Source organism: Natator depressus, chromosome 4 (assembly GCF_965152275.1).
Source record: "Natator depressus isolate rNatDep1 chromosome 4, rNatDep2.hap1, whole genome shotgun sequence".
Taxonomy (NCBI): domain Eukaryota; kingdom Metazoa; phylum Chordata; order Testudines; family Cheloniidae; genus Natator; species Natator depressus.
This window is the reverse complement of record NC_134237.1, coordinates 1,193,798-1,252,607: the sequence shown is the minus strand read 5'-3', so window position 1 is coordinate 1,252,607 and position 58,810 is coordinate 1,193,798. Positions and strand designations below refer to the sequence as shown.

Sequence of the window (58,810 nt, the reverse complement as noted above, 5' to 3'; positions counted from 1 at the left end):
CCGTGTCAAAAGCTTTGCTAAAGTCAAGAAACAATACATCCACTGCTTTCCCTTCATCCACAGAACCAGTAATCTCATCATAAAAGGCGATTAGATTAGTCAGGCATGACCTTCCCTTGGTGAATCCATGCTGGCTGTTCCTGATCACTTTCCTCTCATGTAAGTGCTTCAGGATTGATTCTTTGAGGACCTGCTCCATGATTTTTCCAGGGACTGAGGTGAGGCTGACTGGCCTGTAGTTCCCAGGATCCTCCTTCTTCCCTTTTTTAAAGATTGGCACTACATTAGCCTTTTTCCAGTCATCTGGGACTTCCCCCGTTCGCCACGAGTTTTCAAAGATAATGGCCAATGGCTCTGCAATCACAGCCGCCAATTCCTTCAGCACTCTCGGATGCAACTCGTCCGGCCCCATGGACTTGTGCACGTCCAGCTTTTCTAAATAGTCCCTAACCACCTCTATCTCCACAGAGGGCTGGCCATCTCTTCCCCATTTTGTGATGCCCAGCGCAGCAGTCTGGGAGCTGACCTTGTTAGTGAAGACAGAGGCAAAAAAAGCATTGAGTACATTAGCTTTTTCCACATCCTCTGTCACTAGGTTGCCTCCTCATTCATTAAGGGGCCCACACTTTCCTTGGCTTTCTTCTTGTTGCCAACATACCTGAAGAAACCCTTCTTGTTACTCTTGACATCTCTTGCTAGCTGCAGCTCCAGGTGCGATTTGGCCCTCCTGATATCATTTCTACATGCCCGAGCAATATTTTTATACTCTTCCCTGGTCATATGTCCAACCTTCCACTTCTTGTAAGCTTCTTTTTTATGTTTAAGATCCGCTAGGATTTCATCGTTAAGCCAAGCTGGTTGCCTGCCATATTTACTATTCTTTCGACTCATCGGGATGGTTTGTCCCTGTAACCTCAACAGGGATTCCTTGAAATACAGCCAGCTCTCCTGGACTCCTTTCCCCTTCATGATAGTCCCCCAGGGGATCCTACCCATCCGTTCCCTGAGGGAGTCGAAGTCTGCTTTCCTGAAGTCCAGGGTCCGTATCCTGCTGCTTACCTTTCTTCCCTGCGTCAGGATCCTGAACTCAACCAACTCATGGTCACTGCCTCCCAGATTCCCATCCACTTTTGCTTCCCCCACTAATTCTACCCGGTTTGTGAGCAGCAGGTCAAGAAAAGCGCCCCCCCTAGTTGGCTCCCCTGGCACTTGCGCCAGGAAATTGTCCCCTACGCTTTCCAAAAACTTCCTGGATTGTCTATGCACCGCTGTATTGCTCTCCCAGCAGATATCAGGAAAATTAAAGTCACCCATGAGAATCAGGGCGTGCGATCTAGTAGCTTCCGTGAGCTGCCGGAAGAAAGCCTCATCCACCTCATCCCCCTGGTCCTGTGGTCTATAGCAGACTCCCACCACTACATCACTCTTGTTGCACACACTTCTAAACTTAATCCAGAGACACTCAGGTTTTTCTACAGTTTCGTACCAGAGCTCTGAGCAGTCATACTGCTCCCTTACATACAGTGCTACTCCCCCACCTTTTCTGCCCTGCCTGTCCTTCCTGAACAGTTTATAACCATCCATGACAGTACTCCAGTCATGTGAGTTATCCCACCAAGTCTCTGTTATTCCGATCACGTCATAGTTCCTTGACATCACCAGGACCTCCAGTTCTCCCTGCTTGTTTCCAAGGCTTTGTGCATTCATATATAAGCACTTGAGATAACCTGTTGATCGCCCCTCATTCCCATTATGAGGCAGGAGCCCTCCCCTCACAGACATTCCTGCCTGTGCTTCCTCCCGGTATCCCGCTTTCCCACTTACCTCAGGGCTTTGGTCTCCTTCCCCCGGTGAACCTAGTTTAAAGCCCTCCTCACTAGGTTAGCCAGCCTGCTGGCAAAGATGCTCTTCCCTCTCTTCGTAAGATGGAGCCCATCTCTGCCCAGCACTCCTCCTTCATGGAACACCATCCCATGGTCAAAGAATCCAAAGCCTTCTCTCCGACACCACCTGCGTAGCCATTCGTTGACTTTACTTAACTACTTTCTCCTTCAAAATTTTTTCCAAGACCTTGCATACTACAGATGTCGAACTAACAGGCCTGTAGTTACCCGGATCACTTTTTTCCCCCTTTCTTAAAAATAGCAACTATGTCAGCAATTCTCCAATCATACTGTACAACCCCTGAGTTGACAGATTCATTAAAAATTCTTGCTAATGGGCTTGCAATTTCATGTGCCAGTTCCTTTAATATTCTTGGATGAAGATTATCTGGGCCCCCCGATTTAGTCCCATTAAGCTGTTTGAGTTTCGCTTCTACTTCAGATATGGTAATATCTAACTCCATATCCTCCTTCCCATTTGTCATGCTACCATTATCCCTAAGATCCTCATTAGCCTTATTAAAGACTGAGGCAAAGTATTTGTTTTGATAATGGGCCATGCCTAGATTATCCTTGACCTCCACGCCATCCTCAGTGCTTAGCGGTCCCACTTCTTCTTTCTTGGTTTTCTTCTTATTGACATGGCCATAGAACCTTTTGCGATTGGTTTTAATTCTCTTTGCAAGGTCCTTCTCACTTTATCCCTTCATGTTCTGACCTCAAGAAGGTAGCTTTCCTTGCTGATCCCTCCCATCTTCCACTCCCTCCCTCCCCATGCTTTCTCCTTTTTCTTAACCACCTCTTCGAGATGCTTGCTCATCCAGCTTGGTCTACAACTCCTGCCTATGAATTTTTCCCCCTTTCTTGGGATGCAGGCTTCTGATAGCTTCTGCAGCTTTGATTTAAAGTAATCCCAGGCCTCCTCTGCCTTTAGATCCCTAAAGTTCTTCAGTCCAATCCACTTGCCTAACTCATTTCCTTAATTTTTCAAAGTCAGCCCTTTTGAAATCAAAAACTCTAGTTGCAGATTTATTTTTTGGTGATCCTTCGGTTCAGTTTGAACTGAATTAGCTCATGATCACTCAAACCAAGATTGTCCCCTACAACCATTTCTTCTAGGAGGTCCTCACTTCTCACCAAAACCAAATCTAGAATGGTACCCCCTCTTGTCGGTTCAGCAACTACTTGATGAAGGAATCCATCAGCTAACGCATCTAATAACATCTGAGCCCGATTATTATTACTAGCACTCGTCCTCCAGTCTAGATCTGGGAAGTTAACGTCTCCCATGATCACGCAGTTTCCATGAGTGTTTACTTCATAAAAACATTAAAGAGGGCTCGATCCATATCCAAAGTAGATCCCGGCGGTCTCTAGCACACTCCAAGCACTATCCCAGGGGAGGCTCGAGTAGTTTTCTTCCCCAATGTCATTTTTGCCCAGACGGACTCTGTCTTATCCATTCCATTGCTTCTTATTGCTTTACATTCTACCTCCTCACTGATAGACAATGCTACTCCACCATCTTTACCTTTATTTCGGTCTTTCCTAAACCGCACATACCCTTCAATACCCCTGGTCCAGTCATGACTCCTATTCCACCCTGTTTCTGTTATCCCTAGAATATCTGGTTTCACTTCCTGCACCAGTAGCTCTAGTTCCTCCATTTTGTTACCTAGGCTCCTCGCATTGGTGTACAAATATCTTCATTTTTGCTGTTTGGCCTCCCTCACATTCTTTACCCAATGAGGCACAGTCATTCTACAGCCAGTAGAACCTATTAGACTGGTATCCACACTGCCCTTCCTCCTTATAGCCATTCTCCTACCGAGGGCTGTATCCTTTCTTACTTTGTTTTCTTCCCTCTCAAGGCTAAAATCCGGCGTGGAGATTACCTGGACATCTACCAACCAACCATTTCCCCCAGATTCCTAGTTTAAAGCTCTCTTAATCAGTTGTGCCAGCCTGCATCCTAGAAGTCTGTTTCCTTCCCTACTCAGATGAAGTCCATCCCGAGAGAACTGTCCTCTGTCCAGGAATGCCTCCCAGTGGCCATACATCCCAAAGCCCTCCTTCTAGCACCACTGCCTGAGCCCTCTATTGATAGTCATAATCTTGTCATGCCTTTGTTGCCCTTCTCCAGGCCTAGGTAACAGGCCTGTCTATTTTTCTCAGTAAAGAGTCCCCAATAATGTAGACCTGCCTTTCCCTGGTGACGGTGCTATTCTCCAGTCTATCCCCTGTTCCCTCTGGCTGCAAGTTCTTTCCATTCCTATTCTCTCTTGTAATCCTCTTCAACCCATCCTGTATCCTCCTGGGGCTCATATTTGGTGTAGTCTCCATTGACTTTTCCCCTTTTCCTATAGGACTAGCCGCTCTTCTCTTCTTCCTTGTCCCTCCACCTTCAGTGACCACCTGCTGAGCCCCTTCTTCATTTTTCAACTCTCAAAACCTATTCCTGAGCTCTATTTCTCCTTCACTAGCCCGTCTTTTCCTCTGCCTGGTTCTTGTAGTCCCATGCTTCCACTGACCACTTCCCTCACCCAGCTGTCTCCCCTCAGAATTCCCCAGTCCTGCTTCCATCTGCAAGTCTGAGCTTTTCCCTTCAGATACCTCGTGTCTTTGCTCCATCATCTGCTCAAACCCCTTTCTAAACTCAACCAGACTTTCCACCTGCATCTCCAAACTCAGATCTTCTCCTCCATCAGCTCGAGCAAACGGCATTTCATGCAGACAAAACTCTTACCAGGTCCCCCCTCCAGGATCATGGACATACGGCAGCTTCCACATCCAGTCATCTTCATTGTGTCTTCCACGACAGGCCCAACAAAGAAAGGAACAGAACGCCACCAGCCATCACCTTCAGCCCCGAACTAAAAGATCTCTAGGGCAGGATCAAGTGAAGTTCCTTAGGGATCAATCTTTGGGACCAATCTTATTTCATCTTTTTATTGCTGATCTCGGCACAAAAAGTGGGAGTGTGCTAATCAAGTTTGCCGATGATCCAAAGCTGGGAGGTACTGCTAATTTAGAGAGATACCGGGATATCGTACAGGAAGATTTTGATGACCTTGTAAACTGGAATAATAGTAATAGGATGAAATTGAATCGTGAGAAGTGTAAGGTCATGCATTTTGGGATTAATAACAAGGATTTTAGTTATAAACTGGGGACACATCAATTAGAAGTAACGGAGGAGGAGAAGGACCTTGGAGTATTGGTTGATCATAAGATGACTATGAGCCGCCAATGTGATATGGCTGTGAAAAAAGCTAATGCGGTCTTGGGATGCATCAGGCGAGGTATTTCCAGTTGAGATAAGGAGGTTTTAGTACCGTTCTACAAGGCACTGGTGAGACCTCACCTGGAATACTGTGTGCAGTTCTGGTCTCCCATTTTTAAGAAGGATGAATTCAAACTGGAAGAGATACAGAGAAGGGCTACTAGGATGATCCGAAGAATGGAAAACCTGTTTTTTGAAAGGAGACTCAAGGAGCTTGGCTTGTTTAGTCTAACTAAAAGAAGGTTGAGGGGAGATAGGATTGCTCTCTATAAATATATCAGAGGGATAAATACCGGAGAGGGAGAGGAATTAAAATTTAAGCTCAGTACCAATGTGGACACAAGAACAAATGGCTATAAACTGGTCACTGGGAAGTTTAAACTTGAAATTAGACGAAGGTTTCTAACCATCAGAGGAGTGAAGTTTTGGAATAGCCTTCCAAGGGAAGCAGTGGGGGCAAAAGTCCTATCTGGCTTTAAGATTAAACTCGGTAAGTTTATGGAGGAGATGGTATGATGGGATAACATGATTTTGGCAATTAATTGATCTGTAAATATTCATGGTTCACAGGCCCAATGGCCTGTGATGGGATGTTAGATGGGTGGGATCTGAGTTACTCCAGAGAATTCTTTCCTGGGTATCTGTCTGGTGAATCTTGCCCAAATGCTCAGGGTTTAGCTGTTGCCATAATTGGGGTCGGGAAGGAATTTTCCTGCAGGGCAGATTGGAAGAGGCCCTGGACGTTTTTCGCCTTCCTCTGTAGCATGGGGCACGGGTCTCTGGCTGGAGGATTCTCTGCTCCTTGAGGTCTTCAAATCCTGATTTGAGGACTTCAATGGCTCAGACATAGGTGAGAGGCTTTGCGCAGGAGTGAGATTCTGTGGCTTGCTTTGTGCAGGAGGTCAGACTAGATGATCATGATGGTCCCTTCTGACCTCAATATCTATGAATCTATGAATTAAAAACAGGGAGATTATAGCGGGTCCTGCTGAAAGGTGAACTTTCAGGCTGGGGGGATGTTACAAGTGGAGTTCCTTAGGGATCAAGGATCTACAATCTATTCTGAAGGACGATCCCTCAATCTCACAGATCTTGGGAGACAGGCCAGTCCTCGCTTACAGACAGCCCCCCAACCTGAAGCAAATACTCACCAGCAACCACACAACAAAAACACTAACCCAGGAACCTATCCTTGCAACAAACCCATTGCCAACTCTGTCCACATATCTATTCTAGGGACACCATCCTACGATCTAATCACATCAGCCACATCATCAAATGTGCCCAAATACATTTGTTCGTCTCTAAGGTGCCAGAACTACTCCTCGTTTTGTTTTGGGGTTTTTTTGGGTTTTTTTGCTGATAAAGACTAACACGGCTCCCATTCTGAACTAAATGATTGCATCTCTCCCCAAAAGAGATCTAGAAGCACAAAGAACACCCTGGAGACCAGGCCTTTAAACGTTAGGAAACATCAGAGTTAAGGTGACGTACATACTTCGCGCAGTGCTGTTGTGCATGTGTGTTATGATACAGACTCACAAGTGTGGCCTTGGGGTCAATTCCCTGCCCCCCACAGCATCAATTTCCTCCAGACTCCCAAGGGAAGTGGTGCTTCCTCCATCCCTTGATGAGATGCCTTTCTCGAGTCTGCTTTGGTCCAAAACTCGCTACTGCGCCATACAGAAGGCCTGTGATGTGTAGGGGGGCCAGATGAGATGATCTAACAGTCTCTTCTGGCCTTCAAGTCTCCAAATCTCTGCAAAACCGAGTGCGGCACATCGAGCATCCTCTGATGGTTCCACGTGAGGCCTGCGTGAACCGTTGCACGACCACGGAGTGTGTGGGGGTGACCCAGGGGGAGCAGCTCAAACACGCACAGGAGCCGGCTCGGGGCAGGACATGAGCCCTGCAGGGCAGGGGTGGGGGTGGCAGTGACATCCCAAGGGCCTTTTGCAGCACTCAGCTGATTGGTGAAAGGAGGTTGGGAGGCGATGACCTCACAGAGAGTCCATGACAACGGCCAGGGAGGACAGGCTGCAGGGCAGGGGGATCTCAGAGACCCCCAGGGCTTTGCTGCAGGGAGTCTCCTTCTTGAGGTGTCTCCTTGAGGACTGAGAGAGAATTCAGGGTCTCGTATGTGAGCACGAGGTGGAGCATCTCTGGAGTTTTCTCCTTTCCCACTGCTCATTGAGCGAGAAGACAGACGTCCCTGTGGAGAAGGTAAGAGCCCCAGAGAGGTTTGGTACCGAGGCTGGCCAAATTCTTGGCATGGAAAACAGGAAGTTAAGGTGGGACAATTTTCCCCCAGCTAGGCCTTTGTCCCTTCGAGTCTTTGGGGTCTGACTTTTTTGGTTTCCCTTTTCCTGCTTCCCTCCCTCCACTGGCAAGGAGGGAGCTGCTCTGTAGCACTCATGGTGGGAGGCCTCCCAAAGAGATGGGACAAGAAGTGTGCTCTGAGAGTGATCCTCACTGGTGACCTGAGCCATCCCTGGGCCATCTGGGGAACCCTCAGCCCACCGCCAGAGTCTCCGCACTGACTGGCTGAGCAGGGGGTCTCGTGGCAGGGAGGAGACTCAGGACTTTGTTGTTCTCGTTTAAGGCCCAGCAAATAAGCCAGAACCAATCATCGGCTTGGTGAATTGTTCTCCTTCTCGCTGCTGATTGTCTCTGAGCCGTCCCTGGTTCTCGCTGGTGTTCTCGTGCTTCTAAAACACTTGCTGAAGAATCAGTGTGAATGGTTGTTGGTCTGTAGCTCATTCCAGGTCCCTTTATTCTGATCATTCAGTGTGTGAAGCTCCAGACTGATGGTTAGTTTGAAACTCAGGACACCCAGGTCCTGTTCCCAACTCTATCCCGACAAGTTGTGTGATGGAAGACAAGGCCCTTTGCTTTTCTCAGCCTTCGTTTCTCCCTCTGTCAGTTGGGGAGAACAATCCTCTCACACCTGCCTCCCAGTGGGGGGAGGCTGGGGAGCTGTGGGGACCTGTTTGAGAGCGTCACTCGTAGCAGTGTATCGTAGGAGGTGTCCTATCGGGTTGAGTCATTCCAGAGGATGATGTCGTGCAGCAGAACCCCGTTTTCCCAACCCGGCGTGACACAGCTTTCCATGTGTACCGAACCAACGGCGCACACAGGTCCAGAAGCCGGCAATTTCTCCTTTGGCCGCTAGATGGCGCTGCAGGCTCCCACTTCCCCCTTCTCCTGGTCAGCGCAATGGGGGTTAGTCTCCCCAAAAAGAACGCCCTTCTCGCTTTGAACGTTCCTTGATGTGCACCCTGTGGACTGTCGGGATACGTGTCCAAAAGTTGCAGGGCTTGTTTCATGGTCTACACAATGACAATTTTTCTTCCTTTTCAGACGTGACGACCTTTTTTGTCAAGATCCTTGATTATTCAGGGACTTATCCCGGAAGACCCAAAGTATTTCGGACATAAGACTTGTCTGGAAGGGCGCACAGGGCTAAAGTGTTTTTGGCCAGAACATGTGACTTGTCGCAAGAATGACGTCAATTCCCCTTCCAAACCAGCTCCAAATGAGCTGTTACCAGAATTGCCCTTTACTTTGGGATACGCCCATTTGTTAGGGTTACTCTTCTGGTGGGGGGGAGATTCTGCAATTCTGTCAATGTGCTGCTTTTGTCACTTGTGTTTTCCTATGGAGCGCTACTCCTTCCTTCTGCAAGTTCCCTCCCAATGGAGCTACCCTGCAGGACCTCGGTTCCCCAGGGCTGGGGTCTTCCAGCCCCCAAATGTGATGAACATGAACAGACACACTGGCACACATACATGAACATAGCATGTCAGAGAGGACTGGGTCATCAGCACTCACAAGCTGACCCCTGATGTGTCCCGGGACTCAGTCGGCTGGATCGAACAGCAATTTAATGCTGGTCCCCCCATATGTCCTTGGACTCAGCGGGCTGGGCTGATCAACACCTTAATCTGCCACCCTCCTCTGCCCCCAGGTTCAGCACCTCCCTATCCCCACCTTCACCCCACAACCATTCTGCTCGTAACCCACTTGCTGAGCAAACCCCCGAGGATTTTTGGGGCTGCAGGGATCTTTAGCTTGGGTACAAGGAGCGTTGCTGCAGAGTGCATGGAGAAGCCAAAAACACCCATGGAGGTGGGGTTGGGGGCTAGCAAACTATAACTGATCACAGGAGGCAGGGTCAGGAGGCCATACCTAGAGAGAGACAGAGGCACAGAAAGAGACAGATGGATCTCAGCACTCCTTGAAGCTGGAATCGATCAGGGTTCCCAGGTGGCCTTGGTCGCTGAGGGACCGGAGCGCTGGAGCCAGGCAGAGCTTCCAGCACAATCAGTCAGGAAAAGCGAATGAGGAGGACTTGTGGCACCTTAGAGACTAACCAATTTATCTGAGCATAAGCTTTCATGGGCTAAAGCCCACTTCATCAGATGCATGCAGGGGAAAATACAGCAGGAAGATATAGATATAGATAGATCGATACAGAGAAGACGAGAAAATGGGGGTTGCCGTAGCAACTCTTCACGGGACCAATCAATGAAAGTGTGTGACGTGGTGTGTGTTTGAGTGTGTGTGTGTGACATGTGTGTTGTGTGTGTTTGTGTCTGTGTGACATGTGTGTCGTGTAGTGTGTCACGTGTTGTGTTTCATGTTGTGTGTGTGTGAGAGACCTGTTTGTGTGTGTGTGATGCGTTGTGTGTGACGCGCTGTGTGTGTTTGTGCAACATGAGATGTGTTGTCTGTGCGATGCGCAACGTGCAACGTGCAACATGTTGTGTGTGTGACGTGCGACACTTTTGTGTGTGACGTGCGAAACGCGACATGTTTTGTGTTCAACGTGCGGCAATCAACACGTGACGTGCGACGTGCTGAGTGTGCGTGCGACGTGCGACGTGTTGTGTGTCCAACATTCAACGTGTTGTGTGTGTTACGTGCGACGCGCAACGTGTTGTGTGCGCAGGTGTGATGTGCAACATGCGACGTGCGATGTGCGAAGTCTTTGTTCAACGTGCGGCATGCGATGTGTTGTGTGTGTCCATGGGACGTGCAACATGCGATGTGTTGTATGTGTGACATGTTGTGTGTCATGTTGTGTGTGTTACGAGTTGTGTTTCGTGTTGTGTGTGTCTGTGTCTGTGTGAGACGGGTTCTGTGTCGTGCTGTGTGTGTGTGAGAGACCTGTTTGTGTGTGTGACGTCTTGTGTGTCATGTTGTGTGTCGCATTGTCTGTGTTTGTGTGTGTGACATGTTTCTGTGTGTGTTTTTCGTGTGACTTTTGTGCATGTGTGGGTGCAAAGTGTTGTGTGTATCTGTGCAAAGTGCAACCTGCGACGTGTTGTGCAGGACATGCGATTTGTTTCTGTGTGTGTCGTGTTGTGTGTGTGTCATGTTGTGATATGTGTGTTTGTGAGATGGGTTGTGTGTCATTTTTGTGTGTGTGTGTCATGTTGTGTGTGTGTGTGACGTGTTGTGTGTCTTGTTTTGTGTCATCTAGAGTTGTGTGATTTGTGTGTGTGGTGTTGTGTGTGTAGTGTCATATGACGTGGCATGTGTTTGTGTTTGCCGTGTTCTTTGTCATGTTGTGTGTGTGTGACGTGTTGTGTGTGTGTATGTCTTTGTGGTGTGGGGTGTGTGTGTGTGATGGGTTGTGTGTGATGTTGTGTGTGTGTGTGTATTGTGTTGTGGGCCTTTTTCTGTGTCATATTCAGTGTGTGTGTGGTGTTGTGTGTGTGCTGTCATGTTTTGTGTGACATGGTGCATGCAGTGTGTGTGTGTCGTGTTGTGTGTCGTCTTGTGTGTGTTTGTGTGTGTATGACGTGTGTGTGGGTGACGTGTTGTGTGATGTATTGTGTGTGTTGGGTGTCATCTAGAGTGTTGTGTTGAATGTGTGTGACGTGTTGTGTGTCGTGTTATGTGTGTGTCTGTGTGGGTGTCTGTGATGTGTTGTTTGTAAGGTTCTGTGCCTGTGTTGTGTTGTGTGCCGTTTTGTGTGTTGTGCTGTGTGTGTGACGTGTTGTGTGTCGTGTTGTGTGTGTTTGTGTGTGTGACATGTGTGTAGTGTTTTCTGTCTGTGTGACGTGGTGTGTGTCTTATTGTGCATGTGTGAGACGTGTTTCTGAGTGTGATGTGTGACGTGCTGTGTGTGTGTGCGACGCGCAACGTGTTGTGTGTCTGAAGTGCAATGTGCTGTGTGTATGACGTTCAATGCGACGTGTTGTGAGTGCGACGTGCGAAGTGTTGTGTGTGTCCATGCAATGTGCGATGTGCATCGTGCGACAGGCTACGTGTTGTGTGTGTGCGTGTGAGGTGCGATGTTTTGTGTGTGTGATGTGCACGCGCGACGTGTTGTGTATGTGATGTGCGACGTGTTGTGTGTGCATGCTACACGCGACATGTTGTGCGTGTGACATGCGATGTGTTGTGTCTGTGCATGCGACACACACCACGTCACACAACACGTCTCATGACACCACAACCACACAACACACACTCAACATGACACACAAAACGGCACACAACTCAACACACACACACAACATGACACACAACACATCACACACACACACAGAACACACCACTCACCACACAGACAGACACACAACACGAGACACAACACGTCAGACAACACTACACACACACACACCACAGCACACACACCAGGAAACACAACACCTCACACACACATTGAACACAAGACTCTGGACGACACACAGCACACACACAAGACATCACACACATATAAACGTGTCTCACACACACACGTGGGCAAACGTGGCTGGTTGCTGTCAGGGTCTGCGTCTCCCTGCGGGTCCAGGGGCCTGGCTGCAGCTCCCGCCCCAGCCCTCCCCCCGGGGGCGTTTGCTGCTGCCCCTTCCCAAGTCCCGGCCCCTCCGGCCTGGGTGTGTGGCTGGTGGTTGGTCTGTGGAAACGCCTGTGGGATGCGGCTTCCTTCCAGTTCCCAAAGGGTTTGTCGGAGTCGGGCACGAGTCTCCTTTACCGTGCGAGAGATCCCGGCGTCACCTTTCCACCACGTCCTTGCCAAGGCTCCGTGCGCAGCTGAGCCTGGAGGTTTTTTTCACCTGTGTTTTTCTCCACCATCCTGCCTGCAGAGGGAGAGCTGCATTCGGGTCTCACTGTGGTGTGTTGGTCAAGGTGCCGGATTCTCACTCGGGGCGGGAGAGAGTGGGGAGAAGACCTTGGAAAGGGGAAGTCGGGGGCAGGACTTTTCAGGTGCCTGTTTTTGTGGGGGTTTGTTGAATGTTGTTTTTTGATGAAATGGAGAGACAGGTTGTTGGCTTTTCAGCCTGAAGGTTTGTTCTGACCAGCAGCCCAAAGTGCCAGCCTTGTTTCACCTGTTTAATGTTGGACAGGACAGGTCACGTTAGCAGCTTTGACTCTTTTGGAGCCCCTTGACTCGACTGAAATGACCACAAAAGTTCCCACCCCCTGTGTGAGGAGCATGTGGGACTGAGCCTCTTTTTTCCTTTCTCCCCTCTAGGATGTCAGAAGCACCCTAGACAGGTGCATGGCTCCTTCCCCTTCACATGGCATGATAGTGGGCACAGGCTGAGAGAAAACAACTATCCCAGGGCCAAGTGCAAAGTGGGGAAGGTGACTGGTGGGGTCGGACTCTCCTTTGGGTTATTACAAACCCGGGGTTCCTGCATTTCCTCCAAAACAAAACCTGTTTTCTAAATCGCTTCTCTGCTAAGGCTGCGTCTACACTCCCCCTTGTGTTGGTAGAACGTATGTCGCTCAGGGGTGTGAAGAAGCCACCCCCCGAGTGAGACAAGTTACACCGACCTAAGTGCTGCTGTGGACAGTGCTCTGTCATTGATTTCCCTGCAGTAATAGGCTTCATCTCTCGCTCTGCAGAGCCAAGCCTCTCAAAGCCTTTCAAGTAATCCTCGGGTGCTTCAGGGGTGTCTGTGCTGAGGACAGCTGAATTACTGTGAACTGGCTGAGGCTTGGTTTTTCTCAGCTCAGGGCCCTGATTTATCTGGTGCTCTGGGTAGTTCCCCTGATCACACTTCCTCAGGCTCTTCCTTGAGAGGAGATTTATCATGGGAATTACGCGGAGAGGAATGATCCTGGGGAAGTCAGTGCCGAGCCTCCCAAATCTGCACCTTTGTCTTTCTTTAATGAACAGATGGAAGATCAAAGCATTGTATTCAATCCTTGAAGTGACCATCCCATTTCTGTGCACACTGGACTTGAAAAGTTGTCCTTCTTCGTCTGTACCCCACACGTGTCCATTTGAAATCAAAAGATGCATAATGAGCCATGGGCTACTTCCCTATGACACAGAGGGTCACAAACATGGTAGTGAAGAGGACAGATTACTAAGTAATCACAGTGGGTTTCAGCCCCGTAGGATCACCTGGAAGGATTTTTCCTTCCTTTCAAAAGGGCAGAACCCACACCCCATTCAGAAGATGCAGGGAATCTTACAGTAAATTCTTCCCACATGGTCCCCTTTGTAAAGCCAGTCTGTCAGAGCTTGCCTTAGCACAAGAAAATAACGCCAGGCAGTGGTAAGCGCACAAACAAGACTTTATTTACAAGAGGGGAAAGGACTAGGCTAGGCTAGAGAAGGGGTGGATTAACAAAACTTGAACTCTGGAAGTGCTCCAGTCTCCCAAAAAATTACACCCAGGAGGTCATTTTGATTTTCTCTCTCCCTTCTCTTGCAGGGACAGCGATGGACGGCTGCTGCTCTCTTGACATTGGACGTCAGGGAGGGACTCCATGATGGACACAGGAATGGGTGAGTAGACCTAACTAAAAACCCTCCCTATCCCTCTTTGCGTCGTCTCTGCCTGGATGTTAGACCCTGTCTACGCGGATTCAATCCGTGTGTGGGAGTGTGCTTCCCAACCCAAACTAATATAGCAAATGGCTAAAGGTCACCAGATTCTTTTCCCAAGTCCAAGATGGCCACCTGACAGATAACCCAAAAGATACATGCCTTTCTTCCCTTCTTTTAGGAAAATTTGGCAGGGGCAACCAGCATTTTACACACCCGGAGACTGGATTTGACCAATCAGGGGACGTTGCGGGGCAGGGTGACCTATGCAGAAGGGGGTTGTATATCCCCTCTGAGAACTCCTCCCTGTGTCCTCAACCAATTGAAGTGGGCGTCAGCTCCGTAGGACCACCCCAAGAGGGGATTTGACCAAAGAAGGGAAGTGCTGCAGTGGAGTGACCTGCCCGCAACAGGATCCCGTGGTCCCTCTAAAACGTCCCCACACCACCCTCTAGCAGTTGGCGAGGGTTTCACTTCCACCTTAGGCCATCTCAGAAAGGAAATGTGTACCAATCCAGAACAGGTGTAGCCCGAAGGTCTAGGCCACGGTTTCTTCAAAAGACATCCTTGGAACGAGACGGGCTCTTCCCCGCAGTGTTGTGTTGCGACTTCCAGGACGATGCTGCCAGCCACGCAAACATGGAGCTCCAGAGATCGGCGGCTTCTGGCCTAGACCTTCGGGCACTGCCTATTCTGATCGTTACGTTTCCCTTCTGGGATGGCCTAAAGCGTGCGTGCGAAACCCTGACTGATTAGCAGAGGACAGTGCGGGGATTTCATGGAGGGGTGATGGACCCCTCTTGCGGGCAGGTCACCCCACCATGGCACTTACCCTGTTTGGTGAAATCCCCTCTCTGGTTGGTCCTAAGGGGCTGAGGCCCACCCCAAGTGGGAGGAGCTCTCGGAGGGTCACGTGACCCACTTCCGGATGGGTCACTCTGCCCCAGAACATTCCCCAATTGCTCAAATCCATTCCTGAGGCAGGTGGATGGAGATAAAACACCCCCAGATTGGTAAAGGAGTGGGAGGATCTCTTAGAGGGGTCACATGGGACTCCTTGCTTCTAATCCTGTTTGCATCTTGACCCCAAAAGTCTTATGTCATGGGGTCGGTCTCATGGTGACAGATGAGCGATGTCTGAGGAGTGAAGGGGTGAGGTCCCATGGTTGACATCAAATAACTTCCCTAAGCCTCAGGGTAGTTTGGCCAAATGCCTAGTGTCAAAATGGCTGCTCTCCCATGCAGTGTTGTGTGTCCCAACGCCCAGAGTCCGTGCGGCCGCCCTCTCCGTCAGGGCTGCGTGGCCCAGCGACCAGAGTCCGTGCGGCCACCCTCTCCGTCGGGGCTGCGTGGCCCAGCGACCAGAGTCCGTGCGGCCGCCCTCTCCGTCGGGGCTGCGTGGCCCAGCGACCAGAGTCCGTGCGGCCGCCCTCTCCGTCGGGGCTGCGTGGCCCAGCGACCAGAGTCCGTGCGGCCATCCTCTCCGTTGGGGCTGTGTGGCCCAGCCACCAGAGTCCGTGCGGCCGTCCTCTCCGTTGGGGCTGTGTGGCCCAGCCACCAGAGTCCGTGCGGCCGTCCTCTCCGTTGGGGCTGTGTGGCCCAGCCACCAGAGTCCGTGCGGCTGCCCTCCCTGTCGGGGCTGTGTGGCCCAGTGACCAGAGTCCGTGCGGCCGCCCTCTCCGTTGGGGCTGTGTGGCCCAGCGACCAGGGTCCGTGCGGCTGCCCTCTCCGTCGGGGCTGTGTGGCTCAACGCTCAGAGTCCATATGTCTATCCTGTCTCTTACGCCCGTGTGGCCCGATGGCAATGGACAATATGGTTACTCTCTCCCTCAATGCTGTGTGGCCCAACGGCCGGAGTCAGTATAGCTGCCCTTCAGTGCAGGGTTGTTTGGCTGAGAGTTCAGAGGCAAGATGGTTGCCCCTCTTCTTCAGGCTGTGCAGTCTAGTGGGTTAATGGGGACGTGGGCAGCCACCAAAGGATGGATGGCAGCCAGGGCAGGTGGACCCAGGCCCTCGTTACTCCACCGGCTCCTCGCCCAAGGCCTCGTCCGTGGCCAATGTGTTTGCCATTGAGTCAGTGGGGATCCAGCCTGGGGATGACAATGGCTAGTTCACCCAGGTTACTTCCTAGGAGATGTCTCTAGGCCATGGGCTGGGGGTCTCTGGATTCCCGGCGTGGGAAACTCCCAGAGTCTCCGATCTCCCTTGCATGTCTGCAGGCTCCCGGGGATGCGGCTGGGTCTCGGCGCCTCGGAGGTCTGCAGTCAGGGGCTTGAGCTGTTTCTGGACTGGAGCCTACAGTGTGCATCCTCCATTTTCAGCGATCTGCCTAGCGTGAGCTGAGCTGCTCCCTTACACTCTGGTGCTCCAGTTGGAGCATGTCCGGCAGGGCTGGGGAGGGGCTTGGCTTTCTCCACCTAGACTATGGGGTTCTGTGTGGCTGGTTCAGCCCGGCACATGCTGCTCGGCCTCTTCTGTCTCCTCCTTTCCATGCAAAGCTGCTTTACCATCTCACAAGAGATGGGATCAGTGGTGGGCTCAATTGGCTCCTGTTGGCCTCTCGATGTCTGGAAGAGGGAGAAAGGGCAGGAACCCAAATGAGAAGAACAAAACCTTCAAGCAGGGTAGTTTTCCACAGCACAACCCCACCCCACTTTGCTGATGCTCATTGGCAACTTCCCTGAGAGCTGGCATTTCTTCAAGAGATCATAGAATCATAGAATCATAGAATATCAGGGTTGGAAGGGACCCCAGAAGGTCATCTAGTCCAACCCCCTGCTCGAAGCAGGACCAATTCCCAGTTAAATCATCCCAGCCAGGGCTTTGTCAAGCCTGACCTTAAAAACCTCTAAGGAAGGAGATTCTACCACCTCCCTAGATCACCCAACCCCCCGCAACTTCCGCTCCCCTGTGGGTTGGCAATGGTAAAAGGGAGTCGGGGAGAATTTCTCGTCTCTCCGCCTGGCTCTGATGAGTGAGGGAACCACATGCGATAAGCTGTGTGAATATAGGGCTCTGTGCAGTGGGATGAGATGTCCTCCATGGTGCCCAAAGGTGGGGTTGTCCTGCCTTTGCAGTGACTTCCTTCTAGTGAGAGAGATTTCAGAGATCAGCTCCAGGGTTCTGCCCTGTGCCAGTGTGTGGGAATGGGGCAGAAGTGGGGCAACGGTGCACTCAGGAAAGGAGTAGGGCTAAGGGGAGCCCAGGCTGCAGCCACTAAACCCCTGCCTGGCTGGGGTGGGGGCGAGGCAGCTCCGCACGCTGCCGTTCCTTTCCCCCCGCCAGCCATGTCAGCGCGACGACCACCACACTGGGAACCTCTGTCCCGGGAGCTGATCTTGCCTGTAGGCTCTGCTCCCCCGCAGCTCCCATTGGCCGGGGATCGTTAATCCGGCCCTTGCCCTATTCCCCAGCCTGTTCCAATCCTGCTCTTGACTCCTGTCTCCGGCTCCAACCCTTGGCTCCCCTCGGCTCGGCCTCCACCACTCTGAGCACGAGGTCCCAGCGCCACTGCTCCAACCACTGGGCCCAACCAGCCGTGCTTTGGCTTCTGACACCAGCGATATGGAGGAGTCGTTCACCTCACTGCTTTCCATGTGTATGGCCCTGCCTTGGTCAGTGCTGGTTTTCATCTGCCATGGTGCTGCCCAGTGACATGGCTTTCTTCGATCCCTTTGAACTTCTTCCAAGTCTTCTCTAGGCCTGACTAATCGACATAATTTTGGGTCATCTGCTGATATCCACCTCATTGTTCAGCCCCGGTTCCAAACATAAGGACATAAGAAAGGCCACAGCAACGGTCCATCTAGCCCAGTATCCTGTCTTCCGACAGTGGCCAATGCCAGAGGGAATGAAGGACAGGCAATCATCTAGTGATCAGTCCCCTGTCCCCCATTCCCAGCTTCTGGCAAACAGAGTCTACGGACACCAAAAAGTTGAGAAGCGTCTGTTGTATTTATCATAGCAGGACAAAGAGCTCTTCAGTGTCGCTCCCGGTTCCCTAGTCGAATGCAGAAGCCAACACAAGATTTTCAAGCTTCTGCAAACATTTATAATCTCTGTTGAGGATGTACCACGTAGTCCTGTCCGATTTCAAAGGCACTTCGTGAAAAGCTGAAACCAAGAGGAAATGGGTTGAAAACCCCATGGTGCTGATGTGACTGGTACCTAGGAAACCTCCACTTCCGATGGCCATTGCCCCCTGCTATTAGCGACCCAAGATTCTAAGGGCACAAGAACAACAACTCCGCTCCTCCCAAAATAGCCCTGGACAGAGAGGAGACCCCATTCTTGCCTAACTTCCCCCTCTGCTGGCAGACACTCCTCCACACACCCGTACACACAGATGGTTGGGGGCACTTGTTCTTTGGATGGAACAGGAAAGTGACAGCAGCAGCCACGTTAAACCATCCAACATTTAGGCCGAGATCCACAAAGGGATTTCGGCTCCTAACGTCTCCTGAAATCCTTTGTGGCCCTGTGCCTTCATTCCTGAAGATCTCACAGGGAAAAGTGTTTCCCATGTGCCCTCATGGGATTTCCTAGGAGCTGATAACCAATCTCGGAGTGAAGTTCCCTGGCTTGCAATCACTCCATTCCAGGGAGGGCAGGTGACGAATCTTTCTCTTCAGAGGGTAATCGTCATCATCATCATCATCATCCTGAATAACAAGAGCCCTTTTCAATTCAGTCAGGCCTTCCTTTAGAGACTTTCTGACCTTGATGAAGACAGTCTCCCCACACAGCTCTAAGGCTACGTCTACACTAGGAGCTAGGGATGGAATTCCCCTGCTCCTGTGCACAGATTGTGGGACCTTGATGAAAGCTCGTGTGACCATCCTTCTTCCTTCAACGCTGTCCTTAGACTGAGAGGGACAAATGCAAAGCTGTGTTCAGGCCCTGTGCTGCACCCCTGTGCTTCCCACAGAGGCCCAAACACACAGAGGTATTTCCTTACCTTCATACAGGCGGGAGATGCCATCTTCATTCACTGTTTCAGACAACAAATAGAAGTAATGGTGGATAGTATTTCCTAGACATACAATGAATACAATGGGTCTCATGGCTTTTCAGATCTTCGCTGAAAACTGCTAATGATGCAGCCATTCCCCCAAGACACCCTTGGGAAATTCCAGACATTCCTTACATCTGTTCACAAAGCACATTCGAGAAAGCATCAGATGCCCAGAAGTTACTGAGAGGCTGATTTCCAAAGGAGATTGAATTCACATCCTGCTGGTTTCCCCTAGGAACAGCCAAAGAGTTCTTGTGGGCGGGGGAAGTTGGTGCAGTCGATTCAGCTAAGTTGCTCCCTTCATCTTGGAATACATGTTAATTCACACACACACACACACACACACCCCATTTTAGGATTCTGGTGCTGTTGGAGGGAACAGAGCAGCCGTCCAGAAAAGGGCTCTGAAGGAAGCATTGAGAAAAGATCAAGTGAATTTGTTCTGCTTACCAATGAATCGGGCTGCTGAATGTCTTATTGTTGTCTGTGAGCTTTCCAGGTACTGTAAGGCCTGGAACAGGAATTTGGGGATGTGGCTCTCGTTGTTCTGCATCTAGGAAGAAAGAAGGAAGAAATGCACAATATAGAAATGACATGTTCTTTCCACAGCGAATAGTCCAGGAAAGCCAAAGCATATAGCCAGGCCATGGCAACCGCCAATATGAACCCATACACCAGAGCAGCACCCCTCTGAAGTTCCTATTGTGTTCTCCAGAACCTCAGCTTTCATTCAAAAAGACAAAAGTTTGAAGGTTGGAGAATTGAGGAGAAAAATGTCAACAATGTGAACGGATTGTAACTCCTGCCGAAATGAGCCAGCAGAGAGCCTGGAACGGAGTCCTGCAGCCCGACCGAAGCGGATGGGTACTCAGGGTGTGGGGTTAGAAAGGTCTTCCTCAAGTTGCCATTCAGCACTCTCAAGGCACAAGGAATTCACCTACCAAGCAGATCCAGACACACTTCAAGAGCTGTGAGGAGCCATCCCAGGCCATGCTGCGGAAGAGCGTCTTCAAATGAGCCCACCTGAGGAACACTGCGCAGCGGAAGAGCATCAGTTTACATGACTGCAAGAGAAGAGGAGACCAAGAGGGTTCTCCCTGAGAGAGGGATAGTCTGGGGGACATGGAACCTTCTCCGTCCCTTGTTCTCCTGCTTTTCCTGCCAGTGGAGATTCCTGTAATTTGTTCTCCACAGGAGTGTGCTGAGGAGAGGAAAGGGAGAGTTGGCTGGAGAGAGCCAGAGCTGTCCTGTCCTTTGGATGGTTTGGGGCGGTTGCCCAGGGCCCCGTGCTTTGGGGGGCCCCGCACTTCAGGGGGACGCAGGCCCTGGGCCATGCCGGGGCCAGCAGCAGTACTCCCGGCCCCGCTACACTATGCCCCTCCTCTTTCCCAGAAGAAGGCTTTTCTTCCCAATTGTGCTGTGTGTTGTGAGGATGGATGAGGCACTTGGCTCCAGCATGGAGTGAAGCAGGGAGGAGAAGTCTCCACTTGGGCAAGGGGCTCTGGCGATGAATGGAGTGGGGGCCCCAGGGGATACTGGCTCTTTGCTCTTAAGGCAATAATGACCGTGGCACTTACCAGTTTCACACTCTCATCCTGGTTTTCAAGATGCAGCAGCAGGGGGAGCAAGCAGTGGATGATTTCCTGCTGCACCAAGGGTTTGTCGGGGTCCTGCACCCTGCTCACCACGTTGCCAAGCAGTACAATGGCAGCTGAGTGCACACTGCCCTTCTCCTGGCAATGACACACAGGGGGTGGGGACCCCTGGTTAAAGCCAGGCAGCATCAGAGCATAACGCCACTGAGTGGTAATGCGCACGCTGCTCCGGTTCCCCCTGTGTGAACTACCTTGGCTGGCGGGAGCAGGGAGGCCACCAGGCCAGCGCCATAGACATCTTGTGCAGGGCCTGAGACCCTGTGCGGGACAGTGCAGCCCAGGATGTCCCAGAGGCAGTTTCTGTCTGGAGAGCACAGAATCCTAGAACCCGAGAAGATGAGGGGAGAGGGCAGGAAGGCTGCTGGAGACTGGTGTGGGGAAGGGGAGAAGCAGCTGCTGGAGCCTGGCAGGGACTGGCTGCTCCAAAAGACAGCATTTCTTTTGCTCTTGGGTGCCCCTGAGAGCCGGGCCATTCCCGACCCACCTCTTTCCTGCTGAGAATCTCCACCTCTTTGGGAGCCTGTGTTCTCCAGACAGCTGGTCATCTGCCCAGTGCCAGGCCCCCTCTCCCCAGGCCAGGCTGCAGCAGGGGCTGGGAGCATGGCACTGAGCTTGAGCTTTGGAGAGAAGAGCTCTGACAGGGAGGTGGCTCAGCAGGAGATTCCCCACCCATGGCGGGGGCACTCCTTGGAGGCTCCATGGCAGGCCTGAGGAGCGGGAGGAAGGGGATGGGGAGAGAGAGACAAGGGCATCAGAGACAGGTGGAGGGGGGGAGTGGGCTTCTTTGAGGGGGTTCCAAGCCTTACATCATCAATGAAGGGGCGAAGGCTGACTCCAATATCCTGGGAGATGGAGCCAAGCCCCTCCCTGTTGAGGAGGTAGATGATGTCTGCAGCTTTATGCATGGCCTCCAGGACACGCCCTCCATCCCTGTCACAAAAGATGGCCAGGATTGCTGGCAGCTGGGCCCGTAAGAATTGCACCTTCCGGAATGAAGAAGGTAGCTCATTACTTTCCCAGGTGACAGCCTGGAGCACATGCTGGACCACTGCCACCGACGAGAAACCACGGAGGGCACAGCCCCCAACGGGGCAGAAAGTCATTCTCCTGTCACTCTGTGCCAGTTGCTCGCTGTCACCTTTGTCTTTGCTCACCCCGCCTCCCCCATTGCATCCCATCTGCAATCAGGGCTCAGCTCACGGGAGCAGGGAGCACGGCATGCCTTGTTTTGCTCCGAAAGCACCTCCACCATTTGAGGGCTGTGTTTTAAACAACAAGGCTTGTGTGTGGCTCTCCCTCTCATTTCTGAGCTATTTGATGGACATTGGCTTCCTGGGTCCCCTGGGCAATCCCCGGCTCTCACCTTTTGTGGCTGGAACACAATACTGCCAAGGCCTCGCAGACTGAGCCTCCGTATGATGGAATTTGCATCTTTGGTCCAGTCCATGAGCTGTGCCTGAAGGACTGATCTTGTCAGGATGGTGTCAATGGAAGGACTCTGGAGAAACTGGCAAGAGCCAAATGAAGATCAGGTTGAGGAGCAGAGGTCTTATTGTGGGGTCTGTTCCCTGGACAGTCGTCTTTCCCAAAGGGCCACTTCCTCCTATGCAAAGTCTCTGGTGAGTAGGGAGTCAATTGCTGCTGTTTCAGTTGGTTCCTTCCCCAAATTTAGACTAATGCACAAGTCACAAATAAGCCCCCAGAGAAAGGAGAATCTCCAGACCTCATTGAGTGCCAGGGAGAGAGCCGTGGGGCAGAAGAAAAGCAGAACCCCAGGAAAAGGTGAGGAGAGAAGCATGGCCTTGGGGCACTGGAGAAACATGGCTTCTTGTCCCATAACCCCATCTAGGCACATCCAGCCAGGAGCAATTTCACCCTGTCTCTCCCTCCCTCTCTTTGCCATGCCCCGCAACCATCCATGTGCGGAGAGGAGCTAGCTGGCGGTAGGGCTGCTAAGCTGCTGACAATGTAGCCTAGAGCTTACTGTCCTGAGCTGCTCTCCAGAAAGCCCACTTCTGCCTGTCAACTCATGAATCTCACCTCAGTGCAGAAAGCCAGGGCAATAGTTCTCTGCTCCTCCTCCTTCCCACTCTGGACGATGGTGATTGCCTCTCTGAAAACTGCAGGGAGCTGAGGGTTCTCAAACTCGATCATGGCTCTGGAACATGGAATAGAAAGTCCCTTTTGATTCTCAAGGGGGAGAGAGCGTTCAGCTCAAGTTGCTAGGCTGAGCTGGCAGCCTAGAACTGAGGAATATTTCACACGGAAATCCCATTCCCAAGAGAGACCCAAAGAAGAGGAAAACTTTGAGCTCCAACCTTGCAATCAGGCCAACCCCCTGCGAGTAGTGATATCGGGAGGCTATCATGTCCCAACCCCGATGAAAGTGGATGCTGGCAAATTCCTTCCAGTAGCCGGGCATGGAGAAAAGCGTCTTCACAGCCTCCACTGAGGTGCTAAAGACAAAAACAAACAAACAAAAAAGAGTGTCAAGCAATGAGATCAGCCCCAAGCATGGCAAATCTGCCCAAGTCCTGAGACACCCAGCATGCTCAGCAGTAGCTAGCCTCCCCAAGGATCGATCCAGTGTGATACCCTGTCTACACTGCAGTTTCACTGAGTTTGGAACCAGTTAGGGACCCTGTAGCTTCTTCAGATGGTTGGTGTCATCACTCACGATGGTTGAATACTTGATTCTTTACTGTGACAGGTAACAGGACTCAAGCGGGCATGTGGGTCCAGATCCTTTGTTGGTGGAATCGAGCAAAGCTCGATCAGTTTACGCCACCTGAGGTGTCTTCTGGCGCTCTCTCTTTCCCGTGCAGATGGAAGCCCCTAACTGTGCCCACAAAACCAGATGAACTGGTCCCTCTTCCTCCTGTCTGCCTGTGAGGCTGACGTCCTGCGGTGCCTGTCCCCATGTGCTGCCGGTGTGGCTCTGTCCGCGTTCGGGGAGAGAGGCCCACGGATTTGCTCAGCAGGCACTGAGGAAAGCACTGACCCTTTGGCGGGTGGCAGACGTGGATGGATGCACAAACATGGCTGCTGCCTGAGTGTGTAGGGAAAGCAGCTGGCCTGTGGACGGTGTCAGATGAGCGAGTGTGACTCACAAGAATGCACGGCTCTCAACCCTTTTCCCTCAAGAGAGACCTGCTCCCAACTGAGCCTGGGCTAACGACAGCACCCGAACAACTGATGGCCATGAACAGCCCCCATGTGTTTAGCCGAACAAATCTGTTCTTCCTTTTCCTTTCAGTCATTACCTTAGGGGGCTGAGGCAGCTGGATCCCTCCTCGGGGCTGGATGTCTGCCTGGCCGTGTAGGTCCCTGGCAAGTGCAGATCCAGCACGTACTGCACTTGCCTGACGCAGAGAATGAGCAGCTGGGGATACATTTGCAGGATGGCTTCTCGGTATCCCCGTAGGAAAAGGAGCTCATAAATGGTCTTCATTGCCTGGAGGGGGGAAAGAATTTCACTCAGCTCTCCCAATCTGCCACCTGCCCCCATTGCCATTCGCTATTGTCCTTTTGTCATGTCTCCTTTCCTCTCCAGCGTATTACAAAACAGTATTGGCTTCTGAGAGGGGTGGGGACATTTGGAGGCTCCTGAACCTTCCCCCATTCCTGGAACGGAAGCAGGATGGAAAGATGAGAAGAGTCTGGATGACGTTATTCTCCATTATTTCTCTTTCTGGTGCAGAGCCTGTGTTTTGGCTTTCCAGCCGTGACTGGAAGGGCTGAAACCATCCTGAGGAGATCCGTTCTCCTAGGCCCAGTGTTTCTGGCCCAGTCAAAAGTACTGGACTTCTCAGGATGCCATGTTGGGAAGATTTCTAGCCACAGTTTACAGAGCCAGAAAGCTGGAGACTTCCAAGAGACACCTGAACTGCACCGGCTCACTAAAGGGCCATCTGGAGCAGAAGACAACTGAGCCAGGGTACCAGCAGATAAACCACTTCAGATGTGTAACTTTGACCTGGGGGAAACTTTACTGACACCTCTTTGGTTTGATTGGAAGTGGCGAGGACACACTAAGGCCTGGTCTACACTCCAGAGTTAGGTCAACGCAAGGCCGCTCACTCTGCATCCCCCTAAGGATGGAATTTCCTTCCCGTCGTCAGAACTGCCCCTTGGTGCCAAATTCGTAACTCCACCTCCACAAGTGGCAGAGAGTCCAGGTCGATGCAGTTAGGTCGATGCAGCGTCAGCGCAGACACCGCGTCGCTTTCGTCAACTGGCTTTCAGGAGCCTTCCCACAATGCCCCACCCTGACCCTACAATCAAGACAAGCCCTTCTGGTGAGGACGTGCACTGCCGACACAAGCAGCAAAGTGCGGACACACACCAGGGATGGAATCGCTGTGGCGGCTGTCTGCCCATCTCAGTTAGGTTGGCTTCAATGTGTGGTGGAGCCATGGCCTGAAGCTAAGAAGAGGTGAAACTCGCACACACACACAGATGCACCATCTTCCCTGTGCCTCTGGCACGTTCGCAAGGTGACATCTCAAATCTCACTTACAGCCAGAGACACATGGCTGCTCTTCTCCTCCCGGCGTCTCTGCTGGAGCTTGTCCAGCAGCTGCTGCAGCACCTCCCTGGTGAGCTGTGGTTCTTCACCCAAGGCCTTCCACAACTCAATGGCACATCTGCAAATTCAGAAACACACGTCAGAGCTTTCCTGCTTGGCCATCTCTTGCCCTCCCCAGGGAGAGGCTTGGAATACCAGAGGAGACAGCCACTGGTGCAGGGAGGCTAAGGCAGGGCAAGTCCCTTCAGAGAAAGTTGTATTTATTCCTTTCCCCTAATGGGTTCTTGTTTCTAAAGCTAACCCACTCTTTCCAAGACAGTGACCATGTACTGACCACAGAATGACCACCAAACTGTGACCCGCAGACTGTGCAAAATTCTGCTCTGTTACACTTGGGTCAGTCCCGAGAAACTTGCCTGACATCATTGGAGTTACTCTGGCTGTTTGGGGGTCTAACGGAGAGCCAGCGTTTGGCCAAGTGTCTCTTAGCAGCTCAATTCTACTGCAGTGTGGTGGACAGGGTCAGAGAGTGAGTCAGCACATGCCCTGATCTGAGAAGATTCAAGAGCTTGGAAGAGGAGATTGTAAAGCCCAATATGACAGAGATGGAAGGAAAGTAGGACTGAAATCCCCCTCCTCCATTCTTGCGGATCTAAGTCCTGCTGGTCCCCGCAGGCATCTGCAGAGGAAGACTGCAGATGGATCCAAAAGACTTCCAGTCATTTGACTTCCAAGTTTGGTGAGGAAGGTCGGAGGTGGTGGTCAAGCCCTAGGACATTGAGAACTAGGTTGGACAACTCAAGAGCAAATGGCCTGGAAGCAAGGTCTTCAGGAAGCTTGACTGAACCTCTGTGCCAATGCTGCCAAGTTTCTGTAACTTCTGAGCACAGCCCCTGGAAAGCACTGTGGCTGTTCCAAGAAATTCAGACCTGATTCTGAAATTCAGAAAGGTTTACAAATCAAACACTCAAAGAAATCTTAAAACCAACACTGTATTCCTCTGATAACTGAATTGGGTGAGAAGTTCCATTTCTTTCCTGCTGCTCTTCAATTTGCTCTGCAGTGTGACACAAATTTCGCTCAGGTCAGTGCAGAACTGCATTGCAGAAGATGCCAAGGAAAGCTGGACTTTTGACCTCTGGCTAGGGTTCAGTTGGGTTTCATGGCCCCGAGGCACATGGGGGTTGTGTTACAAACCCCTCAGCTGGCTGACCCTTCCAAGTGATCAGCAATAACCAGCAGGACTGAAAGTTAACAATCTATTGAGGTGGAAAGAGGCACTCCCCCCTCTCAGAGCTATTAATGCTGGCTGTCTGCTCGCTGCACTGCATTTAGGCTCTGGTCATGTGGGGAGGATTTTTTTGTTGATTTTCTTTTCTTTTCTTTTGCATCAATAAGGGCTGGAAATGTCTGTCTTAAGAGATTGACCTCTGCCCCACAGCTCCATAAGGATGAGTGCATTTTGTCACCAATTCCTCAGCCATGGAATAACTGGGGGGTCTGACGACAGATAAGAATCCTGCACTGGTCTCCAGGGGATAGACAGATGGGCCTCATGGGCCTTTTCCATCTCTGCCTTCTCTCCTGCAGTAAGGAGCAGCCAGACCTCATGAGCCAGGGATGTTGAGTGAACCCCCAAATCATTGATTGGCCCTGTACTGGATCTGAGAGGAAGTGGGGTGACCCATAGAAATCAGGACAATGCTGGAATTCTCCAGAAAAGTGGCATGTCTCCATCCCGGGGAGTGTAGGAGGAGGGGTTGGCTCCTCAGTGGCTGGGCCTGGCCATCTCCTCTGAGTAAGCGTGGACAGCTCTCTGCACAGCAGGAAACTCCCTCCAACTGTGTGAGCCCCACGGACCCCTCCCAGCCTGTGGCCTGTCAGTAGGAGCAGGAAGAGAACTACTGGACTGAGGAGATAACAAAGCAGCTCCCTACCTGTGCAATGAGAGCGTGTGAGCCACACAGGTTAGAACCACGTCCTGGGGGTGGGAGCGAGCGAGCAAGGCCATGGCCCTGAGCACTGCTCTTCTGGCTCTGGGATCACAGCTGTTGTCGAGCCAGATTAAGATCCCTCCCACGACATCTCCAACCTGGAAGAATGCCAGAAAGTTGAGGGATGGATTATTTATCAATGAGTGGCCTCCTCCCAGGGAAGCCCTCCTGGCAGCCCTGCAAGCCTCCTCTGACCTCGGTTGCCCATCTTGGCTGCTCCCTAAGAGGCTTTGACAAGTCCAGGAATCCCAGTCTTCCTGAGGTCTGGGTTAGCACCTTCAAGCTCCAAAACACGCACAGAACCTTAGAGTGGGCACAGTCCTAACTCCCCTGATGTCCCAGGGCCTTCCCTGCCGTAGCAAACGGCTCTCAGCCCTGCTCTCAAGGGCTTCCCTCCAGGAGCCTTTCCTCCATCTCTGCAACTTCCTTTTAGCTCTTTCTTGCACAATCCGTTCCTCCAGACCAGTGGTTCTCAACCTAGGTTCCATTGTGGGGCACATCCAATCCGGCCTGTTTGTCCCTGAGGATGTCCCAAAGGGGCGCAGCTCTGTGCTGAGCGGGCCACAGGTTGAGAAGTACTGCTCCAGACCCAGCTAGTTCTACTGATGTATCCCACAGCCCATGGCAGAGATGGGATGCAGGGCTAGTTGGGTGGGGCTAGCCAGCTCCCGGCCCCAGCCCTAAGGAGAACCTCCATACTGTGGGATTTTAAAATCTTCCGCGACAAATCTTGAAGCCAGGTCTCTAACCTCGGGTTCATGCTATGGCACTTAGAAGAGCAGTGTAGACAAGGTGACTTGGGCTGGAACCCAGGCTCTGAAGCCACCCTCCCCCCCAGGCTTCAGAGATCAAGTTCCAGCCCCAGCCCAGAAGAGTCTGCATTGCTGTTTTGGCCCCTCAGTGCCAGCCCTGGGAGCCCAAGTCCATCGGGACAGGCTTTCAGGCTCCTGCTGCAGAGTTTGCAACACAAGTAGACAGACCCTAAAGGGACAAGCCACCCCCTAGGACTCTTCCGTGAGGAATTGGTCATTGCTCTTTCCTCTCTCGAAGAAGGAGCAGGAGCTACAAGGCGGGGGGCTGGATTCTGTTGACCTGTTCTGCTAGCAGGAGTTAGAGCCCTGCACAAATCAATCTGCTGATTGAGGGGCCATTTGTTAACTTCCCGCTGGGACCTGTTGGAAAGAAGGAACTCGGGCAGAGACAGGGACGACCTGCAGGAAACCCTAGGAACAGGCAGGTTGGGGAGGAAGTTCAGGCTGAGGATTCTGTTCATTGATTAGTCTCAGAGTTTCCAGGAAAGCCAAAGCCCAGGAAGGGAATAAGTCTGCACTTCCGCGCCACGGGCAGGCGGTCTTTGGAGAAGGGCTTGAATGTCACCTATCCCCGTGGCCAAGCGATGAATGGCAAGGGGCTGAGCCAACCTTCCAATCCCATGCCAGTGTCCCAGGAATGGTTTCCGAGGAGAGGAACTTCTCCCATCCCCCTCTCTGCGCAGCATCCCCCTGCCCCATTGCGGGAGTCTCTTACTCTCTCCATCTTGTCTCCGTGGAGAGATACGATGGCCCTCAGCTCTTCCTCTGCGGCTCTAAATCTCTGCAGGGTGGGTGTTGTCAGACCCTTCACGGCTGCCATCAGCAGGGCATGGAGCGGGGCTGAGGAAGGGTGCTCCCTGGGGGTCTGCAAAGAACAGGGACAAAGCCTGTTGGGATTGAGTATTTCCCTCGGGCAGCTGCCCTGGAACAGTCTGTCCCCAGGGGAGGCTGGCAGTGCCGAGGGAGCGTGGAGACTCCGGCTGAGCCCTTTTCTTCAAAAGCCTCCCCAGGTGCTAAGGTTTCCTCAGCCTTTTGTCCCCTCTCTGGCCCCCTCTCCTGAGAAGAGACGGGAGCCTCTCGGGCAGTGCTGGGACCCCAAGGGCCACCCCGTTTCCTCCCTCGCTAGCCCCTCCTCGCAGGAAACCCCGCTTTTGCTGAGAAAGCCTCAATGTCCTGCAAAGCCCATTCGAGTTGCTCCTTGAGTGTCACCGAGGGGTCACTGGAGAACCTGACCCATGTCCCATCCCACCCCGAGCGCCTGAGGAGATTGGCTCAGCAACTCTGGCAGCCCACAGTGTCTGCGAGGAAGGGACTGAGAATAGGGCCCAAACAGAAACGCCCTCTTCCTTCCCCACCTCGCAGCCTGTGGGGCTGCCAGAAAACAGGCAGGAATCGCCGTCAGGACAGAAAGTAACTGAGACTGAAGAAGCAAGTTTGCCTGGCTGAGGAGAAGCCCAAAGCGTGGGCCTCTGGGGCCAGAGCCCTGGGGGTGAGAACTGACTGGGCACAATGTTACTCCAGGGGGCCTGGTTCCAGGGTCACCTCAACCCAGGGCCTGGGGTGCTGGAGGCCTTTGCCCTGGTGTCTCAGGGCACCCCCTGGGGATTACTGCAGCTGGCCTGCATGGCGCTGGATTAGCACCGTCTGTCCTGGTTGCCAACAGCTGAGGGGTAGCTCAGTGGTTTGAGCATTCGCTAAACCCAGGGTTGTGAGTTCAATCCCTGAGCGGGGGACCATTTTGAGATCTAGGGTAAAATTGGGGTTTGGTCCTGCTTTGAGCAAGGGGGTGGACTAGATGACCTCTTGAGGTCCCTTCCAACCCTGATATCCTAGGATGCAGTAGAGCACAGCGGAGTGGCACACTCGCCTCCATACTCCAGACCCCCGGCGGGTCAGAAGCTCCCAGAATTGCACCCTTTTGTATGCGCTGCAGGGTGCTCTGTCCCGAAGAGGAAGAGTTACAAAGGTGTCTAGAGGCTTTTGTAACTCGGACAGAGCCCAGATGTTGGCAGGCGGGAGGGAACCTGGGACCTCTGGAGCTTAGTGCAGGAGCCTCGACCACAGTAGCGAAAAGCCAAGAGGCTGTTAGCTAAGGCTCTGGAGCAGACTCCTTTTCTCTGTGTCTCAAAGTGGTCCTGGTGCCACGAGATGGGCCAGAACCCCACAGCCAGGAGATATGTGGGTTCCCCCGACCAGGGCAGGGATGGGCCTGCTCTGATTTTCAGCCGTGCCTGTGTGCCATAGAAAGTGCATCAGAATCGGGCACCTGAGTCAGGCACTTCTGCAAATCCCACAAAGCACCTCTGGACTTCTTTAGGTGCCTAAACCCCTTTGTCAAAGCGGGCCTCATTCAAGCAACCCAGATAAAGACTGGCTGGAGTTGATCACCCTTGACGAGTGTTTCTTTTCAGCCCCTGGGAGATATTCCTACACACAGCAAGGGATGCTTTCCATGAGCACGGCCACACAGCATCATTACCATCGTCATATGGGAGCTGCTTGTTAATGAGGGGCTGGGAGTGCGGCGCTCTTCTTCCTGCTCTTCTGGGCTTCCTTTTTCCCACTTCCCCTTCCACTCAGACGGCTCCTTCTTCGTCCCTGCAGCAGAAAGAAACATTCTTAAAATTTGGTTTTCCACGTCTTCCCCCTGGTTTACAGAGGATGGAAGTTGGGCCCAGAGCCCTGAAGCGAATTGCCCAGGGTCAGACTGAAGGTTGTTGGCAGAGCTCAGCAGAGAACTCCGCTCTCCTGACTCCTAGCTGGGGGCTTTGACCACACGAGGCTTCCTCTTCCCTCGGGGCCAGTTTCTTTTCAATGGTGTCGTCTACTCTTCCCCTCCCCTTGCACCCCTTTCCTGTCAGTGATGGGCACCTGGCCTCCTTTTGCATTGAACCCCCCAAGGAGGAACGACTCAGCTCTGGTACAGTTCCCAGCTGGGACCTGCTGAGACCTCTGGAGCATTTTCCTGAGGAAAGGGACCCAATCGAGGAGAAAAGAAATGATTTCCTCCAATGTCCAGCCTCTCTCTTCTCCTTCCAGCCTGGAACAATGTTAGTAGTCCCCACCCCACCGTGCCAGATCCCCAGAGGGGGGTGACCTGACATTGTCAGCTCCTCCCACCTCAGCCATGGACCTCTGCCACCCTCTAAATGGATTCCAGAGCCGGAGGTGCCCATCACTGTCCCATGAGACGGCCCTGATGTCGAAGGCTTGTCGAGTGACTGGTGTGAGTGTTCCTCACATGGTCCTCGCCAACCATGTGGATTGAACCATCTCACCTGTAAGATCCACTTCGTCTTTGTCTGTCGTCTCCTGCAGCTTCACCTCCTCTGCCTCCACCTGGGTCTCAGCTGCTTTCTTCTTCAGGGACAAGTGCGTCCACCTTCTTGGAGAGGAAGCTGTTCTCTCCTCACTGCTCTCTGCCATCGCGCTGTGGGATTGGCAACAGACACAGAGTCTTTTCTTGCCTGACAGGATGGTCCATGAGCATTTTCTTCTCCGGGGCTTCTCTGGCAAGGCCTGTTCTTGGGGGCTGAGGCCAGAGCATGCCTCAATGGCTGCAGGTTGGACGAGCACTTTGTGCACATGGATCTCTCTGTGCTCCCGAGAGGCGAGTCTTTGGAAAAAGGAACGAAGCCTGGAATAGAAAGAAGGAGGAAATGGGTTTTTCTGTCCTTCTCGAAAGGAAGGGAATTAGTTTGCCCAGGATTCCCAGATCCACGAGAGTGGTCTTTTGAAGCCATCTGCTCCTCTAATAGCCAGGACTGGTTGCTGCAACCAAGAAGATAAGCAACACAAGACCGCCCAGACTGGGTCAAACCAAAGGTCCATTTAGCCCAGTACTCTGTCTTTTGACAGTAGCCAGTGCTGAGTGCCCCAGAAGGAATGAACAGGGAATCATCAAGCGATCCATTCCTGTTGCTCATTCCTGGCACCTGGCAAACAGAGGCTAGGGATAGAAAGAGCCAAAGGTCAGTTTCTATGTTCTTTGCTCATTGCCTGGGCCTAGTTGCAAAAATGCTTCCTTCTTAACCCCACTCCTTTGTGCACAGAATGTTGGGACTCTGGGAACAGATCGGGCCAAGCTGAAAACCAAGAGAGCTCTGTTCCCAGAGAAGCCAGGAAAAGGAAGAAAAGATTGTCATCTCGAGGGTTTGAGGGTCTGGAAGGATAAATTAGCAGCTGCAAATATGTTGACTTCTTCTCAACTATTTGAAAATCTGGAATGTATTAGCATGGGGGAAAGAATCAGTCAACTTGAAATGAAGAATGACCCATATTATTTCCAACATCCAGTCAGAAGTTAGGCCTCCAAAACAAGGACAAAGAAATCACAGCGAGACCCATGACAAATGTAGGCGACAGTTGATTGAAACCCCTTTCCTGGAAAGGAATTGCGGGGGGGGGCGGGGGGGGGATCGACACATCTCTTTTCTATAGCCCAAGGGGGTAGAGTAGAATTTGTAGAGAGTTTTGAGATCTATCGCCATGAGATTCTTTCTGAGAGAACTACCAAGATGACAGCCAGGGGATGGGAGTGGAGCTGTATCACTTTCAATATCTTAAGATTCATTTCTTCTGCATTATTTGAACTCATTTATGTGCATTTCAATCATGTAAATTCTGAGATCGATATTCTCTCAATACACATTTCTTTGGCAGTCATGACAGGAGACAAAGGGTTTCTATTCCCAACTTGAAGGCAAGGAGTGCATTAGGGGCAACTCCAAGGGAAATACTATTGATGGAGATATCAATCTAACTTCTACACGAGTTTTGTTATCTTCCCTTTTGGTTCTATCCCTGGAAATTCCCCCCGACTAGTCTGCTGGAAGATAAAATCATCTAAATCTGCCTCCAAAGAACCTGACAGGCTGAAGCAGGAGGAGACCTGAGAGATGGCCACATTCAAATCAAAAGGGAACGCTGAGACCTGCCTGTTGCCACACCAGCCCCCACCCGTCCCGAGGAGAAGGAGGCACCGACCTGTCGTGTGCGATCTAATGAGCAGGGAAAGAATCTGGGAATTACCTTCTGTAAAAACTCATCCTTTTGTTCCTCAAACACCTGTGGAAATAGCTGATTCAAGAAGTTGTTGACAGAGGGATGGTCCGCGTCTCTCAGCAGCTCCTTGGCTCACCAGCCGTTGTCAACCAAGCCAGTTGGCAGACTGACGGCAGGGCAAGAATGCTGACGCCGAACACTCTTTGCTGTTGGCATCCGTGACATCACAATCAGCTTGTGCATAAACACACATAGACCCCCACCCAGAGAGACACACCCCCAGAAAAGTTAGTAACATGAACAAGACTGAGAGACTCCCCCAAATCTCTAGGCATTTTGATTTGGGGGAGGGGGATCATAGGAGCCGACTGCATGGGTGCTCCGCGCCTGGATCACCCAGGAGGAAATATTAGTGGGTGCTTAGCACCCAGTGGCAGCCAAGCTCTGCCCTCCCCGCAGTGCGTCTCGCCCGCCTGCGGCCCCACTGAGCAACTCCCCACTCTCCTTCCCAGCACTTCCTGCCCACCACAGAACAGCTGTTTCATGGAATTGAGGATGCTCCGGGAGGGTCGGTTGGCGGGGGGACATGGCATACTTGGGGCAGTGCATGGGATTCTTCTCTCCTAAGTGCAGGGCTCAGCACTTGTCCTTGCTGAACCTCATCAGATTTCTTTTGGCCCAATCCTCTAATTTGTCTGGGTCACTCTGAACCCTATCCCGACCCTCCAGCGTATCTCCCTCTCCCCCCAGCTTAGTGTCATCTGCGAACTTGCTGAGGGTGCAATCCATCCCATCCTCCAGATCATGCACGAAAATGGTGAAGAAAACCGGCCCCAGGAGTGACCCGTGGGGAAGCGGGGGAGGGGGTGGAGGAGAGGAGGCAGACCGTGAGTGGCAGGGACCCCACAGAGGGGGGTGCAGTGGAGGAGAGGGGGAACTCATCCAGGCAGCGGTGGGCAGTGTGGGCTGGGAGAAGGGGCGAGGCAGATACAGGAAGAGATGGAGCACAGGCAGGGCACTGGGGCCCAGGCACCCGGGGCCTGGTCATCGTCGGCACCAGGAGAGGAGAGGAGAGAGAGAGAGAGAGAGAGAGTTGGCGAACACACGAGAGAAGACAGAGAAACATGAGAGCAAGGCAAGCCACTCACCACCTGGAGTCATCCTCTTGGATCCAACCTTCTGCTGTGGAGGAGACACCGTTCTTGACCAGAGAAATGAGCAGCTTCTGAAAATGGGGATGTTTTCTCCCTCGTAACCACAGCTCATCAGGAACCTTTTCTTACAAACCAAACCCTAATTTACGGGGCTTTTCTACCTGGACTCAGGTGGGGCGTGAAGAGAGCCCTCACCAAACCAGACACTTATCTCACCGAGACTGGCGCTTGCTCGGCTCCCAGATGGAGGGCTCTTGCCTGGCATCACCAACGGTCAAGGCTCGCTGCTCTCACTCACTTTCCGTCGCATGAGGGCAGTAGACTCTGAGGCTTGACTTCTTCATCCTTCGTACTAAAGCCAGCAGAGTGGGGGAAAAACAAAAAAAATTACCATCTCCGTCTGCAATGTCGTGTAGTCTCTTCATTTCACACCTCCCGTATCCCACGGCTCCGCCCTCAACCCATCTCCTGTTCCTACTTTACAACTGAAACTAGAAGGCGCCCATTGTAACGGCACCCAAAATCGTCACTTTGCTCAGGAGACTCTGGTCCCTTCCTCAGCCTTAATCCCAGAACCTCGTACTTAACAAGGAAGCCCACGGCCTGTGAAGAGTACTACAGGGAGTACAGATGAGGAACTGAAAGCACTGACCTCACAGCCAGTTATGCAGAAGGCAGAAACATGTGGCTTGTTTATGTCTCCTTGGAAAGATGCCCCAGCTGCTCAGGCCCACCTCTGCCATCTCTCCTCTGGCTAGAGCTCCTGCACAATTCCTCTGCAAGAGCAGCTGCAAAAGCCAAGCATGAGCCATCACTACACAAAGCTCGATGGGTGCTGGAAATCTTGCCCTCAGCCCTGCCTCACTCTTTCATCCCATCTACATGGCCCCCACTCCATGAACAAAGACCGAGTTAACACAACAGTCACCGCTCCACTCTCGCACCCGCTGCCCTGCACGATTTTCGTCCCCTCCTACTTCTCCATGGCTCTCGAGACATAGCGTGTGGGGATGAACACCTAGGGTGCCTGCCCGTGTCCTGTGAAGGGAGACAGCACAAGGATAAAGAAAAAAGAAAAGGAGTACTTGTGGCACCTTAGAGACTAACCAGTTTATTTGAGCATGAGCTTTCGTGAGCTACAGCTCACTTCATCGGATGCATAGCATCCGATGAAGTGAGCTGTAGCTCACGAAAGCTCATGCTCAAATAAACTGGTTAGTCTCTAAGGTGCCACAAGTACTCCTTTTCTTTTTTCTTTTTACGAATACAGACTAACACGGTTGTTACTCTGAAACCTAGCACAAGGATAGGCGAGAGAGAGAGACAGAGACAGTGTGTGTTGGCCAACATACTAGAGGAGAGAGAGAAAGAAAAACATGGTAGGATAGCAAGCAACTCACCACCTGGAGTCATCCTCCCAGATGCAACCTTCTGCTGCAGACGCGACTCTGGTGCTGACCAGAGAAATGAGCAGCCTCCAAAAATGGGGACCTTTTCTCCCTCGTAACCACAGCTAGTCAGGAACCTTTTCTTACAAACCGAACCCTAATTTACAGGGCTTTTCTACCTGGACTTAGGTGGGGCATGAAGAGAGCCCTCACCAAACCAGACACTTATCTCACCGAGACTGGCGGCTGCTCAGCTCCCAGATGGAGGGCTTTTGCCTGGCATCAACAACAGTCACAGGCTCGCTTCTCTCACTCACGTTCCATCGCATGAGGGCAGTAGACTCTGAGACTTGACTTCTTTTTCCTTGGTACTAAACCCAGCAGACGGGGCCCGGGGGGGGAACAAAAAATATGAGCATCTCCGTCTGCAGTGTTGCATAGTCTCTTCATTTCACATCTCCCGTATCCCATGGCTCCGCCCTCAACCCATCTTGCATTCCTACTTTACAACTGCAACTAGAAGGCGTCCATTGTAACGGCACCCAAAATCGTCACTTTGCTCAGGAGACTCTGGTCCCTTCCTCAGCCTTAATCCCAGAGCCTCGTACTCAACAAGGAAGCCCACGGCCTGTGAAGAGTACTACAGGGAGTACAGATGAGGAATTGAAAACAATGACCGCTTACTCACAGCCAGTTATGCGGGAGGCAGAAAGCTGACGACTCTTCACGTCTGCTTAGAAGGATGTCCAAGCTGCTCAGGTCCACTCCTGCCATATTCTCCTCTGGCTAGGGCTCCTGGACAATTCCTCTGCGAAAGCAGCTGCAAAAGCCAAGCATGAGCCATCACTACACAAAGCTCGATGGGTGCTGGAAATCTTGCCCTCAGCCCTGCCTCACTCTTTCATCCTATCCACATCGGCCCACTCGAGGAACAGAGACGGAGTTAACACCGACAGTCACCGCTCCACTCTCGCACCCACTGCCCTGCATGATTTTCGTCCCCTCCTACTGCTTCTTAGCTTCCAAGACATAGCCTGCGGGGATGCACACCTAGCGTGCCTGCCCGTGTCCTGTGAAGGGAGACAGCACAAGGAAAGGCAAGGACAGAGAGAGAGAGACAGGGACAGAGACAGAGACAGAGTGTGTGTGATGGCCAACATACTAGAGGAGAGACAGAGAAAAACATGGTAGGATAGCAAGCAACTCACCTCCTGGAGTCATCTGTGATGAAGCGGGACTTCATGTTTCCTCTGAATCGTGTGGGGTGCCTCAGTTTCCCCTAGGTAGTTCTTAAGGATCTAGGTGGTGGGGTAAGGGTGTATGATCGTTGCAGAGCTCTGGAGGGCAGGTGTGTGCAGGGGTCTGGACACAGAGAATGGCCGACACCCTCTTTCCTGGCACCTGATGCCCTGGGCCCTTCCTCCCTGAAAGGTGAGAGCTAAAGGGTTGGAGAACAAAGGAATCAGGTGCCCTCCTGGCCGGGGACAGGGACAAAGCCCAGAGGAGGAGGGGCTGGGGGGAGTTTCAGTTGGGGGCTGGCTGGAGACATGGAGTGAAGGGCAGACGGGGTTGTCTGGCTCACTGCCTCCCAAAATGGACCCGGCTGAGGGGTCCTGTTCTCTGCACCTACAAGCTCTGTGTTAGATCATGTCCCTGTCGTCTAATAAACCTCTGTTTTCCTGGCTGGCTGAGAGTCTCGTCTGACTGCGGAGTTGGGGGGCAGGACCCTCTGGCTTCCCCAGGACCCCGCCTGGGCGGACTGGCTGTGGGAAGCGCAGGGAGGGGCAGAGGAGGCTGAAGGCTCCGAGGTCAGAGCCAGGAAGGTGGAGCCGGGGGAGCTGTGTGTCCTGCAGACAGGCTGTTCCCCGAGAGGAGACTTCCCCAGAGTCCTGCCTGGCTTCCTGGGGAGCAGTTCCAGAGCATCGCTCGGGGACTCCGGGACATCCTCCTCCTATATGAAACCTTCTGCTGTGTGACGTGTTGTGTGTGTCGTGTTGCATGTGTCGTGTGACATGTTGTGTGTGTGACTTGTGTGTCGTTTTGTGTGAGACGTGTTTATGTGTGCGTGTTGTGGTCCATGTTGAGTGTGTGTGTGCCATGTTGTATGCCGTGTTGTGTGCATGTGATGGTGTGTGCCGTGTTGTGTGCCGTTTTGTGTGCATGTTGTGTGTGTCGGTGTCATGTGTTGTGTGAGATTTTTGTGTCTCGTGTCATGTGCCTTTTTGTGTGTCGTGTGTCGGTGTCGTGTGTCATGGTGTCTGTGTGTGTGTCGGTGTCGTGTGTCGTGTTATCTGTGTGTGTGTCGTGTTGTGTGTGTGTGTGATATTTTGTGTGCGATGTTTTGTGCATCGTGTTGTGTGTGTGTGTCACGTTGTGTGCCATTTTGTGTGTCATGTGAGGTGTTGTGTGTCATATTGTGTGTGGGTGTCGGTGTCGTGTGTGATTTCTGTGTCACGTCTTCTGTTTTGTGCGTCTTCATGTGTGTGTGTGTGTGTGTGTCGGTGTCATGTGTGATTTCTGTGTCACGTTGTCTGCCGTTTCGTGCCTCGTCTCGTGTGTGTGTGTGTGTGTGTATGTGTGTGTGTGTGTGTCGGTGTTGTGTGTGATTTTTGTGTGTCGTGTTGTGTGCTGTTTTGTGTGTCATTTTATTTGTGTGTGTCGGTGTCCTGTGTTGTATGTGTGTGAGAGACGTGTTTCTGTATGTGTGACGTGTTCTCTGTGTGTGTGTCGGTGTCATGGTGTGTGTGTGTGTGTGTGTGTGTGTGTGTGTGTGTCAGTGTTGTCTGTCTTGTTTTGTGTGTGTGATGTTTTGTGTGTGATGTGTGTGTTGTCTTGGGTGGCCACACGGGGTAATGCACAAAGCACTTCCGTCACGGAGCAACAGTGACACCAGGTGGCCAATCCAGATAATGCACAAACCATTTTCCTCACAGGGCAACGGTGAGACTGGGTGGCCACTGTTACGAATTATACCTGACAGGTCACGCACACAAGCTGCTGCGAATTATACCCGATAGGTCACGCACAGGAACTGCTGTGAATGATACCCGATTGGTCCTGCACAGGTGGAGTCTAGTCTGAGGCACACGAACGAAGTCCACAACGGCAGGGTTCCCAAAAAGACTAAGTTTATTACGCTCGAGTGTGGTGCCCCCCTGCTAATCAGGAGGGGACCCTGGCATGCAGGTTATACAAAGATTATATACCTTTCAGCAAAGCACGTTGCCCTCGTGCATCGGAAACCTTAGCCAATAGACAAATCCTTCCCTTATCTACCACCTATCCCTGCTAGGTACATTCCCCGTGCTAAACCATGACTTCAACTACATTGCATGGTCCTAAAGCAATGCACCAGTAACTTTTCTTATCAGGACGGGAGGCCCACATCAAGGCCAGGAGGCAGGGAGTTAGGAACAGACAAAGAACAGAAACCGGGAGATAAAACAGGCTGGAGACAAGGGTGGGGGGGCGGAGGATTTTCACAGGAATGCAGTATCTAAGAAACACTCTTCCTGGTGCATGATGTGCTTGCTTTTAGACAATGGTGGGCCCCATTGTCCAAAATGGAGTCACACATGCTAACCTTTCCTTCACACCACTCAGGGTAATGCACCAACAATTTCCCTCGTGGAGCAACAGTGACACTGGGTGGCTAATCCAGGTATTGCACAAAGCATTTCCCTCATGGAGCAACAGTGACACTCGGTGGCCACTCAGGGTAATGCACAAATCATTTCCTTAACGGAGCAACAGTGACACTGGGTGGCCAGTCAGTGTAATGCACAAATCATTTCCCTCTTGGACGAACAGTGACACTGCACGGCCAGTCAGGGTAATGAACTAACAATTTCCCTCATGGACCAACAGTGACAGTGGATGGCCAATTCAGGTCATGCTCAAATCATTTCCCTCATGGAGGAAGAGTGACACCGGGCAGCCCCTTGGAGTAACACACAAAGCATTTCCTCACGGAGCACCAGTTGCACAAACTGAGTTTAATAATAATAATAAACAAAAAATAGTTTCACTAGAAAAGGTAGATTTTCAGTGATTATAAGGGATAGCAAACAGAAGAAGGCAGATTACTAAGCAAATACAAATACACACGCATACTAAGCCTAAGATCTTAAAGAGACTGGATTCAAGAAGTTATTTCCCATCCTAAATGTCTTTCGGCAACTTGAAGAGTTTCTGTAGCTTAGACTTCCCGTTGTTTCTCTTTACAGACTAGACTCCTGTCTTAGTCTGGACTTCCCCCTTCTCATTTCCTTTGTCTCTTCAGGTACTTTCAGCAGCCTTTCTACTGCCTGCCCTGCATGATTTTCGTCAGCTCCGACTTTTCCGTAGCTCCCGAGACCTCACCTGTGGGAATGCACCAGGACAGCAGAGGAGAGAAGAGAAAGAGAGAGTTGGCGAACACATGAGAGAAGACAGAGAAACATGAGAGCAGGGCAAGCAACTCACCACCTGGAGTCATCCTCTTGGATCCAACCTTCAGCTGCGGAGAAGACACCGTTCCTGACCAGAGAAACGAGCAGCCTCTGAAAATGGGACCTTTTCTCCCTCGTAACCACAGCCGATCAGGAACCTTTTCTTACAAACCGAACCCTAATTTATGGGGCTTCCCTACCCGGACTCAGGTGTGGCGTGAGCAGAGTCCTCACCAAACCAGACACTTACCTCACCGAGACTGGCGATTGCTCAGCTCCCAGATGGAGGGCTCTTGCCTGGCATCACCAACGGTCACAGGCTCGCTGCTCTCACTCACTTTCCGTCGCATGAGGGCAGTAGACTCTGAGGCTTGACTTCTTTTTCCTTGGTACTAAACCCAGCCCAAGGGGAAAAAAACAAGTAAGTTACCATCTCAGTCGACAACGTCTCGTAGGCTCCTCTGTTTGCCTCTCCCACATCTCGCCCTCGGCCCTGCCGCCCTCTTCTCTCCCATCCACACCGGCCCCACGCGCCGCCCAGAGACCGAGTTCACCCCGACCGTCCCCGCTCCGCTCTCACACCCGCTGGGGGTCGTCTCGAGCATTGTGATTTCGGTGTCGTGTCCTCTGCCGTCTTGTGTGTGTGTCGCGTGTCGGTGGCGTGTGTGATTTCAGTGTCGTGTCATCTGCCGTCTTGTGTGTCATGTGACGTGTTGTATGTTGTGTCGTGTGTGTGTGAGACGTCGTGTGTGTGTATGTGAGACGTCGTGTGTCTCGGTGTCGGTGTCGTGGGTGTGTGAGATGTCGTGTGTGTGAGAAGTCGTGTGTGTCAGTGTGTGTGCCATCTCTCTGTGTGTGAGATGTCGTGAGTCAACGGGTGTGTGTGTCAGTGGGTGTGTGTTGTGTATGGTGTGTGGTGTGTGTCTTTGGGCGTGGGCGTGTGTTGTGTTGTGTGTTGTGTGTTTTCTGTGTGTGTGTGGGTGTGTCGTGTTGTGTACGGTGTGTGTGTGGGCGTGTGTCATGTCGTGTGTCGTGTGTGTGGGCGTGTGTCGTGTGTGTGGGCGTGTGTTCTGCGTGTGTTGTGTGGGCGTGTGTGGGAGTGTTGTGTGGGGGCGTATGTGAGAGAACTGTGTGTGTGTGTGTGCGTGAGATGTCATGTGTGTGTGTGTGTGTGTGAGACGTCGTGTGTCTTGTGTGTGTGTGTGTGTCAGTCGTCGTCTGTGGTGTGTGTCGGTGTCGTGTGTGTCAGTGTCATGTGTGTGCGAGACGTCATGTGTCGTGTGTGTCGGTGTCGTGTATCGTGTGTGTTGGTGTCGTGTGTAAGACATCGTGTGTGTGAGACGTCATGTGTTGTGTGTGTCGGTGTCGTGTATGAGACGTCGTGTGTGTGAGTTGGTGTTGTGTGTGTCAGTGTCGTGTGTATCGGTTTCATGTGTGTCAGTGTCGTGTGTCGGCTGTGTGTGGTCTGTGTGTGTCGGTGTGTGTGTGTGAGACGTCGTGTGTCGGCATGTGTGTTTGTGATGGCTTCTGTGAGAGACGTCGTGTGTCGGCATGTGTGTGGTCTGTGTGTGTCGGTGTGTGTGTGTGAGACGTCGTGTGTCGGCGTGTGTGTTTGTGATGGCGTCTGTGAGAGACGTCGTGTGTCGGCATGTGGGTGTGGTCTGTGTGTGTCGGCGTGTGTGTGTGTGACGTCATGTGTGAGAGACGTCGTGTGTCGGCGTGTGTGTGTGTGTCGGCGTGTGTGCAACATCATGTGTCGTGTGTGTGTGTGGGGGCGTGCGTGAGAGACGTTGTGTGCCATGCTTGTGTGTGTCGGCGTGTGTAAGAGACGTGTTTCTGTGTGTGAGACGTTGTGTGTCATGTGGTGTCGTGTGTGTGAGACATGGTTGTATGTGTGTTGTCTTGAGTGTTTTGTTCAGTGTGTGACGTGTTGTGTGTCAGTGTTGTGTGTGATTTTTGTGTGTGTGACCGGTTGTGTGTCGTGTTCTGCACTTGTGCGACGTGTTGTGTGCGTGCGACGTGCACTGTACGCCTGACGTGCTGTTTACGTGCGACGCGCGATGTGTTGCGTGTGCGACATGTGACGTGCTGTCTACAACGTGTGACAGGCTGTGTGCGATGTGTTGTGTGTATAACATGCAACGTGCGGTCTACAACCTGCGACGTGCGATGCACGAGCAACGCTCGAAGTCCTGTGTGCTACGTGTTGTGCGTGTGACCTATAAAGTGTAACGTCTTGTGCGTGACGTGCGACGTGCTGTGTGTGCGACGTGCTGCGTGTTCCACGTGCAACTTGTCAGTGTCATGTGTGTGTGTCTCAGTGTTGTGTGTGTCTCAATGTCATGTGTGCCATTTTGTGTCGTGTGCCATTTTGTGTCATGTGTCGTGTTGTGTGTGTCGTGTGTGTGTGACATGTAGTGTGTGCGTGCGCATGACGTGTTGTACGTATGCATGTGCGCAGTGTGACATGTGTGTGACGTGATACGTGCGACATGCAACAAACTGTGTGTGCGACGTTGTGTGTGTGCGACATATGTGCAACGTGCTGTGTGTCGTTGAGTGTGTGTGAGACGTGTTGTGGGTCATGTTGAGTGTGAGACATGTGTGTCGTGTTGAGTGTGTGAGTGTGACGTGTTGTGGGTCATGTTGTGTTGAGTGTGTGTGTGTGACATGTTGTGGGTCGTGTTGTGTTGAGTGTGTTTGTGTGTGTGAAATGTTGTGGGTCATGTGTATGATGTTTTGTGTGTGATGCTTTCCTTGTCGTGTTGTGTGTGTGACTGTGTCATGTGTTATTTTTGTGTGTCGTGTTGTGTGCCGTTTGTGTCATCGTGTATGTGTGACGTGTGTGCGTCCGTGCGTTGGACGTATTGTGCGTGTCCGTGTGGGAAGTGTGAAGTGGGATGGCTCAACTTGCCACCCCCTTCCCCAACACTTTAGCCCCCTGTCGTAAACATGACCCTACCCCCTCCCTAGGGTGCTACGGACACTTAAACGACCTAAAAGACCCCCGACTTATCACTATTGACTGGCACCCCATTGCCACCCGCACTTCTATGCTGCTGCTGGCCAAACCCTCCCCCCAAATCTAAACCCCACCCCCCACCCGGAACCCAACTGGAACCCTGACCCCATAACCTGCCCCCCAACTCGAAACCCCTGAACCAAAACTGTAGCCCAACCCTCACCCCCACCCGAACCTCCAGCTTTGAACCCAGCCCCTCGAAGCCTGACACCGCTTTAAGCCAGAGCCCAGTTCCCCATTCCCACCCTGGGCAACAACAGTGCAAACCACACCCTCCTGCCCCCCGCCCAGGAATCCTGCTTCTTACCACCCCTTCTTTGGAAATGAACCTTTTCTTCACTTGCATTCCACACACCTTCATTCTCCTTTGAGGGGTTATTTAGTGACAGGGGTCTACACAAGGCAACTCTTTGCTATTCCAGCGTAACAGGACACAGATATGTGAAAACAGTGCAAACAACATTCCACGAGTTTTCAGGAGGTTTAAACACCCAATACAGTTGCACATTGAACAGTCGCTTTGATCTCTACTAACACACACATCCGTTGGCCTGAACACACTCTGACACAAGCTGCTCTTTCAGCGTCACACCTTGTACAAACATTACTGCAACAGCGTGTAGGGCCGCGTGACCCCCGGGGGTCTGTGAGCTGGTTTCAGGGCGTCCGCAGGACCCAGCAGCTTCGCCTCCCCGCCTGTTCCCTGGAGGGATCTCCAGACTGTCAGTGCTGCCCGGAGCTTCCCTTCCCTGCCAGGCCTGAGCAACCAGCGCTTGTAACCAGGACACTCACAGCCTCCCCGCAGGGAGCGTATGGACACAAACCGGCTGGAGAGCAGTTAGGGCAGGAATCCCTGGAGACTCGGGGAGCATCTTCAGCGGATGAGGGTGACACACCCCACAGGAGCTGAATTTCCCACTCGGGTCTAAGTCGTGCCGTGTGGATGGGGCAGCACGGTCGGGAGGCTCTGTTTGCTGTGGTGGATCCACTGGGCGTTGATGTCGTGGGGGTCGAGTGAAGACCCACTAAATTGACAGCAGAGCGCTCTCCGGTCGCCGTAGGGACTGCGCCGGGAACGGCAGGAGGAAGGGAAGTCGACCGAAGAGCGTCTCCCGTCGACCCAGCCCAGTGTAGACCCAGCAGTAAGTCGACCGAAGCTACGTCAAATCCAGCTCTGTTATTCACGCAGTTGGAGCAACGTAACTTAGGACGATTTACTGCGGTAGGATAGACACAGTGTGAGGCCTGAGTTTCCCCTGCAGTCTGGATGCTCAAACACTGGCTTGGCAACACAAGTCAGCAAGCCCAGGCCACATAGAGACAGGCTCAGTGTGCAGTGTGGACACACCCTCAGACAACCCCAGTATTGTCAAATGGGGAAATCCTTCCTGTGTTTTGACTTGCTGGTAGAAGAGCCGAGTGACATTGGAGCTCACCGAGCTTCACTGACAAACGCAGCGCTCCAGCACCTGAGCTCTCGGGCTCCCTGTTGAAAGAAAAGCTGAAGGAGCGACCAAGGTCAAGGAGAAGTGCTCGTCTTTGGCCAAGGGCAGGGAGTCCCACCCTCAAAGCGAGAACATTTCTCTCTTTGTCCATCTGTGTTGGGGCAGGAGCGATAACACGTCCTCCTGCATTTGCTATTTCAGAGACTAGTTTCTGACTGTCTTCTCAAAGACAGGGTGCGAAACAGGCCTCAAACCTGACTGAGTGGAAACAAGAACGATGCAGCTCGACTGAGCCAGCTGAGAATTGAGATGTGCCCCTTTGCTCGAGTGAGGGAATGACCTGTGAGGGGACTGGAAACCTGACCGGCCAATTTTTAACTCAATCAGCATCTTTCCTCTGAGTGCCGTCACTGTAGCTTCAATACTCCAGCACCGGACGCCCTGCCAGGTCTGGGCCCGACAAGCTTTCCTGGTGATTGGATTCTGGAGAGCAGGGGTGCAGGGAAGCCACAGGTGCATGTGGCTCCTTGGTGAGGTTTTCCTTGCAAGATGTGCGTGTGAGTCTGTGTGTGTAGGAAGCAGTGAGTGTGGCAATGAGTGAGGCTTCCAATCCTCTGGCTCTGCCGGGAGAAGGGGCAATTCAGGCCACCACTGAGCTGAGGGAGGGAGATGATTTTCTGACAGGGAGGGACGCCTCCTCCCAAAGGTGCTTGGCAGGCAGCCCTCCTTCCCAGGTCCGTCCCGACAACACCCAGTTCAAAAGGGACCCTGCCCAGCCCTCCTCAGCGCAGTGACAATGAGCGAGTGAGGGAGCGTGGGGGAGAGGGAGCGACAGAGGGGAGGGAGATGGCGTGAGCGGGCCGGGACCTCGGCGAAGGGGAGCGCAAGGGGGTTCAGTTTTGTTGGGTGTGGAAGTTGGCAACCCTAGATCCAGGGGCAACAACTCCAACCTTCAAAGAGGCTGGGCAGGGGCAGGACATCAGCTTGGAGGGGAGGGGTGGGTGGGGCAGTGACATCACCAAGGGCTTTTGCAGGAACTCAGCCCATTGGGCAAAGGTGGTGGGGAGGGGGTGACCTCGCAGAGAGACCCCGACATCAGCCGGGCAGGGCCGAGGTGCAGGGCCAGGGCAGTCTCTGAGCCCCCCCGGCTTTGCTGCCGCACGTCTCCTTCTCCACGTCTCCCCTCGAGGCCGGGGAGAGAATTAGGATTCACGACTGTGAGAATGAGGAGGAGCCTCTGTGGAGTTTTCTCCTTTCCTACCCCTGGTTGTGCCAGAAAACGAACTTCCCTTGGACAAGGTCAGAGGCTCCGAGAGGTTTGGAACTTGTTGGGTCTGATGCACCTGCTGCAGGCAGAATTCTCGGCACAGAAAACACTGGCTTAAGGGGGCAGAATTTGATTTCTTACCTCGGACTTTGACCCTTGGAATCACTGGGGACCTGGGGGTTTATTCTTTTTGGTTTCCCTTTTCCTCTTTCCTCCCTCTTTCTCCTCATCTCTTGCTTCCTTTCCCCCTTTTCCCTGCTTCCCTCCCGCTACCAAGGAGGGGTGTGTGTGGAGTGTGGGCGAGGGAGGGGGGGTTGCTCACATTGCGGGAGGTCCTCCCAAAGGGGTGGGTCCGGATCTGAGAGTGATCCCCTCTGATGGTGATCAGGGCCCTCCTTTGAGACATCTGGTGAGACCTCTCAGCCTCCCGCCCCTCAGCGTCTCAATGCTGACTGGCCGAGCAGGGGGCTATCCACAGCGAGGAGACTCAGGTCCTTTTGGTCTCTTTCAAATCAGGGAAATAAGACACAATCAATCCAAAGTATGGGATTCCTCTTGCTGCTTCTCTCCATTAATTGTCTCTTAGCAGTTGATGATTTCCTTCAGTGTTTCAGGTCTTCTAAAATACTTGCTGAATAATTCCTATGAACAACTGTTGGTCTGTAGGTCACCTGAGAGCCCTTTATTCTCATCGGTCAATGTATGAAATTCAAGATGTGACAGACAGGTGGAAAGTCAGGAGCAGTGTTTCCTCTAATTGGTTATGTCCGTGTGCTGTAAGGCGATTTTGGTACATGGTCATATTCTGTTTTGAATGTTGCTGAAATTAAAAATGGAGTTCAGAAATTCAAGATGGCGCACATGATTGGAAGGGTTTGAACTCCATCTTGGTACCCTTTCTTCCTGGCATTTTCCCGCCAAAACTCTGTGTCCCTGAGGGAACCGGAGGGGCAGAGAACTGGCTGGGCCCGGTGGGGGCAGGGCCCGTCAGCGTGCGCCTCAGGAATGTGCGCCAGCGCGAGCGTACGAGGGAGGGTCGGGGGTGACGCAGGCGCTGTCCACCATGGAGGCAGCCACGGTCAGGCTCTTTGCGCGGAATCGGATCAAGACTCCGGCTCCTAACATCTGTCAAGGACTCGGATACTTACCTGACTCCTGTCATCCACCAAAGGCCCCAGTGGAGGCTTTGCTGTCGGCCCAGATCTGTTGATCTCCTGCTTCGGCAGTAGAGAGCCAGATCCTCCGATGCTCCAGAGATCCTGAGACGGACCGTCCGTTGTCGGTGTCCTCCTTCTGCAGCTTGGAGAGAGAGAGTCATTATTTTTGGGGCATTTATTAGTTTAACCAAAGGACAGTTTAAGGGTCTGGGCTTTATGCCCCTTGCTGGAATCTATGGGTAGGTATTTGTAGTGTTCCCCACAGTGAATCTTCCCCCAGTTATATCTATGCCTTAATAAATCTTCTTTCTGTTTAAGGTTATATTCTTTCTATCCTTTATTTCAGTGCAACATGGGTGAGAGGCACAGAGTTTTCTAATGCTCCCAGTTGATAGATGCTGGTAGGAGTCGGACCTGTTGAAAATGTCACCTCCTTATTATTCCTGACAGAGATTTGGGGGTAACCGTGTGGAATGAATGTTGTTCTGTGCACCAATATGGAGATGAGGGGTGACCCCTCCCCCGTACGTTGCTGCACATTCCAAAATTCATTCTGCACATGGACGGTGTGTGGTAGGCTGAAGGGTTTGGTGTGTGGGAGGGGGCTCAGGTGGGGCAGAGGGTTGGGGTGTGGGCTGTTGGGTGGGGCCAGGGATGAGGGGCTCAGGGCTAGGGCAGAGGGTTGGGGTGCAAGAGTGTGAGGGGTCCGGCTGGGTTGTGGGCTCTGAGGTGGGGTTGAGGATGAGGGGTTTGGGGTGCAGGTTCCTCCGTCTAATCTCCAAGATGCTCTGGAAATAAGACGCCGTGTCCTGTGGTGAGCTCCCAAGAGCAGAGGGTGTGAGAACTCCAGCAACTGAGAGGGCAAGGGATTTACAGTCAGATTGTTTCAAATGCTGCATTCGTCAGGTGACATTGAACAGCAACGCTCAGCTAACATCGTGGAGAAAGGAATTCTCTGCTAAGGATTCAAGGTGCCCCTTTGGCCAACTCCACCCCTTCCCTGAAGGGAGTGTGCTCAGAACAACCCCTCCTCAGCCGAACACACACAAACCCACAGCTGGGTGCCCAGCACAAAGCAAGGGAGGGGCTTGCTTGGATTGTTTTACTTTTTTCTTTACAAAAGGTTTTTTCAAAAGCATTTCCTGTTCCCCATGGGAAGGAAGCGGATGGTTGTGGGGAAGGGAACCTCAGCGTGGTGGAGCTGGGAATTTGGGGAGAGGCAGAGGGAGGGGAGTGGGTGAGGGGGTGAAGGGGCAGTTGCGGGGGAGGGAGACTAAAGGGGGTATGTGGGGCAGCTAGGTGAAGGGTTTGGGGGTAAGGCTGAAGGAGGGCAGTTGGTTGTAGGGGGGGAAGGCTGAAAGGGCAGCTGGGGAGGAGCCTGGGAGGGGGGAAAGGTTGAGGGGGGCAATGAGGGGAAGGGGACCAGGGCAGTTTGGGGAGGCTGAAGGGGGGCGAAGAGGTGATGGGGGGAAGGGAACATTTGGAGGGAGGCTGAAGGGGTGATGAGGTATAGGGGGCTGGGGCAGAGAGACAGCTGAGGGGGCTGCTCATCCCCACGGGAGGGGAGGAGGAAGAGGAGTCCCCTGGTATCAGAAGCTGCTTCTTTATTAGAACTTTCTACGTTCCCGAGCAGGGTCCTGGGATCAAAAGGTTCGACAGGGAACTAGAGAGATTCCTGGCGGCTCGGTCCATCGATGGCGATTAGCCAGGATGGGCAGGGATGGTGTCCCTAACCTCTGTTTGTCAGAAGCTGGGGAAGGGGCTACAAGGGATGGATCCCGGCATGATTCCTGTCTGTTCATTCCCTCTGGGGTACCTGGCACTGGCCACTGTTGGCAGATGGGCACTGGGCTAGATAGACCTTTGGTCTGACCTCGTCTGGCCGTTCTTTGCTCTTATGTTCTTATCACCTGCTCAGTGACATCTGCAAGTTGCTGCCCTCACTCACCACCAGCATCTGCTCCCTGCAACCAAAGGCAGGGAAAATCCCCCTAAAGGGGGGAAACTGGAGGGGAGGGCTGGGCAGAGGGACAAAACTGGGAGTGGATCAGGGGTTCAGACAGGGGGGCTGCCCTGCCAGATAGGCGCAGAAGAGAAAACCCCCAGATAGAGGGTTGCAGAGGGGATAACAGTTCCCACAGATGGGGTGAGCCATCAGCAGCCGTTCCAAAAGAGGGTGTGGTGGATGGTAGAAGGACTTGTGTTCCTCACTGGATGGTCCCTCTCAGCACCCCCTCCCCAGGGCTGTGGTGTTAAAGGCCCCGGGGGGCCCATTGCCCAGGTACCGCAGCTCTTCTCTCGCTGACATGGTGGACTGAGCTGTCAGTGGAAACCTGATTCAGGGAAATAGTTTACACCCTCCCCCCAAACCATCTCAGCGTAACACAAACGGATACTTTTATAAGTGTTGACCCAGTTTCCAAGAATTCCTGGCCAGTTTCCGTCTCTATAACGTGTCTGCTTGGAGCCTCATAGGAGCTCCAAATGTGTCATATCTGCTGTTCTGATTGCCTGAATTGGTCTCCCTGTCCTGAAACCCCCTGGATTTCTGTCGTTCCGCATCTTTTCATGATTGATTTCTAACAATGTTATTTGGATGACACTGTCCAGCAGAGCAGGAACCCACCCGAGAGGTCGGAATTAGGAAACCCTGGTGATCCAATCCCCCTGGCCCGAGCTCTTTCATTATTTAGCCTCAGGGAACCAACTTCCACAGGAGCACTGGAGAGAGCCCCACCACAGCACCGTGCTTCACACCCTGACCTGAAACATGGGGACCCTGGTTCAATCCTTCCTCCCTTGCAGACAGTGGGGGGTGACGCTGGCAGCACCAGCTCCTGCTCAGGCCTCCCTGAGCCACAGATCGAGCCCAAAGGCAGGCTTGCCTCCGTGGCAGGACAGAGCAGAGTACCCAAGGGGAGTGTCTGGGACTCCCTCTTCAGACTGTTGCCCTGCCTGGGGAGTTGGCTCTTGGAGGGTGAAATCAAACTATCGAGCTCCCAATCCCCATGGGGTGTGTGCCCTGGTGTGTAACACTCTGCCCTGAGGTTGGTACTCACGCCCCGAGCTACGCTAGGCAGCTGGACATAGCCCAAGTGAGAGCTGTGAGAGAAGGGTCGGGCTCGGACACCTCCCCCTTGTCAGTCTCTCCCATTCAAGGGCTTGGCTGGCTCCCTGCCCAGTGAGCTGGCTTTCGGGAGTTGTATTGTACAGTGCCTGTGTGGCCCATGCGCTGTACGGGGAGTTTCAGCACCTAACTCCGCTGTGTGGATCCGTGTTGTTCCTGTGATTTTCTATCTGTCTAAACCCATGGCCTGTGATGCTCAGCATTGCCACACCTCCGTCCCGTCCTGGGCTGCGACCTGTGTCACCAGTCAGCTCTCTGCAGAGCACAGCTGAGCAATTCCTGATTGACGGGGGTGTGTCCAGGACAAGAGACACCTCACATCAAAGCCCAAATGCTGCTCCTCGAAGCTCGCTATTGCCTGTGGGTGCTGGAGGGGGACCCTTTGATGGGATCCCCCTGAGGTGCAGCCTAGGACCTAAGGGACCGCTGTGCCCCCGGAATCCTCGCCAGCCTGGGCTGTATCTCACAATGCCCTGCTAGGGACCAGCAGCACCCCCGCCAGGTGCTGTTATCACCCAGATTTATGGCATGAATGCTCCCCGAGCCACTCCTGAGTCACACAGGGAGGCACCAGCCGGATCCCCCCAGCTCCCAGCCCTGTATCTCAGGAGTAGGCTGTCTACAATATTAATTGCTTCCCCACTTCGCCAGTGGAAAGTGGCTCTACACCAGCCTTTGATGACTGAGGAATTTACCATCCACTTCAGGGAAACTCACTGTTCAAGTTAAACAGGTCAACACGTTTATTGGCGACAAAATAGAGATTTTCAGTGGTATGAAGTGAACAGCAAAAAATCCAAGTTAGTTACCAAAGGAAATAAACACCTAAGTGCGCAGTCTGAACTCCCAACCCTCCTAGACTGGGCAGCAACGAGACAAAGCCGTTTATCTCCCCCTCCTGGATTTTGCAGTCCATAGCACCCAGATTTCTTCCTTGGAATCTGGGCCAGTCTCCTCAGTCGCAGTCTCAAGTCTTCAGCGTCCTTCTTGCTTGCAGTGTAGGTGGGGGAAGGAGAAAGACCAAGCATGGGCCCCTGGGTTTGGGTTTGGTTTTTGTACCCTCAGCCCATGTGCTTGGGAAGCACCAGTCCAGGCATGTCTGGGGTGGGGGCGGGGCATTGCTCAATCTCCCAGCAAGGTGGAGCAATTCCCTTGCTGTGGCCTCATGCAGGGGAATCATTGAATGGGAGCTTCCTTGCTGGGTAATGGCTATGGATGGGTTGTTTTACACCCCACCCGGGGTTGCTGACCTTCCTTGCTGGTATCTCCTAACCTTTCCCCTGATACGCGTAAACCATGCCGTGCAAGGTAACATCACAATTCAATACAAGATGAGGAATATGGGGGTTACAGGGCACCTAGAGGAGTAGGATTTTATGTTTGCATAATGAAAGACAAGGGATAATCATGTATTAAATGGACTGATGCAGGATAGGATTTGACCATATTCTGCCAGCCACCCTTTCTGAGAGCAGGAAGGAACGGCCTCGTGTGCCGTTGGTAAAGGTGCATCAGCCAGATTCTGATGTCTGTGAAAAGGCCTCACAAATGTCCAGATGGTCAAGAAGACGTGACAGACTTGGAAACAGCAGGAGACAATCAGAAAACATCCACTGTATCCGACGCCAAAAATGTTAGCAGCATTGAGGACCTCAACGGTGAGGCAGGCACCCTGAATGCAAGACAAAGAAGAGCTAAGGATGGGAAGCCAACAAAACCACCAAATGATAACAGCGGAAAACCCGGAGATTAACCCCATTTAAGGACTAACAATTGCAGAATGACATTGCAAAATCCATAGATGAAAGTGGGAGTTTACAAGTCTAAAGCTGGGGTGTTTTGCCATAAGACTCTGGGTTTAGTCCTGCAAAGCCTCGGAGCATCGGATCACGACCGACGGAGCCCAGCTCCTCGCTTGTGTTCAATCTAACTGGCCATTAGATTGACAAGAGCTACAGCAAACTGGTAACTGTAAAACATTCTGCAGGATGTGTGTGTGTGTCTGTGTGTGTGTGTGTGTGTGTGTGTGATTAAATGCATATGCTTACAGTTGTATTTTCAATAAATGCGGCGTATTGCCTTTTCCCCTGAAAAGATCTCGTGTGCTTCTTATCAGCATAGCACGCTCCCCCAAGGTGTAGAGTGTCACAAACACATCTCATGACTCTGCCCCCAACAACTGGAACTAGGACATGAATGTGGAAGACACAAGAAGAATGGTGTTGATGGTTTATTTACAGTAAGTGGAAAGCAGGAAAGTAAAAGGAGCTGAGAAGGACCTTTCATAAGCACAACATATGGCAAGGAGACCAACAGATTTTGAGAACACTTTTCTTAATGGCACTAAAATCACAGAAATGGCCAGGAAGTAACCCAGGGAATTAATGAATTACCATCTCACTTGAGTAAATCTCTCTGTCCCGCTCTGTCAAGGTTCCTCCCCCACTCTGAACTCTAGGGTACAGATGTGGGGACCTGCATGAAAACCTCCTAAGCTTACTTTCACCAGCTTAGGTTAAAACTTCCCCAAGGTACAAATTAATTTTATCTTTTGTCCCTGGATCTCCACTGCCACCACCAAACTGTAACGGGTTTACTGGGAAACGTAGTTTGGACACGTCTTTCCCCCCAGAATCCTCCCAACCCTTGCACCCCACTTCCTGGGGAAGGTTTGGTAAAAATCCTCACCAATTTGCATAGGTGACCACAGACCCAAACCCTTGGATCTGAGAACAATGAAAAAGCCTTCAGTTTTCTTACAAGAAGACTTTTAATAGAAGTAAAGAAATCACCTCTCTAAAATCAGGGTGGTAGATACCTTACAGGGTAATTAGATTCAAAACATAGAGAATCCCTCTAGGCAAAACCTTAAGTTACAAAAAAGACACACAGACAAGAACAGTCATTCTATTCAGCACAGTTCTTTTCTCAGCCATTTAAAGAAATCATAATCTAACACATACCTAGCTAGATTACTTACTAAAGTTCTAAGACTCCATTCCTGGTCTATCTCCGGCAAAAGCAGCATACAGACAGACACAGACCCTTTGTTTCTCTCCCTCCTCCCAGCTTTTGAAAGTCTCTTGTCTCCTCATTGGTCATTTTGGTCAGGTGCCAGCGAGGTTTTCTTTAGCTTCTTAACCCTTTACAGGTGAGAGGATTTTTCCTCTGGCCAGGAGGGATTTTAAAGGGGTTTACCCTTCCCTTTATATTTATGACACGCCCCCCAAATCTCAGCTAGGGTGAAACGCTGGCTGGGATTTCTTCCTGGAGCTCTAGGAAAAACAGAGTTAATAAGACACATGCACCTCTAAATATACTACCAAGTACATGAAGACTAACAACATTTTCCACATCTCAAGGATTATTTTAACCAGTTGATTCTGGGAAACTTTCACGGGAGAGTGCATCAGCCACTTTGTTAGAAGCTCCTGAGATGTGTTGGATGTCGAAATCATAATCTTGGAGAGCTAAATTCCACCAAAGAATTTTTTTGTTATTTCCCATGGTGGTATGAAGCCACTGTAGTGCAGCATGGTCGGTTTGCAGGTGGAAACGCCGTCCCCAAACATATGGGCGTAGCTTTTCCAGAGCGTAGACAATGGCGTAACTTTCTTTTTCACTGACTGACCAGTTGCTTTCCCTCTCAGACAGGTTTTTGCTGAGAAACACTACAGGGTGGAATTCTTGATCAGGTCCCTCCTGAACACCAACATTAGTCAAGGCAAATGGTTCCCCTTCGAATCCACATTGCATATCTACTTACTGGAACTCAGAGCAGTCAGGAAAGCTTGTTCACATTTCCTCCCACTGACTGGGGCAAGCATATAAAGATTATGACAGAGAACACTGCATGTATGTTTTACATAAATTACTGGGGAAGAGCAGGCTCACCTTCCCTTTGTACCAAGGCAGTGAAACTCTGGGCCTGGTGCATTCACCACCCCATAGAACGGCTTCCGTATGAGGAGAGATTGATCAGGCTGGGACTTCGCAGTTTGGAAAAGAGGTGCCTAAGGGGGGATATGATAGAGGTCTTTGGGGCACCTGCCATTGGCCACTGTCGGAGGACAGGATACTGGGCTTGATGGACCTTTGGTCTGACCCAGTCTGGTCGTTCTTATGTTCTTATTTGTGGCAAGGTTTACTCATGCCCTGAGACATCATCTTGTTGTCGTCTTACGATGGAAGGGGGTGATGGCAGCGAGATGCACTTCCAGGGAGCGTAGTGATAACGCTGACATTTTCAGTTCTAGGATGCAATCTACCACAAGTGGTAGTGGGGAGGTAACATGTTTCCAGTCACACCAGAGCTGGAATCTCTTCCACTATTGAGTAGACATGGTCTTTACATACTCAGAGCAGGTCATTTCTAAGCTTTGGAAGCATTGAGTTGGAGAGCCTGTCGATTGGGGTGATGGACCTTGCCAGTACCCTGAGAGGGGAGACAAGGAACAGGCTGGTGAGTGATTGGCATGCAAATCGCCAGTTGAGTACGGCATGGGAATCACGTTTGTCATGGCCACAAGGGGTCTACAAGTATAACCCTGGCCCTTTCTTTTCTTTCCTCAAGCAAGACCTTTGACATTAGAGGAATTGGAGGAAAGGCATAGAGGAGACCTGTGTTCCAATGTAGGAGAAAGGCATCTCCGAGAGAGTGATGACCCAGGACAGCTACGGAGCAGAACTGGGAGCACTTCTTGTTTCTGGCTGTGGGGAATAAGTCTATCTTTGGGACTCCCCAACATAGAAATATGCTGTGGAGAATGGAAAGGTCTATTTCTCATTTGTGATCCTGGGAAAAGTTCCTGCTGAGAGTGTCCGCAGGAGCGTTCTGTGTGCCCAAGAGGTGAGCTGCTGAGATGTTGGTGTGAACATAAGAGCATAAGAACGGCCAGACGGGGTCAGACCAAAGGTCCATCTAGCCCAGTATCCTGTCTTCCGACAGTGGCCAATGGCAGGTGCCCCAAAGGGAATGAACAGACAGGTTATCCTCAAGTGATCCGTGCCCTGTCACCCAATCCCAGCTTCTGGCAAACAGAGGCTTGGGACACCATTCCTGCCCATCCTGGCTAATAGCTATTGATGGACCTAGCCACCATGAATCTATCTAGCTCCCTTTTGAACCCCGTTATAGTCTTGGCCTTCACAACACCCTCTGGTAAGGAGTGCCAGAGGTTGACAGTGCATTGCATGAAAAAATACTTTCTTGTGTTTGTTTTAAACCCGCTACCTATTAATTTCATTTGGTGGCCCCTTGTTCTTGTATTATGAGAAGGAGTAAATAACACTTCCTTATTTACTTTCTCTATACCACTGATGATTTCATAGCCCTCTATCATATCCCCCCTTAGTCGCCTCTTTTCCAAGCTGAAAAGTCCCAGTCTTATTAATCTCTCCTCATACGGAAGCCGTTCTATACCCCTAATAATTTTTGTTGCCCTTTTCTGAACCTTTTCCAATTCCAATGTGTCTTTTTTGAGGTGGAGCGACCACATCTGCACACAGTATTCAAGGTGTGGGTGAACCATGGATTTATATAGAGGCAATATGATATTTTCTGTCATATTATCGATCCCTTTCTTGATGATTCCCAACATTCTGTTTGCTTTTTTGACTGCCGCTGCACACTGAGTGGATGATTTCAGAAAACTATCCACAATGACTCCAAGATCTCTTTCTTGAGTGGCAACAGCTAATTTAGACCCCATCATTGTACATGTATAGTTAGGATTATGTTTTCCAATGTGCATTACTTTTCATTTATCAACATTTATCAAAATTTAATCTGCCATTTTGTTGCCCAGTCATCCAGCTTTGTGAGATCCTTTTGTAGCTCTTTGCAGTCTTCACAATCAGATGTTCTACACTATCATGAGACCTCAACCACGTCCTTCGGTTTCTTACAAGACTTCCCTTCGAACCCATGGCCTCCTGCTCTCTTCTACACCTCTCTATGGAAACTACAATCCTAGTGGCCATTATGTCTGCACGGAGAGTGGGAGAGATAGGGGCTCTATTGGTATACCCCCTGTTTACAGTTGTTTTAGAAGATAAGGTTACATTCTGACTGTACCCCACATTCCTACTGAAAATATCTTCACACTTCCACATAAACCGGTTTAATCCATCTCCCCACTTTCTTTCCAAAACCACACCAGGATAAAAGGGAGGTGACACTACACACTCTCAATGTCAGGAGAGTCCTTTTATTTGGTGAGGATTAAGCCCTTCAGGAAATCTCACAGACTACTTCTCTCCATTGCAGACAGATCTAAGGGAGCCTCAATCGCTAAACAAAGACTCTCGAGATGGATATCAGACTGCATTACCCATTGCTATCACACTTATGGCATTTCACCTTCCTGTACAGTTCAAACTCACTCCAGGAGATCTCTCTCCACTTACACAGCCTTACTCAAGAATGTTCCAATCACAGACATGTGCAGAGGAGAAACGTGGACATCTGCTCACACATTTGCTGAACATCATGCAGTCACCCACATCTCAGCAGAAGCACCTTAAAAGTGTGTGAGGGGCCCACAGGCACCTGAACTGTGGCTGCACCCCACATGCCATGCCCCGCCTGAGGCTCCGCCCCTTTCTCCCTGTGCTCACACCAGCCATTGCCCCCAAGGCCCTGACCTCACACTACCTCGTCTCCCCAAGCCCCTGACCTTGCACGAACCCTTCCCCCAAATCCCCAGCATCACTCCATCTTCCCCCCAAAACCCCGCCTGCTGCTCACTGCTCTCCCCACCGTCACTTGCCTTTACAGCTGGCAAAAAGTGGGGGGAGAGCCTGACCCCTTGATCCCCCCAGTTCCGGCACCCCTGCATCCTCTGCTATATTTTATTCCAGTGTCTGATGCTCAGGACTAGACTCGACTCTGAAACCCCACCCCTCCATTATGGGTACTGCTGCAGAGTCACTGAGACACCCACAGAGACACCGCTGCAAGGAGGAGAAAGGGGGACTCACCTGGTGCCGTAACTGTGGCTCTCTGAGATGTGTCCCTGTGGGTGCTCCACTACTTGCCCTCCTTCCCCTCTGCTTTGGAGCTCTTACCTACGAGCTCTGTGGTAGAGAAGGAACTGGGGGCAGTTTGTCTGCACAGCACTATATTGACCTAATGCGGAGCACTAGATGGGGAGAGCCAATGTGTGGGCCGAACAGAAATGGCTACCTAAAATCTCCGACGTGAGGCGCAGGGCTGTGAATACACAGAGCATGGAGTAACACACACCTCGAAGAACTGCAGTTACTGCACAAGGCGAGGAACCCTTTCTTATCCCATTTTACACTCAGGGAACTGAGGCCCAGAGAGCTCAGGGCCCCAATTCAGCTAGATACAGGCTTAACTTTACGTGTGTGAATAATCCCATTACTAGAAGTCAGTCTCTCACTGTCAGGCATTTTTTCCAGCCCTCAAATAATTTTTGTGGCTCTTTTCTGCATCCTTTCTAGTTTTTCAACATCTTTTTTCAAATGAGGTCAGCCAGTTGTTCAGACAGCCCCACAGCCAGCTGCACTGACTGCCAGCCACTGCTGGAGTGACCCAGGGCAGCTGGCCCCGGGGACCACCTGACAAGCAGCCGGTGGGGCTGGCCCCAGAGAGCGCCTGAGCAGTGGTCCCTCGGGCGGCTTAAGCAGCTGCTGCTCAGTGGCCCCTGGCAGCTGGTGCCACTGCCCCTGCTCCCCCTCCAGCAGCAGCCCCGCTAAGATTTACTTAGGGGTACTTATGCTATAAATCATGAACTGGTCACTGGTGCTGAATTTTTTTGTTTATTGCCCATGACCTGTCCACAACTTTCTCTAAAAATACCCGTGACTAAACTGTAACCTTAGGCCTGGTACAGCGGTGACTGAGTGAGGGTCTAAGGTCTGTGATGTACAGGAGGTCAGACTACAACCCTTCTGGCTCTGAACTCTGTGAATCTATGACGTTCTATACAATGGCAGCTCTTTGCTAGTATGAGAGGGAACCATTGCCCCCCAGAATCTCACCTCTTTCACTCTTCTTTCTTTAGAAAACCTGCGATCGAAAGTGGAGAAAGAGAGAGGTAAGTTCCTGGGACAAGTTCCCTGAAATAACAGAAGGAATAACCCAGTTAATGCAACAAGATGAAACCTCGCTTCTTTCTTCCTTTTCTCTTCCAGAGATTCTGCGCGCTGAGCTGGAGAACGAGAGAGGTAAATGTCTGGGCTCTCCCGAGGCTTGAACAATTTTCTCTCACTGTACATAGTCAGACAGACTTTGGCTTTTGTCTCTGCACTATCTGTTAGGAGAGGCTCTGGGAATCAAATGGACGGGCAGCTCTGACTAATCATAGACTGGGGTAACTGCTCCATAGATAAGGTTGCTGCTCAGTTTCCATCAAAAGCCTGATTTTAGCCCCTTCTTTAAAATCTGCACACAGGGGAATGTCCATATCCAAAACTGGTGGGTCTGCCTGGGCCCATGTACCTTTTTGCTACTGAATTTAAAGGAATGGAGGGGTGGGGGGGATTCTGATGCCCTGGAAACAGGGGCTCAGCGCAGTCCCAAAGTCTCCTAGCACTCTCTGACACTTTGAGGCACAAACTCAGTGAGAAGGAGCCAGCTAATGTTGCTGGGCCCATGAGCTGAGATCCAGTGTCCAGGGCCAAGGGTTAGCTCATTAAACCCTCACTTCCATGTTATCAGGGCCTAGCCCCTCACCAAGCTGCCTGGCACATGGGGAGTGTGGACACTACACCACAGGTGAGCCCAGCTAGGGCAGGGCCATAGGAGCCCAGCTAGGGTCAGATGCCAAGAAGGGGGGTGTAATCGACAGTGCCCAAAGCCACTAAGAGCTCTATGAGGATGGA

The 58,810-nt window shown here is 51.9% G+C and overlaps 2 protein-coding genes across 2 annotated transcripts; both read right to left on the bottom strand.

Annotated features, from left to right (window-relative positions):
• Positions 1-20,028: 20,028 nt before the first annotated feature.
• Positions 20,029-25,401, bottom strand: LOC141986047 (maestro heat-like repeat family member 5). The gene is made up of 7 exons (XM_074950215.1): positions 25,152-25,401; positions 23,896-24,086; positions 22,951-23,088; positions 22,673-22,790; positions 21,996-22,139; positions 20,824-20,936; positions 20,029-20,041 (listed from the first exon to the last, which is right to left on the bottom strand). The coding sequence occupies exons 2-7, from the start codon at positions 24,081-24,083 to the stop codon at positions 20,029-20,031; spliced, it is 714 nt and encodes a 237-aa protein (XP_074806316.1). The 5' UTR covers positions 24,084-24,086; positions 25,152-25,401.
• On the bottom strand, positions 25,137-33,134 carry LOC141986046 (uncharacterized). Its single transcript, XM_074950213.1, has 6 exons — positions 32,998-33,134; positions 31,245-31,603; positions 30,446-30,564; positions 28,682-28,831; positions 27,098-27,252; positions 25,137-25,278 (listed from the first exon to the last, which is right to left on the bottom strand). The coding sequence occupies exons 1-6, from the start codon at positions 33,012-33,014 to the stop codon at positions 25,137-25,139; spliced, it is 942 nt and encodes a 313-aa protein (XP_074806314.1). The 5' UTR covers positions 33,015-33,134.
• Positions 33,135-58,810: the final 25,676 nt, after the last annotated feature.

Excerpts from the sequence above, each read along its gene's own strand:
- LOC141986047 (XM_074950215.1), bottom strand. The coding sequence starts at position 24,083 with ATGAAGACCATTTATGAGCTCCTTTTCCTACGGGGATACCGAGAAGCC. Across the intron at positions 23,089-23,895 it reads AGCTGCCTCAGCCCCCTAAG|CACCTCAGTGGAGGCTGTGA; the intron begins GTAATGACTGAA and ends TTTTGTCTTTAG. Across the intron at positions 22,140-22,672 it reads CCCTGGCTTTCTGCACTGAG|TTTCTCCAGAGTCCTTCCAT; the intron begins GTGAGATTCATG and ends GGCTCTTGCCAG.
- LOC141986046 (XM_074950213.1), bottom strand. Across the intron at positions 27,253-28,681 it reads ACGGAGACAAGATGGAGAGA|GTTGGAGATGTCGTGGGAGG; the intron begins GTAAGAGACTCC and ends GCATTCTTCCAG. Across the intron at positions 25,279-27,097 it reads CACACGCTCTCATTGCACAG|ATGTGCCATTGAGTTGTGGA; the intron begins GTAGGGAGCTGC and ends CTGAATTTGCAG.